This window comes from Oncorhynchus mykiss, chromosome 3, assembly GCF_057628025.1.
Source record: "Oncorhynchus mykiss isolate SJ-2025 chromosome 3, ASM5762802v1, whole genome shotgun sequence".
Lineage (NCBI taxonomy): Eukaryota > Metazoa > Chordata > Actinopteri > Salmoniformes > Salmonidae > Oncorhynchus > Oncorhynchus mykiss.
The window spans coordinates 79854483-79924504 of NC_143024.1; the positions used below are offsets into that span (position 1 = coordinate 79854483).

Below are 70022 nucleotides of genomic sequence, written 5' to 3' on the forward strand. Positions count from 1 at the left end.
TTTCCTCTGTGGGTGGCTACTCTTCCTCTGTGGGTGGCTACTCTTTCTCTGTGTGTGGCTACTGTTCCTCTGTGGGTGGCTCCTCTTTCTCTGTGGATGGCTGCTCTTCATCTGTGGGTGGCTACTCTTCCTCTGTGTGTGGCTACTCTTCCTCTGTGGGTGGCTACTCTTCCTCTGTGGGTGGCTACTCTTCCTCTGTGGGTGGCTACTCTTCCTCTGTGGGTGGCTACTCTTCCTCTGTGGGTGGCTACTCTTCCCTTGTGGGTGGCTACTGTTCCTCTGTGGGTGGCTACTCTTCCTCTGTGTGTGGCTACTCTTCCTCTGTGTGTGGCTACTCTTCCTCTGTGGGTGGCTACTCTTCCTCTGTGGGTGGATATTCTTCCTCTGTGGGTGGCTACTGTTCCTCTGTGGGTGGCTACTCTTCCTCTGTGGGTGGCTACTCTTCCCTTGTGTGTGGCTACTGTTCCTCTGTGGGTGGCTACTGTTCCTCTGTGGGTGGCTACTGTTCCTCTGTGGGTGGCTACTCTTCCTCTGTGTGTGGCTACTCTTCCTCTGTGGGTGGCTGCTTGTCCTCCTCTGGGTGGCTACTCTTCCTCTGTGGGTGGCTACTCTTCCTCTGTGGGTGGCTGCTTGTCCTCCTCTGGGTGGCTACTCTTCCTCTGTGGGTGGCTACTTGTCCTCCTCTGTGGGTGGCTACTCTTCCTCTGTGGGTGGCTACTCTTCCTCTGTGTGTGGCTACTCTTACTCTGCCGCTACTCTTTCTCTGTGGGTGGCTACTTGTCTTCCTCTGTGTGTGGCTACTCTTCCTCTGTGTGTGGCTACTCTTCCTCTGTGTGTGGCTACTCTTCCTCTGTGGGTGGCTGCTTGTCCTCCTCTGGGTGGCTATTCTTCCTCTGTGGGTGGCTACTCTTCCTCTGTGGGTGGCTGCTTGTCCTCCTCTGGGTGGCTACTCTTCCTCTGTGGGTGGCTACTCTTCCTCTGTGGGTGGCTACTCTTCCTCTGTGGGTGGCTACTCTTCCTCTGTGGGTGGCTACTCTTCCTCTGTGGGTGGCTACTTGTCCTCCTCTGTGGGTGGCTACTCTTCCTCTGTGGGTGGCTACTCTTCCTCTGTGTGTGGCTACTTGTCCTCCTCTGTGGGTGGCTACTTGTCCTCCTCTGTGGGTGGCTACTTGTCCTCCTCTGTGTGTGGCTACTTGTCCTCCTCTGTGGGTGGCTACTCTTCCTCTGTGGGTGGCTACTCTTCCTCTGTGTGTGGCTACTTGTCCTCCTCTGTGGGTGGCTACTTGTTCTCCTCTGTGGGTGGCTACTCTTTCTCTGTGGGTGGCTACTTGTCCTCCTCTGTGTGTGGCTACTTGTCCTCCTCTGTGGTTGGCTACTCTTCCTCTATGGGTGGCTACTTGTCCTCCTCTGTGGGTGGCTAGTCTTCCTCTGTGGGAAGTCTTGGAGTCTTCTGTGGACTTAGAGTTCTTCAGACTGAGGGCAAATAATTATCTTACGATCTTATGATTTTTGTTGAGTAAAATCTGTGCTGTGTCTGTCTGTAGTTGACCTGTATCTAACCTGGTTCTCTCTCTCTCTCTGCTGCTGTTGACCCACCTTTGTCTTGTAGTTCTCTCATGCTGTATCCTGTTGTAACAGTAAATAGTATTGACTGTCTGTCTCTCTCCCTGTCAGAACCGCGAGCTGCAGATCATGAGGAAACTGGACCACTGCAACATCGTTCGCCTGCGCTACTTCTTCTACTCCAGCGGAGACAAGGTCCGTTTGTCTCTCTGTCCGTCCATATCTCTGTCTCTGTCTCTGTCTCTCTGTCCGTCCATCTGTCTGTCTTTCTCTCTCTGTCCGTCCATATGTCTGTCTCTGTCTCTCTGTCTCTGTCTCTCTGTCCGTCCATATCTCTGTCTCTGTCTCTGTCTCTCTGTCCGTCCATCTGTCTGTCTTTCTCTCTCTGTCCGTCCATATGTCTGTCTCTGTCTCTCTGTCTCTGTCTCTCTGTCCGTCCATCTGTCTGTCTCTCTCTCTCTGTCTCTGTCTCTCTGTCTCTGTCTCTCTGTCTCTGTCTCTCTGTCCGTCCATCTGTCTGTCTTTCTCTCTCTGTCCGTCCATATCTCTGTCTCTGTCTCTCTGTCTCTGTCCGTCCATCTGTCTGTCTTTCTCTCTCTGTCCGTCCATATGTCTGTCTCTGTCTCTCTGTCTCTCTGTCCGTCCATCTGTCTGTCTCTCTCTCTCTGTTCGTCCATATGTCTGTCTCTGTCTCTCTGTCCGTCCATATGTCTGTCTCTGTCTCTGTCTCTCTGTCTCTCTGTCTCTGTCTCTCTGTCTCTCTCTCTCTGTTCGTCCATATGTCTGTCTCTGTCTCTCTGTCTCTCTCTCTCTGTTCGTCCATATGTCTGTCTCTGTCTCTCTGTCCGTCCATATCTCTGTCTCTGTCTCTCTGTCTCTGTCTCTCTGTCCGTCCATCTGTCTGTCTTTCTCTCTCTGTCCGTCCATATGTCTGTCTCTGTCTCTCTGTCTCTGTCTCTCTGTCCGTCCATCTGTCTGTCTCTCTCTCTCTGTTCGTCCATATGTCTGTCTCTGTCTCTCTGTCCGTCCATATGTCTGTCTCTGTCTCTCTGTCCGTCCATCTGTCTGTCTCTGTCTCTCTGTCTCTCTGTCCGTCCATATGTCTGTCTCTGTCTCTGTCTCTCTGTCCGTCCATCTGTCTGTCTCTGTCTCTCTGTCCGTCCATATGTCTGTCTCTGTCTCTCTGTCCGTCCATATGTCTTTCTCTGTCTCTCTGTCTCTCTGTCCGTCTATATGTCTGTCTCTGTCTCTCTGTCCGTCCATATGTCTGTCTCTCTGTCGCTGTCTCTCTGTCCGTCCATATGTCTGTCTCTGTCTCTCTGTCTCTGTCTCTCTGTCCGTCCATCTGTCTCTGTCCATCTGTCTCTGTCTCTCTGTCCGTCCATATGTCTGTCTCTGTCTCTCTGTCCGTCCATATGTCTGTCTCTGTCTCTCTGTCCGTCCATATGTCTGTCTCTGTCTCTCCGTCTCTGTCTCTCTGTCCGTCCATCTGTCTCTGTCTCTCTGTCTCTGTCTCTCTGTCCGTCCATATGTCTGTCTCTCTGTCCGTCCATATGTCTGTCTCTGTCTCTCTGTCCGTCCATATGTCTGTCTCTGTCTCTCTGCCTCTCTGTCCGTCCAAATGTCTGTCTCTGTCTCTCTGTCCGTCCATATGTCTGTCTCTGTCTCTCTGTCCGTCCATATGTCTGTCTCTGTCTCTCTGTCCGTCCATATGTCTGTCACTGTCTCTCTATCTGTCTCTGTCTCTCTGTCCGTACATATGCCTGTCTGTTTCTCTGTTTGTCTGTGTGTCTCTTTGTCTGTCCGTCTGTCTGTCACTCTCTCTGTCTGTCTGTCCATCTGTCTGTCACTCTGTCTGTCTGTCTGTCTGTCTTGTACAGTGCCTTCGGGAAGTATTCAGACCCATTAACTTTTTCCACATTTTGTTAGGTTACAGCCTTAATCTAAAATTGATTAAATAGTTTTTCCCCCTCATCAATCTACACACAGTAACCCAGAATGACAAAGCAAAAACAGGTTTTTAGACATTTTTGCTAATTTATGAAAAAAAAGTTACAACTGAAATATCACATTTACATAAGTATTCAGACCATTTACTCAGTACTTTGTTAAAGCACCTTTGGCAGTGATTACAGCCTTGCGTCTTCTTGGTTATAACGCTACAAGCTTGGCACACCTGTGTCATGACGTTGGCCTGGGGGTAGGTTTATGACAGTCATAAATACCTCTTCCCCCTTTTTCCTCTCTCTACCCTACTGATGTTACATTTGCAAACCCCTTGGTTAACATAGAGATTCTGGGAACATCAGAAGGTGGGGAGAAATGAACTATATTCTGGTAATCCGACCACTTGAACATACAGTATGCGGTGGTACTTAATGAATATGATGTCAGTTCGGTTGTCATTTGAGACATTCTCATCAATGATAAGATGACATAAACTCTACAGTGGAAAGTCTACACATCAGAGTTATCGGATTCACATGGAATTGTTGTTCAATTTAAATGTTTGAATTTGAAATGATTCGTGATGGGATGAAATGTGATTTTAGCTTCTAAAATGTGAGATTTGGGTTTTCATAAGGTATGGCTCTGCTCAATCAGTGGCCCGCCCCTGTGAGGGGATATGGGCTATAAAACTTTTCAAACATGCCCTCCTCTCCCTTCCTATATAAGCCCTTCATGACAATATATTCTCCTGTTCCGAGGATGTGAGGACGACGGTCCGATGTCAGAATGGTTCAGATAAAAACTACAGAACGAAGCCAACATCAGCGTGAGCTTTGGTTGCGAATGGTGTGAGCTTTGGTTGCGAATGGTATGAACTTTGAACTCTTATTCACTACCTCCTAGCCGTTGAGTTAGCAACAGCAGCTGCAAACGCAGGTTAGGAAGGAACAGACAGAGTATCCCGTCTACCACACAACGACGTTACTACAATGTATTCAATTTACCAGCAGAGACATTCTTCAAAGGACAACGGACTCGGTTGGGCAACACGGCCTTCCATCTACCACCAACCTACCGAAGCGCAGCTCAGAGTAAATATTTATTGCATTTTCCTTTTCCAAATGGGCGGTAATTTAGAATGCATAAGATACTGTATTTACGATAGCACAGCTTCGCCCTTTGTTCCTCAGTCTTCCCGCTCTTTCACTCAAACCCAGCCCCTTTTGTGTAACCAGCTGTCATATCTGTTCCGCCCGCTAGGGACGTTTTCCTTTATGACGTGATTTGTAATCAAGTTATGATTAATTATGTGTATGTGTAATTCTGTGTGATTAGTTATGGATTAAGTAAATAAATAATTAAACCCAATTTTCTATTGCTGATTCAACTTGTTTGCCAGGGTTCGTGAAGATAACCAAGAATTTACAACTTTCAGATGAGACTGAATTAAGGTGACGATTAATATTGACTGCTATTGATGTAAAATATTATTAGGTCTTTAAGAGTTTATTCGGAAGATAACAGCTCTATAAATATTATTTTGTGGTGCCCCGAATCTCTAGTTAATTACATTTACATGATTAGCTCAATCAGGTGATATTAATTACGGATAAATTATTTTATAGAATAGCATGTCATATCACTTAATCCAGCATAGCCAAAGACACGACACCTGTATTTGGGGAATTTCTCCCATTCTTCTCTGCAGCTCCTCTCAATCTCTGTCAGGTTGGATGGGGAACGTCGCTGCACAGTTTCTTTCAGTTCTCTTCAGAGATGTTCGATCGGGTAGAAATTCAGGCTCTGGCTGGGCCAATCAAGGAAATTCAGAGACTTGCCACTCCTGCATGGTCTTGGTTGCGTGCTTAGGGTCATTTTCCTGTTGGAAGGTGAACCTTCGCCCCATTCTGAGGTCCTGAGCGCTCTGGAGCAGGTTTTCATCAAGGATCTCTCTGTACTTTGCTCCGTTCATCTTTGCCTCGATCCTGACTAGTCTCCCAGTCCCTGCCACTGAAAAACATGCCACCACCATGCTTCACCATAGGAATGTTGCCAGGTTTCCTCTAGATGTGACGTTGGCATTCAGACCAAAGAGTTCAAACTTGGTTTCATCAGACCAGAGAATCTTGTTTCTCATGGTCAGAGAGTCTTTAGGAGCCTTTTGACAAACTCCAAGCGGGCTGTCATGTGCCTTTACTGAGGAGTAGCTACCGTCTTGCCACTCTACCATAAATTCATGATTGGTAGAATGCTGCAGAGATGGTTGTCCTACTGGAAGGTTCTCCCATCTCCACAAAGGAACTCTGGAGCTCTGTCAGAGTGACCACCGGGTTCTTTGTCACTTCCCTGACCAAGGCCCTTCTTCATCGATTGCTCAGTTTGGCCGGGCGGCCAGCTCTAGGAAGAGTCTTGGTGGTTCTAAACTTCTTACATTTAAGAATGATAGCCACTGTGTTCTTGGGGACCTTCAATGCTGCAGAAATGTTTTGGTACCCTTCCCCAGATCTGGCCCTTGACACAATCCTGTATCGTAGCTCTTCGGACAATTCCTTCGACCTCATGGCTTGGTTTATGCTCTGACACACACTGTCAACTGTGGGACCTTATATATACAGGTGTGTGATTTTCCAAATCATGTCCGATCAATTGAATTTACCACAGGTGGACTCCAATCAAAAATACTTATGGAAGTAAGGTATTTCTGTTTTTATTATGTATATGTAACCGATGTGAAACGGCTAGCTTAGTTAGCGGTGGTGCGCGCTAAATAGCGTTTCAATCGGTGACGTCACTTGCTATGAGACCTTGAAGTAGTTGTTCCCCTTGCTCTGCAAGAGCCGCGGCTTTTGTGGAGCGACGGGTAACGATGCTTCGTGGGTGACTCTTGTTGATTGATGTGTGCAGAGGGTCCCTGGTTCGCGTCCGGGTATGGGCGAGGGGACGGTCTAAAGTTATACTGTTACATTGATGCTGTTGACCTTGATCACTGGTTGCTACGGAAAAGGAGGAGGTCAAAAGGGGGGTGAGTGTAACGGATGTGAAACGGCTAGCTTAGTTAGCGGTGGTGCGCGCTAAATAGCGTTTCAATCGGTGACGTCACTTGCTCTGAGACCATGAAGTAGTAGTTCCCCTTGCTCTGCAAGAGCCGCGGCTTTTGTGGAGCGATGGGTAACGATGCTTCGGGGGTGACTGTTGTTGATGTGTGCAGAGGGTCCCTGGTTCGCGCCCGGGTATGGGCGAGGGGTTGGTCTAAAGTTATACTGTTACCTATACATTTGCAAAAAAAAAAAATAATAAAAAAAAAAAAAAAAAAAACTGTTTTCGCTTCGTCATTATGGGGTATTTTGTGTAGATGATTTTCTTTATTTAATCCATTTTAGAACAAGGCTGTAACGTAACAAAATGTGAAAAAAGTCAAGGGGTCTGAATACTTTCCAAATGCACTGTATGTCTGTCTTTCCGTATCGTTGTCTGTCTCTCTCTGTCTATATGTCTGTCTGTATCGCTGTCTGTCTTTCTCTGTCTATATGTCTGTCTGTATCGTTGTCTGTCTTTCTCTGTCTATATGTCTGTCTTGTGTGTCCGTCCATCCGTCTGTCTGTCTGTCTGTCTGTCTGTCTGTCTGTCTGTCTGTCTGTCTGTCTGTCTGTCTGTCTGTATCGCTGTCTGTCTGTCTGTATCGCTGTCTGTCTTTCCGTATCGTTGTCCGTCTCTCTCTGTCTATATGTCTGTCTTGTGTGTCCGTCCATCCGCCTGTCTGTATTGCTGTATGTCTGTCTGTCTGTCTGTTAGTCTGTATCGCTGTCTGTCTGTCTGTATCGCTGTCTGTCTGTCTGTATCGCTGTTTGTCTGTCTGTCTGTCTGTCTGTCTGTCTGTCTGTCTGTCATGTTCCCTCTGAGTATTCTGAATATTCATAACACATGAATGGTTCAGTTCGTAGAATCTGTCATTCACATGCTGGCAGGAGGATAACTGGCAAATATAGACCACACTCATGTGCCCAATATGTCAGAGTGCACGTATGCAGCATGCACAGTGCCAGGGCCAAGACACTGCAGTAATGGATACTCCCACTCAGGAAACCTAGTCTGGACTTGGTTTGGGATGCCCATGTGTGAGGGTGAGGGAGAGAGGCTGGGGCAGAGGGCACTGAGTAAAGGGGTTGCCTGACCAAAGGCCACTTGATAATTTTAGGAACCACCACGTGCAAGAGGGCCTCTCGTGAGCCTCACTCTTCTCCTCTTTCTCTCCTCTCTGACGTATTTTCCTCCTACCCCCTTCACTCTGTTCTAATTGTGGATAGCTGGCATAGTGTGATTGGTATGGGGATTATAGCTCTGCTGACACGTAGGAGGGGAAAAGACAGGCAGAGAGGGAGAGAGAGTGTGTATGCAAAATACCAGTCAGGTCTGAAGATGGGTCCTGGTCAGATGGCTCATGTCTAGTGTAGAGTGCAGTGCCAGTACTAGCAGACTAACAGTTGTGTTAGCTGTTAGTAGTAGCTGTGTTAGCTGTTAACATTTGTTAGCTTTTAGCAGCCTAGGAGCTATGTTAGCTGTTAACAGTAGTGGTAGCTTTTAACAGCAGTGATGGCTCTAACCAGGAGTGTTAACAGTAGCAATAGTGTTAGCAGTAGCAATAGTGTTAGCAGTAGCAATAGTGTTAGCAGTAGCAATTAGAGTTATGTGGAGTTATGTAAGGTCTGGAGTCTGGACTGATTAAACACTGTTCCAGTTCACTCTTTACGCACTTACACAACACACGTCAAACACAGTGCGAGTTTAAGAGCTCTAGCACACAGTGGCACTGTGAGATCACGGCATGCCTCTAGGTTTGGCTAAGCCGTGTCTCGTGTACAGTTGGCAGGACTGAGAGGTGTGTGTGTGTGTGATCAGTGCCCAGGTACAGAGAATGGGGGAGGAGAGGTTGTGCAGACGGGTACCAGTCTGCAGCTGGTTGGCAGTGCCAATATCTTTACATGTCTTTGACAGTATACCAGGCATATGCTTTTTAACAGTGCTCTAGTCTTCCGAGATGATTATGTACCCAGGGTTCTGACGTACGTTCTAGTGTGAATAAAAGCGTTCTCAATGAGTGCTAGTTATCTCTCTCTCTCTCTCTTTCTCTGACTCATCTTTCTCTCTCTCTCTCTCTCTCTCTCTCTCTCTCTGACTCTCTCTCTGACTCTCTCTCTCTCTCTGACTCTCTCTCTCTCTCTCTGACTCTCTCTCTCTGACTCTCTCTCTCTCTATCTGACTCTCTCTCTCTCTCTCTCTGACTCTCTCTGACTCTCTCTGACTCTCTCTGACTCTCATCTTTCTCTCTCATTTCTCTCTCTGACTCTCATCTTTCTCTCTGCTCTCTCTCTCTCTCTCTCTCTCTCTCTCTCTGACTCTCATCTTTCTCTCTCCTTTCTCTCTCTTTGACTCTCATCTTTCTCTCTCCCTCTCTCTCTTTGACTCTCATCTTTCTCTCCCCTTTCTCTCTATCTGACTCTCATCTTTCTCTCTCTCTTTGACTCATCTTTCTCTCTCATTTCTCTCTCTGACTCATCTTTCTCTCTCATTTCTCTCTCTCTCTGACTCTCATCTTTCTCTCTCATTTCTCTCTCTGACTCTCATCTTTCTTTCTATCCTCACTATATGAGCCACGTTACAAATCCCACCAAGTGGGTTAACCATATTGGAGCGATGCGTAGTGTGTTTGCCTTTCACGCCAGTGACCTGGGTTTGCTTCCCTACCCTGGTGTGTGTTACAATACTTATAATATGCATTACTGCCAATGTTGGGAAACTTTAGTACAGGCTCTATGTTCCTCCAGGAACCAAGAGGATTAAGTGAGTTAAGTAAGTCTCTGTATTAGCTGGTAAAGGTGCAAGGTTTAGCTGTGTTATTGAGAGGAAGTGCCTTTGTAGTGAAGCAGGAAGTGAGTCATCACTGCTGTTAGGCTAAATATAGCCTGCTGGGCGCTACACTAACAGCAGGACGGAGTCTCCCTTTCTCTGTAAATCCTACTGTTACCAATAAAGTATGTGGAAGAGGTGTGAACACCATCACCTTTAACCTGTATAAACCAGGCTGGATGACATGTCTTTTGCGCGTGTGTGTGTGTGTGTGTGTTTGTGTGTGTGTGTGTGTTAGAGGTCGACCGATTATGATTTTTTTCAATACCGATACCGATTATTGGAGGATCAAAAAAGCCGATGCCGTTAATCGGCCGATAAAAAATAAATACAAAAATTAAAAAAATGTATTTGTAATAATGACAATTACAACAATACTGAATTAACACTTATTTTAACTTAATATAATACATAAATAAAAATAAATTTGGCCTCAAGTAGATAATGAAACATGTTCAATTTGGTTTAAATAATGCAAAAACAAAGTGTTGGAGGAGAACGTAAAAGTGCAATATGTGCCATGTAAGAAAGCTAATGTTTAAGTTCCTTGCTCAGAACATGAGAACATATGAAAGCTGGTGGTTCCTTTTAACATGAGTCTTCAATATTCCCAGGTAAGAAGTTTTAGAATGTAGTTATTATAGGAATTATAGGACTATTTCCCTCTATACCATTTGTATTTCATATACCTTTGACTATTGGATGTTCTTATAGGCACTTTAGTATTGCCAGTTTAACAGTATAGCCTCCGTCCCTCTCCTCGCTCCTCCCTGGGCTCGAACCAGCAACACAATGACAACAGCCACCATCAAAGCAGTGTTACCCATGCAGAGCAAGGGAAACAACCACCCCAAGGCTCAGAGCGAGTGAAGTTTGAAAGGCTATTAGCGCGCGCTAACTAGCCAGCCATTTCACTTCGGTCACACCAGCCTCATCTCGGGAGTTGATAGGTGTGAAGTCATAAACAGCGCAATGCTTGACGCACAACGAGGAGCTGCTGGCAAAACGCACAAAAGTGCTGTTTGAATGAATGTTTACGCGCCTGCTTCTGCCTACCACCGCTCAGTTAGATACTTAGATACTTGTATGCTCAGTCAGATTATATGCAACACAGGACACGCTAGATAATATCTAGTAATATCATCAACCATGTGTAGTTAACTAGTGATTATCATTGATTGTTTTTTATAAGATAAGTTTAATGCTAGCTAGCAACTTACCGTGGCTTACTGCATTGGCACAACAGGCAGTCTCCTTCTGGAGTGCAACGAGAGAGAGGCAGGTTGTTATTGCGATGGACTAGGTGAAAATCTGACAAGGTGAAAATCTGTCTTTCTGCCCCTGAACGAGGAAGTTAACCCACCGTTCCTAGGTCATTAAGAATGTGTTCTTAACTGACTTGCCTAGTGTAAAGAAGAAAAAAATTGGCAAATCGGCGCCCACAAATAGCGTGTGTGTGTGTGTGTGTGTGTGTGTGTGTGTCTATAGACTCTGAGTGAGAAAGAGAAAAGGGTCCAGACGGGTCTATTCTAGTGGACAGAACTGTTTCAGACTGCCAGTCTAATCAAATCAATTTATTTGTCACATACACATGGTTAGCAGATGTTAATGCGAGTGTAGCGAAATGCTTGTGCTTCTAGTTCCGACAATGCAGTAATAACCAACGAGTAATCTAACCTAACAATTCCACAACTACTACCTCATACACACAAGTGTAAAGGGATACAGAATATGTACATAAAGATATATGAATGAGTGATGGTACAGAACGGCATAGGCAAGATGCAGTAGATGGTATAGAGTACAGTATATACATATGAGATGAGTAATGTAGGCTATATAAACATAAAGTGGCATAGTTTAAAGTGTCTAGTGATACATGTATTACATAAAGATGGCAAGATGCAGTAGATGGTATAGAGTACAGTATATACATATGAGATGAGTAATGTAGGCTATATAAACATAAAGTGGCATAGTTTAAAGTGTCTAGTGATACATGTATTACATAAAGATGGCAAGATGCAGTAGATGGTATAGAGTACAGTATATACATATGAGATGAGTAATGTAGGCTATATAAACATAAAGTGGCATAGTTTAAAGTGTCTAGTGATACATGTATTACATAAAGATGGCAAGATGCAGTAGATGCAGCAGTTTAAATGAGTACAATATAGAAATTCTAAGTCAGGTGAACAGAAGGACTTGAGCTCCTGTATGTTGTTATGATCATACCACGTCTCGTTAATCATAAGGCATACCCCCCCCCCTTCTTACCAGAATCCATGATAACACTAGCTCACCTGAACAGCCAGCTAGCTTCTCACGCTACACTCTGTCTGCTCAGGTTAGTTTGCTAACTGGCTCTGCTAGCAAATGGAACAGAGGGAGTAGAATGCAAAGGTTGAGTTGGGAAAGAAGGTACACTCATAGACCTGCCGTTTCACTACAACCTTCTTTGGGCATATCCAGAGGAATTGTGGGTAAAGTCTGAGCTCAAAGATGAAGAACGGATGGCATGTGACGTTACGGCAGGCCATCGACCTTCACTAATCAGATCATAGGAAAAGGAAGAGGAATAGAGTGGTAGGCTTGGTATAGGAGTGGGGTGCATTAGGGGGACAAATTACATCCTTTAGGGGTCACTGAGGCCAGACGAGCACTTCCTGTCTCCACCCAGCCCCCTTGTGCCCTTGGCAGGAAATTACATCACTGTCTGCGGTGGTGCGTCACGTCAAGAGGGTGGTGACGCAGGCGTGCTTTTCCTGCCCTCGGGGGAAACACTACACAATGGAGCACAGTACAGACACAGTGATATCATCACACAAACAGGCTGTTTCCTCGCTGTCACCACAGCAACCAATGCTTTCGAGAGAGAGAGAGGGAGAAGACAAGGCAAGACAGAGACATGGAGGGAGTAAAGAATTGGCAGACAGTCTATGAGATGGACATGGGCATGCCAGAGTGAAGTGTCACTGATCGTCAAACAAGTTACATTGTTTGTGTGTGTTGCCTAACCTCTCCCCCCTCTCTTTCTTTCTCTCTCTCTCTCTCGCTCTCTTTCTCTTTTTCTCTCTCTCTCTCTGTAACAGAAGGATGAGGTGTATCTAAACCTGGTTCTGGACTATGTTCCTGAGACAGTCTACAGAGTTGCCAGACACTACAGCCGAGCCAAACAGACTCTGCCCATAGTCTATGTTAAGGTGTGTGTGTGTGTGAGTGCCTGTGTGTGTGTGTGCACACTATGTTGCCATCATGTGTATCCTCTGCTTTCCATTTCTAATGTGTGTGTGTGTGTGTGTGTTGTAGTTATATATGTACCAGTTGTTCAGGAGTCTGGCCTACATCCACTCGTTTGGGATCTGCCATCGGGACATCAAACCCCAGAACCTGCTGCTGGACCCCGAGACGGCTGTGCTCAAACTCTGTGACTTCGGCAGGTCAGTTTGAACTATGTGAAAGAATCTGCAGTTCTCATTAGCTTTGATTGGCTAGGATGAGGATGAGGATGATTATGGCAGTGATGTTAATGATCATGAAGATGACTATGATATTGATAACTATGATGATGATGATTGATGAGGAGTGTATGTGACTGACAGTGTGTGGTGATGTTGTGTCTCCAGTGCTAAGCAGCTGGTACGTGGAGAGCCCAACGTGTCCTATATCTGCTCTCGCTACTACAGAGCCCCCGAGCTCATCTTTGGTGCCACCGACTACACCTCCAGCATAGGTGAGCTAACAGCTAACCGCTTACAGCTAAACCCCACTGAAATTCATATAAACCCTAGCATATATAGGCTAAATGCTGACACCTCTAGAGCAGGTATGCTAATCACGACATCTTCCTGTTTCTGCTCCGCCCCCTCTACAGATGTGTGGTCAGCTGGATGTGTGCTAGCAGAGCTGTTGCTAGGGCAACCAATCTTCCCTGGCGACAGTGGAGTGGATCAGCTGGTGGAGATCATCAAGGTACTGATACTAGCCTGTCAGATAGGATGTCTGTCAACCAATTCTCTCTATTTCATCGAATGAAAGTTGGCACACTCTCACCTGTCTCTCTCTCTCTCGCTCTAAATTGTCCATCTCTTCACTGCTCATGCACTCTCCTCTTTTTGTCATATTCTTCCCCTCATTTGTCTCTTCCTCCCCTTTCTTCCCCATCTCTCTCTCTCTCCCTCCCTCCCTTCCTTCTCTCGCCGTCTCTCCCTCCCTACCCCTCTCTCTCCGTCTCTCCCTCCCCCTCTTCTCTCTGTCCATCTCTTTCTCTCTTTCTCCCTACCTCCCCTCTCTTTCTCCATCTCTCCCTCCCCCTCTCTCCCTCCCATTCTTCTCTCTGTCCATCTCTTTCTCTCTTTCTCCCTACCTCCCCTCTCTTCCCCCTCTCTTTCTCCGTCTCTCCCTCCCCCTCTCTCCCTCTCTCCTTTCCCCTCTCTTCTCCTCTCCTGTCTCTGTGCTGTAGGTTCTGGGGACCCCTACACGGGAGCAGATCCGAGAGATGAACCCCAACTACACTGAGTTCAAATTCCCCCAGATTAAGGCACACCCATGGACTAAGGTGAGTCAACAGGTACAGGAACTCTTTTACTACTCTACAATCCACCCCCTCCCCTAGCATCATCTCGCTGTGCTCTCCTCGCCAGCATGCCAGGCATTCATCTCTGCCATCCCATATATCTGTACTCCCTAATATCCAAAATAAACCCCTTCACCTAGACACTTCATGATGGGCCCCACCTAGATTTGTAAGGATTGGATAGGTGTAAGCTATATGGTAACAGTTGCGTCTAGCCCCACTAGCTTCCTGGTAGGCTAGCTGGGGTTTCTACCATATTTCTTACAACCATCAGATTCTTTCTAATTTGCAAGGGCACATGAAGAAGTCCTCAGGTCAGGTCGGTGATAACCTCAAGAAAGGGAGTTAGCAAAGAGGACATTGTCACAGTATTTGAACAGGGCCCAAGTCAAATGGCAAATGAGCAGTGTTGTAGAGCAGGTCCTCCTGGTGTCTCCCTAGACTCCACCTTGTGCTTGTTCTCTAGTACTGCATCTTCTAGCCGCCCAGTCTCTGTGCTGCCTGTCTAGACCAGGGATGGACAACTTCAGTCCTCGGGTTCTGATTATTGTCATACTTTTGCCTGACTCCCAATAATCAACTAATCCTTATCTTCAGTTTAAAATGCAAATAGTTCAACCAGCTGTGTTTGCTAGGGATGGGGGGGGAAATGTGACACCACACTCCAGCCCCAAGGACTGGAGTTGCCCATTACTGGCCTAGAGTCTCCTACCCTGCTTCTGTAGGGCTGCGCTCTTTACACTTGAACTGGACAAATACAGAGGACAATCTATGGACAATGAGACTTCCTCGTGGTTTTAACAGACGCACAAAGTTCAAATATACAGTCGTGGCCAAAAGTTTTGAGAATGACACAAATATTAATTTTCACAAAGTCTGCTGCCTCAGTTTGTATGATGGCAATTTGCATATACTCCAGAATGGTATGAAGAGTGAGCAGATGAATTGCCGACTGGAAGCTGCAAAAGGAGGGTGGTGCTTGGAATCATTGTTGTTCCTCTGTCATCCATGGTTACCTGCAAGGAAACATGTGCCGCCATCATTGCTTTGCGCAAAAAGGGCTTCACATGCAAGGATATTGCTGCCAGTAAGATTGCACCTAAATCAACCATTTATCGATCATAAAGAACTTCAAGAAGAGCGGTTCAATTGTTGTGAAGAAGGCTTCAGGGCGCCCGAGAAAGTCCAGCAAGCGTCAGGACCGTCTCCTAAAGTTGATTCAGCTGCGGGATCGGGGCACCACCAGTACAGAGCTTGCTTGGGAATGGCAGCAGGCAGGTGTGAGTGCATCTGCATGCACAGTGAGGTGAAGACTTTTGGAGGATGGTCTGGTGTCAAGAAGGGCAGGAAAGAGCTACTTCTCTCCAGGAAAAACATCAGGGACAGACTGATATTCTGCAAAAGGTACAGGGATTGGACTGCTGAGGACTGGGGTAAAGTCATTTTCTCTGATGAAACCCCTTTCCGATTGTTTGGGGCATCCGGAAAAAAGCTTGTCCGGAGAAGACAAGGTGAGCGCTACCATCAGTCCTGTGTCATGCCAACAGTAAAGCATCCTGAGACCATTCATGTGTGGGGTTGCTTCTCAGCCAAGGGAGTGGGCTCACTCGCAATTTTGCACAAGAACACAGCCATGAATAAAGAATGGTACCAACACATCCTCCAAGAGCAACTTCTCCCAACCATCCAGGAACAGTTTGGTGACGAACAAGGCATTTTCCAGCATGATGGAGCACCTTGCCATGAGGCAAAAGTGATAACTAAGTGGCTCGGGGAACAAAACATCGATAATTTGGGTCCATGGCCAGGAAACTCCCCAGACCTTAATCCCATTGAGAACTTGTGGTCAATCCTCAAGAGGCAGGTGGACAAACAAAAACCCACAAACTCCAAGCATTAATTATGCAAGAATGGACTGACACCAGTCAGGATGTGGCCCAGAAGTTAAATGACAGCATGCCAGGGCGGATTGCAGAGGTCTTGAAAAAGAAGGGTCAACGCTGCAAATATTGACTCTTTGCATCAACTTCATGTAATTGTCAATAAAAGCTTTTGACACTTATTAAATGCTTGTAATTACACTTCAGTATTCCATAGTAACATCTGACAAAAATATCTGAAGACACTGAAGCAGCAAACTTTGTGAAAATTAATATTTGCGTCATTCTCAAACCTTTTGGCCACGACTGTACATTACCGTTCAAAAGTTTGGAGTCACTTAGAAATTTATTTGTTTTTGAAAGAAAAAAAGTAGTTGGCAGCTTCATTAAATCGTACCCGCAAAACACCAGTCTCAACGTCAACAGTGAAGAGGCGACTCCGGGATGCTGGCCTTGCAAAGAAAAACTATATCTCAGACTGGCCAATAAAATATTAAGATGGGCAAAAGAACAGAGAACTGCCTAGAAGGCCAGCATCCCGGAGTCGCCTCTTCACTGTTGGCGTTGAGACTGGTATTTTCTGGGTACGATTTAATGAAACTGCCAGTTGAGGACTTGTGTGGCGTCTGTTTCTCAAACTAGAAACTCTAATATACTTGTCATCTTGCTCAGTTGTGCACCGGGGCCTCCCACTCCTCTTTCTATTCAGGTTAGAGCCAGTTTGCGCTGTTTTGTGAAGGGAATAGTACACAGTGTTGTACGAGATCTTCAGTTTCTTGGCAATTTCTCGCATGGAATTGCCTTCATTTCTCAGAACAAGAATAGATTGATGAGTTTCCGAAGAAAGGTCTTTGTTTCTGGCCATTTTGAGCCTGTAATCGAACCCACAAATGCTGATGCTCCAGATACTCAACTAGTCTAAAGAAGGCCAGTTGTATTGCTTCTTTAATCAGGATAACAGTTTTCATCTGCGCTAACATAATTGCAAAATTGTTTTCTAATGATCAATTAGCCTTTTAAAATGTTAAACTTGGATAAGCTAACACAACGTGTCATTGGAACACAGGAGTGATGGTTGCTGACAATGGGCCTCTGTACACCTACAGATATTCCATAAAAAAATCAGCTGTTTCCAGCTACAATAGTCATTTACAACAATGTTATGTTATTTTAATGGACAAGAAAATGTATTTTCTTTCAAAAACAAGGACATTTCTAAGTGACACCAACATTTTGAATGGTCATGTATTTTTCTATGTATATCACCCTCACCTTTGTGTCGACCCTTGTCAGTTAAGTTAGGTAATATCTGTAACATTCATAATAATAATAATAATAATTACATTCTCTCTCCATTTCATATCTATAAGCAGAAACTGAAATCCTCCTCTCTCACACCTGCTATCATGACCGCATACATCATTGTATTCATGATACTAGTTTGAAATTGATTGGTTTACTGATTCTAGTCTCGCCTTTGTGATTGGCCCCCTGACCCGTCATTGCGTTGGATTGGCTGCTAGGTGTTCCGGCCGCGCACGCCCCCGGAGGCCATTGCCCTGTGCTCTCGGCTGCTGGAGTACACGCCCACCTCGCGCCTCACTCCCCTGGAGGCGTGTGCACACTCCTTCTTCGACGAGCTGAGGGACCCCAATGTCAAGCTGCCCAACGGGCGAGAAAAACCCTCTCTCTTCAACTTCACCACCCAGGGTACAGCACCTTGTCAATACACTGTCTGCCTGTCTGTTTTATCTGCGGTACGGAGAGTTTCTTCTCCTACATGTATAATGATGTGGTCTCTCTCTGTCAGTCTCTGTACTAATGCTACCTGCTGTAATATGTGTGTGTGACCTATGTGTGAGTTGTGTTTGGATGTGTTTATCTGTGGTGGATGTGATCTGCTGTAATCTGGTGTACCGTGTCTCTCTCATAGAGCTGTCCAGTAATCCCTCGCTGGCCAACATCCTAATCCCCGCCCACGCCCGCTCTCAGGTCACCACCTCCACCCCAACCAACGCCACCGTCACCACAGGTTAATCCACACCTCTCCATCCCTCTCCAACTCTGTCTATGTTCTCTCTCTCTCTTTTCTCTCTCTGTCTCTCTCTCTCAGGAAAATGTCTTATAAAAAACACCTGTTTACTCATTGTGTAAATGAGTGAATCATTTTCCTCCCCCTACTCTCCTGACCTCCTTTCTAGATGGTAACAGCACAGATCGTGGCCCCAGCACCACTACCGCCTCAGCCTCTGCCTCCAACTCCACCTCCTGAACCCTCCCTCTCTGACCCCCCCCCCCCCCCCCCCCCCCCCCACATCGCCCCATTCAGGGGTGCACCTGGGTGCCAGCTGTAAGAATGATGACATGGCAGGGTTTAAAACAGATGACAACAACAACGCAACTAACTGAGCCCTCCACGTCACCCATCTAAGTGTTTGATTTCTACAACCTACTCCACTGAGGACATCTTTATGGTCTGTTAGAGGGAGGGAGTGGTGGGGGCAGGGGAGGATGATGAAATATAAGAGTATTCATATATAAACGTACCATATATACACAATACTAGCCTGCTAATGTTTCCAAGAGGACAATCTATGTATCAAAGTAATTATCTGTCCCCTCACCCTCCTCCTCTTCCTTGTCCACAATGAAGCCCCCCCCCCCCCACATTAAGATCAGTCCCTCCCTCTCGCCCTCTCTCTACACCACACCCCTTCATATCCTCACTTCCCCTCTGACACCCCCTGGTTTGGATGGCCACCCAGGCTCCTCCTCCTGTAGTGCATGGCCTGAGTATAGTTAGGAGCACCCAGAGTGACCTTTCCCCCCTGCATTGACGTCCACACTTCTGCTAATTAGGCATGAGATACACACACACACACACACACATACATTCTTACCAACACACGCCGATGCATGAAGGTCCTGATATATGTGGACAGTCCAATCAGAAGGGAGGTTTTGATGTTGTCAGAGGTTTGCTCGGGGTTGTTTTTAAACGGTTAGCGAACAGTTTTATTCTGTTTTTATTTTACCTTGGCTTAGGGTGGGTGGGATCATTTAGATTGACATGTCAGATGTCTATGGTTCTGTGTGCTTGTATTACATTTACACTGAATGTACAAATCATTAGGAACACCCCTGTTCTACAGGGATGCTGGCCCATGATGACTCCAATGCTTCCCACAGTTGTGTCAAGTTGGCTGGATGTCCTTTGGGTGGTAGACCATAAATGATACACACGGGAAACTGTTGCATGTGAAAAACCCAGCAGCGTTGTAGTTCTTAAAACTCCGGTGCGCCTGGCACCTACTACCATACCCCATTCAAAGGCACTCAAATCTTTTGTCTTTCCCATTACGTCTGAATGTCACACATACGGTACACAATCCATGTCTCTACTGTCTCAAGGCTTAAACATCTTTCTTTAACCTGTCTCCTCACCTTTATCTCTATACTGAGAAGTAGATTTAACAAGAGACATCAATAAGGGATCATAGCTTTCACCTGGATTCACCTGGACAGTCTGTCATGGAAAGAGCTGGTGTTTCTAATGTTTGTACACTCAGTGTATACATGCATACACCGTTTATATATTACTTTGCATTATGTACAAATATATATATATATATAGATATAGATATATGTATATTTAACTTCAATGGTTCAGAATCCATAACGGTTAGTTGTTGACTCACAGAGCAGGGGCAATATTTGCTACTGCCTAAAGACATGAAGAGGCAAGGTGGTGTGATTACTTTGGCTAGAAAATACTTTTTTTCAGCAGTCACTTCCCTGTTTTCCTGTATGTAATTATTATGTTAATGCTGTAGAGAGGACTAGAAAAACGCTCTGTTCCTCAACTATTTTTTATTTATCTCTATCAGATGACTGTGTTGTAATGCAGTCAGTTTTGGAGGGGATGTCTCCCCCACACCTTCTTTCTGTCTCTTTAGATGAAGACTTTTTCTTCCAAACCAACCCCTAGCTTCTACCCCCTCAGCATTTGATTTGGAATTCAGCCATGGAGAGGTCTCTGTTGTTTCTGGCTAGATTGCGAGGAGTTCTCTGCCACTGCTGGCTCTCCGATTGTGACCACTGACTCAGTGTTAGTACAATGTTCATCAAATGTTGGTCCAACGTTAATTGAACATTAGTCTAGCATTCTTCTCTTTCCTCTATCTCTCTCCACCTGAACCACACAAGCACCTCTCTGCTCCAGTCTCTCAGAGTAGAGCGTCTTACTTACCCATACATATTCACACAGGTTCAATACGACAACACAACCACACTGTGTATATGTACACAGTTCATATGCTCCTCACCAAATCCTGACTCATGTTTTAGTTTTTTATGTTTGTTAGTTTCTTCTGTTTTTATGTTGTGATCATGGTATGTACAGTATATATATGTAGACTTCTGTACTGTTTATGAGCAAAAACAAAGGGGGAGAAAAGAAGAAAAAACCAGACTTCTTTGTTGGATATTGTAGATGATGATGATGCTTTATCCAGCCATATAGTTCAATCTGTACCTGTACATTACAGTAGATGACAGCTGTATTATTGGAACAATACCTGGTCATGTATAGTGTATCTATAGTTTGGAGTGCCTTTTCTTTCATACACCTTCGCCTTGGCCCCGTTACCCCCCCCCCCCTCCCATCACATAACCTTACATCCTCCTTAGGTGCTGTTGCATTACTTTCTGCCCCCTCCCCCCTCCTCTCAGATCTCAGTTTCAGCCAAGAGTTGTGCCAATGTTAGATTAACGTTAGAATTTATCTCTTTCTCTGTATGTATAAGTCATCTTCAACCTCCTTTTCCCCACGTTTAAAGATTTTTGTTAGAAATCTGTTTTTAAAACATTATCTATATATAGTTCAAGATTGTTGTCCGATTTGAAGAAAGCTGTTATGGTTTCACTAGGGTGCAGAAATATCTTCCACACACACACCACAGACAACAGAGTAAACATAGCATAGACATACATTAGAGTACATTATGTATTCAGTCAAAATGATGCTTCTGGTATCAAAGCCATTACGCCAATTGATGATATTGATGTTGTGCCTCAGAGGTAATGCAGTACATTGTATCTCATTGTCTACACACCCCTTCTCTTTTCCACCTCCATCCCTCTGTGGTCTGAGGGGTTTATCATGTCCCCCGCCGTGCCATCCCGTCCTGTTTGCTGTAACACTTGCGTTCATCAACATGTTGCCGTCTATCCCACCAGTGTGACCACGTCACCTTTCTCCCCTGACTCCAGTTCAACCAGAGTGAACCATGTCAATCCACACCACAACCGTTTCAGTTACCAAAACAAAGACAAGCAAGGATAGTGGACTATAATATACCGACTGTGGCATCGTGTCACTCGTGGCAGGAGAAGATGCTAACTGAGTTCAAAGAAAAAAGAAAAGACCACGGAAAACTAACTGTAAAACAATACCACTACTACTTGAATGCCTCGGTTTGTGACATTTTATTTCATTTTTAAATGGTTGTTTTTTTGTTCTGTGAAGGTATCCTAAATGTTCGCCCCTGTAAATACTTCCCCCTGCGTGCCCTGAGGAATAGTTCCCTGGTTTCCTGGTACTGTCATTTGCATTAAATAAAGAGTAGGATAGCCTGGAAATGAACAAGCCTTGACCTCTGTGTGTGTGTGTGTTCTTGCCCTGTTATGACGTCTGTCGTAGAGCTAAGTAAGTATGTACAGTAGAACAGCAGGCTGTGACTAACAACACACTACAGTAGATGACTAGCCACATGAGGCCACAGCCCGTCCACTTCATCCAGCCACACAATCTACACCAGTATGTACAGTAGAACAGCAGGCTGTGACTAACAACACACTACAGTAGATGACTAGCCACATGAGGCCACAGCCCGTCCACTTCATCCAGCCACACAATCTACACCAGTATGTACAGTAGAACAGCAGGCTGTGACTAACAACACACTACAGTAGATGACTAGCCACATGAGGCCACAGCCCGTCCACTTCATCCAGCCACACAATCTACACCAGTATGTACAGTAGAACAGCAGGCTGTGACTAACAACACACTACAGTAGATGACTAGCCACATGAGGCCACAGCCCGTCCACTTCATCCAGCCACACAATCTACACCAGTATGTACAGTAGAACAGCAGGCTGTGACTAACAACACACTACAGTAGATGACTAGCCACATGAGGCCACAGCCCGTCCACTTCATCCAGCCACACAATCTACACCAGTATGTACAGTAGAACAGCAGGCTGTGACTAACAACACACTACAGTAGATGACTAGCCACATGAGGCCACAGCCCGTCCACTTCATCCAGCCACACAATCTACACCAGTATGTACAGTAGAACAGCAGGCTGTGACTAACAACACACTACAGTAGATGACTAGCCACATGAGGCCACAGCCCGTCCACTTCATCCAGCCACACAATCTACACCAGTATGTACAGTAGAACAGCAGGCTGTGACTAACAACACACTACAGTAGATGACTAGCCACATGAGGCCACAGCCCGTCCACTTCATCCAGCCACACAATCTACACCAGTATGTACAGTAGAACAGCAGGCTGTGACTAACAACACACTACAGTAGATGACTAGCCACATGAGGCCACAGCCCGTCCACTTCATCCAGCCACACAATCTACACCAGTATGTACAGTAGAACAGCAGGCTGTGACTAACAACACACTACAGTAGATGACTAGCCACATGAGGCCACAGCCCGTCCACTTCATCCAGCCACACAATCTACACCAGTATGTACAGTAGAACAGCAGGCTGTGACTAACAACACACTACAGTAGATGACTAGCCACATGAGGCCACAGCCCGTCCACTTCATCCAGCCACACAATCTACACCAGTATGTACAGTAGAACAGCAGGCTGTGACTAACAACACACTACAGTAGATGACTAGCCACATGAGGCCACAGCCCGTCCACTTCATCCAGCCACACAATCTACACCAGTATGTACAGTAGAACAGCAGGCTGTGACTAACAACACACTACAGTAGATGACTAGCCACATGAGGCCACAGCCCGTCCACTTCATCCAGCCACACAATCTACACCAGTATGTACAGTAGAACAGCAGGCTGTGACTAACAACACACTACAGTAGATGACTAGCCACATGAGGCCACAGCCCGTCCACTTCATCCAGCCACACAATCTACACCAGTATGTACAGTAGAACAGCAGGCTGTGACTAACAACACACTACAGTAGATGACTAGCCACATGAGGCCACAGCCCGTCCACTTCATCCAGCCACACAATCTACACCAGTATGTACAGTAGAACAGCAGGCTGTGACTAACAACACACTACAGTAGATGACTAGCCACATGAGGCCACAGCCCGTCCACTTCATCCAGCCACACAATCTACACCAGTATGTACAGTAGAACAGCAGGCTGTGACTAACAACACACTACAGTAGATGACTAGCCACATGAGGCCACAGCCCGTCCACTTCATCCAGCCACACAATCTACACCAGTATGTACAGTAGAACAGCAGGCTGTGACTAACAACACACTACAGTAGATGACTAGCCACATGAGGCCACAGCCCGTCCACTTCATCCAGCCACACAATCTACACCAGTATGTACAGTAGAACAGCAGGCTGTGACTAACAACACACTACAGTAGATGACTAGCCACATGAGGCCACAGCCCGTCCACTTCATCCAGCCACACAATCTACACCAGTATGTACAGTAGAACAGCAGGCTGTGACTAACAACACACTACAGTAGATGACTAGCCACATGAGGCCACAGCCCGTCCACTTCATCCAGCCACACAATCTACACCAGTATGTACAGTAGAACAGCAGGCTGTGACTAACAACACACTACAGTAGATGACTAGCCACATGAGGCCACAGCCCGTCCACTTCATCCAGCCACACAATCTACACCAGTATGTACAGTAGAACAGCAGGCTGTGACTAACAACACACTACAGATGATGACTAGCCACATGAGGCCACAGCCCGTCCACTTCATCCAGCCACACAATCTACACCAGTATGTACAGTAGAACAGCAGGCTGTGACTAACAACACACTACAGTAGATGACTAGCCACATGAGGCCACAGCCCGTCCACTTCATCCAGCCACACAATCTACACCAGTATGTACAGTAGAACAGCAGGCTGTGACTAACAACACACTACAGTAGATGACTAGCCACATGAGGCCACAGCCCGTCCACTTCATCCAGCCACACAATCTACACCAGTATGTACAGTAGAACAGCAGGCTGTGACTAACAACACACTACAGTAGATGACTAGCCACATGAGGCCACAGCCCGTCCACTTCATCCAGCCACACAATCTACACCAGTATGTACAGTAGAACAGCAGGCTGTGACTAACAACACACTACAGTAGATGACTAGCCACATGAGGCCACAGCCCGTCCACTTCATCCAGCCACACAATCTACACCAGTATGTACAGTAGAACAGCAGGCTGTGACTAACAACACACTACAGTAGATGACTAGCCACATGAGGCCACAGCCCGTCCACTTCATCCAGCCACACAATCTACACCAGTATGTACAGTAGAACAGCAGGCTGTGACTAACAACACACTACAGTAGATGACTAGCCACATGAGGCCACAGCCCGTCCACTTCATCCAGCCACACAATCTACACCAGTATGTACAGTAGAACAGCAGGCTGTGACTAACAACACACTACAGTAGATGACTAGCCACATGAGGCCACAGCCCGTCCACTTCATCCAGCCACACAATCTACACCAGTATGTACAGTAGAACAGCAGGCTGTGACTAACAACACACTACAGTAGATGACTAGCCACATGAGGCCACAGCCCGTCCACTTCATCCAGCCACACAATCTACACCAGTATGTACAGTAGAACAGCAGGCTGTGACTAACAACACACTACAGTAGATGACTAGCCACATGAGGCCACAGCCCGTCCACTTCATCCAGCCACACAATCTACACCAGTATGTACAGTAGAACAGCAGGCTGTGACTAACAACACACTACAGTAGATGACTAGCCACATGAGGCCACAGCCCGTCCACTTCATCCAGCCACACAATCTACACCAGTATGTACAGTAGAACAGCAGGCTGTGACTAACAACACACTACAGTAGATGACTAGCCACATGAGGCCACAGCCCGTCCACTTCATCCAGCCACACAATCTACACCAGTATGTACAGTAGAACAGCAGGCTGTGACTAACAACACACTACAGTAGATGACTAGCCACATGAGGCCACAGCCCGTCCACTTCATCCAGCCACACAATCTACACCAGTATGTACAGTAGAACAGCAGGCTGTGACTAACAACACACTACAGTAGATGACTAGCCACATGAGGCCACAGCCCATCCACTTCATCCAGCCACACAATCTACACCAGTATGTACAGTAGAACAGCAGGCTGTGACTAACAACACACTACAGTAGATGACTAGCCACATGAGGCCACAGCCCGTCCACTTCATCCAGCCACACAATCTACACCAGTATGTACAGTAGAACAGCAGGCTGTGACTAACAACACACTACAGTAGATGACTAGCCACATGAGGCCACAGCCCGTCCACTTCATCCAGCCACACAATCTACACCAGTATGTACAGTAGAACAGCAGGCTGTGACTAACAACACACTACAGTAGATGACTAGCCACATGAGGCCACAGCCCGTCCACTTCATCCAGCCACACAATCTACACCAGTATGTACAGTAGAACAGCAGGCTGTGACTAACAACACACTACAGTAGATGACTAGCCACATGAGGCCACAGCCCGTCCACTTCATCCAGCCACACAATCTACACCAGTATGTACAGTAGAACAGCAGGCTGTGACTAACAACACACTACAGTAGATGACTAGCCACATGAGGCCACAGCCCGTCCACTTCATCCAGCCACACAATCTACACCAGTATGTACAGTAGAACAGCAGGCTGTGACTAACAACACACTACAGTAGATGACTAGCCACATGAGGCCACAGCCCGTCCACTTCATCCAGCCACACAATCTACACCAGTATGTACAGTAGAACAGCAGGCTGTGACTAACAACACACTACAGTAGATGACTAGCCACATGAGGCCACAGCCCGTCCACTTCATCCAGCCACACAATCTACACCAGTATGTACAGTAGAACAGCAGGCTGTGACTAACAACACACTACAGTAGATGACTAGCCACATGAGGCCACAGCCCGTCCACTTCATCCAGCCACACAATCTACACCAGTATGTACAGTAGAACAGCAGGCTGTGACTAACAACACACTACAGTAGATGACTAGCCACATGAGGCCACAGCCCGTCCACTTCATCCAGCCACACAATCTACACCAGTATGTACAGTAGAACAGCAGGCTGTGACTAACAACACACTACAGTAGATGACTAGCCACATGAGGCCACAGCCCGTCCACTTCATCCAGCCACACAATCTACACCAGTATGTACAGTAGAACAGCAGGCTGTGACTAACAACACACTACAGTAGATGACTAGCCACATGAGGCCACAGCCCGTCCACTTCATCCAGCCACACAATCTACACCAGTATGTACAGTAGAACAGCAGGCTGTGACTAACAACACACTACAGTAGATGACTAGCCACATGAGGCCACAGCCCGTCCACTTCATCCAGCCACACAATCTACACCAGTATGTACAGTAGAACAGCAGGCTGTGACTAACAACACACTACAGTAGATGACTAGCCACATGAGGCCACAGCCCGTCCACTTCATCCAGCCACACAATCTACACCAGTATGTACAGTAGAACAGCAGGCTGTGACTAACAACACACTACAGTAGATGACTAGCCACATGAGGCCACAGCCCGTCCACGTCATCCAGCCACACAATCTACACCAGTATGTACAGTAGAACAGCAGGCTGTGACTAACAACACACTACAGTAGATGACTAGCCACATGAGGCCACAGCCCGTCCACTTCATCCAGCCACACAATCTACACCAGTATGTACAGTAGAACAGCAGGCTGTGACTAACAACACACTACAGTAGATGACTAGCCACATGAGGCCACAGCCCGTCCACTTCATCCAGCCACACAATCTACACCAGTATGTACAGTAGAACAGCAGGCTGTGACTAACAATACACTACAGTAGATGACTAGCCACATGAGGCCACAGCCCGTCCACTTCATCCAGCCACACAATCTACACCAGTATGTACAGTAGAACAGCAGGCTGTGACTAACAACACACTACAGTAGATGACTAGCCACATGAGGCCACAGCCCGTCCACTTCATCCAGCCACACAATCTACACCAGTATGTACAGTAGAACAGCAGGCTGTGACTAACAACACACTACAGTAGATGACTAGCCACATGAGGCCACAGCCCGTCCACTTCATCCAGCCACACAATCTACACCAGTATGTACAGTAGAACAGCAGGCTGTGACTAACAACACACTACAGTAGATGACTAGCCACATGAGGCCACAGCCCGTCCACTTCATCCAGCCACACAATCTACACCAGTATGTACAGTAGAACAGCAGGCTGTGACTAACAACACACTACAGTAGATGACTAGCCACATGAGGCCACAGCCCGTCCACTTCATCCAGCCACACAATCTACACCAGTATGTACAGTAGAACAGCAGGCTGTGACTAACAACACACTACAGTAGATGACTAGCCACATGAGGCCACAGCCCGTCCACTTCATCCAGCCACACAATCTACACCAGTATGTACAGTAGAACAGCAGGCTGTGACTAACAACACACTACAGTAGATGACTAGCCACATGAGGCCACAGCCCGTCCACTTCATCCAGCCACACAATCTACACCAGTGGTGAGCAATTAAGGGATTTCAAAATTCAGACGATTGCTTTCGGATCGATTTGTTCGTCAAAAGCCATTTGCGGGTCAGGAAAAAGGCAGTTATTTAAAAACGTATAGGTCCATTATAATTTCAACAGGTGTTCAAGAGTAGCCTGGAGTGTTTTTTTAACCCGAAATACTAATATTCCAAATGACTCAAACCTCCCGTGGGACAGACTGAATGGTCTCCGGCCCATTGTTGCCTGGCCCTGTTCTACATGGTTCTGTTATAGTCAAACTTAGATTCCTCTTTATCTGAGGGTTTGATAGAAGAGAGCACTTCAGCCTAACATCATTTAAATGTATAACTTTTATTTTAACATACAAAAGAGCTTAAAATAACTGTCCAGTGTTTCCAGATTTCTATGAAATATGACCTATAATTAATTACAATGAGTGAAATAGTTTTCTTTCCCAAAAATGGTAATTACTTACGTTAAAAAGCATATTTTCTGTGTTGGAATGGAGTGGGCGTATACCGGTCATTCAGAAAGTGCATGTGAGTAGACTGCTGATAATATAACATTTCAGCAGACATTTTAATCCAAAGCGACTTACAGTCAGTCATGCGTGCATACATTTTCCATATGGGTGGCCCCAGCGGGAATCAAACCCACAACCCTTGTAAACACCCATACTATTGACTGAGACACATAGGACCACCTCAAACAAACACTGTTTGAGATACAAGTTTGAGGTGGGGTGTTTGAAGTGTTTTTCTCCAATTTATGCTTTGTATAGGATGAGTCAACAACATTATTTGGGTATGACGCATGAGTTAACAGAATATGAACTTTTAAAAAGTGAGATTTTCAGTTGAGACATGCAAATGCATTCACCATTCTACTCAACTGTTTTCTGGATGAGTTACATACACATGCACAATCTTGTGTGTTTTTTTTTTTTTTTTTACAGATTATCATCCATTATCCAACCTGGTCGCAAAGCATTTCCTATTATTCTGTACGTAAATCTGAGACACTCCATTTAGTATGATATGTATTCATTTGTGGTTGTCCATCACCAATTTCGTATAATATGTTACAAATTAGAAAAACTTTAGCTGCGAATTTGCATGCTGTACAATATGTTACGAATTCTAGGTAGATGGCTAACGTTAGCTAGCTGGCTAATATTAGCTAGGCTAGGTGTTAGGGTTAAGTTTATGAGTTAGGTTAAAGGGTTAGGGGAAGGGTTAAGATTAGGGATAGGGGAAGGGTTAGCTAACATGCTAAGTAGTTGCATAGTAGCTAAAAAGTAGTAAGTAGTTGAAAGGTTGATAATTAGCTAAAATAGTCCGTGATGAGATTCGAACTCGCAACCTTTGGGTTACTAGACTTTTGCGATATACACCAATCACCCTACTTTTGTTTTTGCCTGAAGTATCCATCTGTCTTATGTAACCATACCAAATGTAACCTATCATACTCATTTGAGTGTCCCGTATTTCATTTTAATATGTTACATCTAGTCTACGAGACCAGGCTGCATTATCTGATGACGTCCATTGAAAAACTATTGTCTCAATCCATACATTTCAGACACCAAATCTTTGTGTGGCCGTACACTAATAGAAGGAGGAAAGCCTAAGGAATTGTAGACCTGAGCTCATGGAAGGTAGGACTAGTAGGTCAAAACAAAGTTCAAAGGTCATAACGTTCTAGCCATGGAGGTCCTGTGTGTCTACTAGTGTTACAGCACACAGAAATATACATATTTAAGGCAGAAAACACCAACGACAACCATGACCCAACGCTCACACAGCCAAACGCACGTCTGTACATGTTTAGAAAAAAATAACCAAACATTCACGTAACAAGGCAAAAACAGAAATACACTAAAACACAGAATACAGGTACCTGCACCATTTGTAACGTTAACAATACATATAAGATGATGTATATCACATGTAGATTCTGATTGTACTGTTCTTTTCACCTGTGACATGTCTGTGATGAGGATAAATTGATATGTACAAGATTTATTTTGTCTCACACGTAAGGAGGCACTTGACCAGCTTTAGGAAATACAGCAGCCAAAGAGTGTTTTTCCCAGAAAACAAAATCACTCCTTAAACCTCTGTAGAACCATAGGGGACATCCCCTCGTTCAGTCCTGTATAAGATGATTTTGCATTAGTGCTTTAAACACAATTGTCTGAGTCTCTGACAATCTTTTTGCGTTGGCAATATGCATCATTGAATGATGAAAGAAAAAAACATACAAGCAAGCACACATTAAAAAACTACGTATAGCTCTTTTGATATATTTTGAATAAAATAAAATAAAAGCTACATTCTTGAGAGGGAAAATGATTCAATCACCCCATAGGCAGTTTTACATGTCTCTGTTGAAGCCTGTCACAATTATTTAGGCATCCGTTCTGTATATCGGGCTGAGGAAAGTGGATTAACCTGTCTGAAAGTGATTTAGGTCCTTTTCTCAATTACATACTCCTTCTCGCCTCCTTCTCAAAACCCATAGGAAGACAAGGTCGGAAGGGAGGGACCTCTGGCTCTTTCATCCAATGGGTTTTGAGAAGGAGTCGAGGAGAGAGGACACAAGGAGCATGTAATTGAGATTCTCCCTAGATGTCCTTGTTGAAACCTGACAGAAAGTGATTTAGGCATCCCTGCTGCTGCCTGTCTGGGTGTGTCTGTCTCAGGGGTCCTTGCTGACCACCTCTAGGATGAGTGGGTCAAATGAGTTGCCTGGCTGGATGTCCTGTATCTGCAGAACCTGTTTGGTATACTCCTCATTCATAGTCCTCATCTCCGTCAGACACGCCAGAATCTTAGGGTACAGCAGGCTGGGGGGACAGGGAGGACAGGGACAGGGGGACAAGAGAGACAGGGATATAGGGCCCAAGAGGTCACTATGAAGACAGTATTCCTAGGCACATTATCCAACGACAATGAAATTCAATATTTAGACAGACTCACTGTTTCTCAGGCTTGGCCCTCTTGGAGTCGATGTGGACCTTCAGCGCAATAGCCAGCTTCTCCTGCAGACTATCAATCACACCATGATTGATCACACCCGGACGATCTGCCAATCAGGACTCAACATTTTCAACCACATAAGCATTTGGGGAGCCAACTACCACTGTCTCACGAAGTCATTTAACACTAATTTCAACAGTCTTTCTTCAGAAGTGCAGATGTATTTAAAGGTCTAATGTAGCTGTTTTTATCTCAATATCAAATAATTTATTGGTAACAATTAAGGACCATACTGTAATTGTTTTGAAATGAATGGTCAAAAAGAAACACAAATAGCTTCTGGGTAAAGAGACATTTATCAAGCAGTACTTTTGCTAGGACTGTCTGGGAGTGGTCTGAGTGGGGAGGGGAAAACTGAAAACTAACTGTTATTGGCAGAAAGGTTTGGAATTCTTTCTTATTGGTCTATTAACTAATTTATTGCCTGGTGATGTCACCAGGCAGGCCAAAACTCCATCCCACCAAAACCAGCTGAACATTTCAGGCTATCTTCAAACAGCTCTTACACTATAAGGGCATTATCATCATTTTCACAATTTCACATTATTATTCCAATCTCATAGTGTGGAAATATAAAACACAGGAATATCACGTTTTGACAGCACTGGGCCTTTAAATGTATTGAAAGCAGGAAAAATGAAGCAAAGTCAGAGCGTGGTATGGAGTCTGTGTGTGTGTGGCATAATGTTACCTGGAGAGAAGAGGGAGATGGCCTGCATGAGAACATACTCCACCTCCTGTAGCTGTAGGTTCCTCAGGGTGTAGTGGAACCGCATCAGAGGGTCCAACAGGTGGCGCTGAAACCCAGCTACAACAGAGAGGGGGATGAGGGGAGGGAGTAAGAGAGAGAGAGGGAGGGAGGGAGGGAAAAAAAGAGAGGAAGATTTGGGAATGGGTGGGAGTGAGGAGGGTGAGAGAGGGGAGAGGGAAGAGAGATGCAGTATAGAGAATTGAGAGGGTGTTGTGTCTAAGGAGATAGAGAAAAGTGTGGGGGATGGGGTAAAAGGAAGAGACGAGAGAGAGACAGGGTGATGACTAGAGAGAGACAGGGTGATGACGAGAGAGAGACAGGGTGATGACGAGAGAGAGACAGGGTGATGACGAGAGAGAGACAGGGTGGAGACAGGGTGATGACGAGAGAGAGACAGGGTGATGACGAGAGAGAGACAGGGTGATGACTAGAGAGAGACAGGGTGATGACGAGAGAGAGACAGGGTGATGACTAGAGAGAGACAGGGTGATGACGAGAGAGAGACAGGGTGATGACTAGAGAGAGACAGGGTGATGACGAGAGAGAGACAGGGTGATGACGAGAGAGAGACAGGGTGATGACTAGAGAGAGACAGGGTGATGACGAGAGAGAGACAGGGTGAGGACGAGAGAAACAGGGTGATGACTAGAGAGAGACAGGGTGATGACGAGAGAGAGACAGGGTGATGATGATCGTCTACAGTCATGTGATGTGATAAAGGAACTAAATAAATCTAATAACCCTCACCTACAGGGAAAACAACAGGGAACACTGTTTTATACCAACATCCTTTAACAGCTAGGTCAAGGACGAGTCTACACCGAACCATAGAAACATCCAGTAATAACAGCACAACACACTGGAATGAAAGTTGACCATTGTGTAACCTCACCAGGCTGTTCATCTACCTTGATTATATCTAACTTGACACTACTTATTTGATTACATGAGAAACCTTCATCACATTATCCTGACAGTATCCTTACTCTGACAGTTACAAGGGGTCACTGATTGGCCAATTATTTCCTTTCAAGTGGACACCACTTTCCAGATTGGAAAACATAAGATATCATACAGCTGCTCCTCCAGCTGGTTGTCAATGGCAACGGTAATAGGAAGGCTGATGCCCTAATCACAGCATTCTATCTATAATGTAACAATGGTTCTTTTGACCAATCAGATCAGATATTTTGCAAATAATTGGGCAATATATCAGAATTTAGCTGCCTGTGTACACAGCCACAGAGACATAAACAAACAGATGGGCAACACCTGTTGAAATGGGAGGGGCTCATTAAGGTCCCCCAGGGCTTAGTGAAAAGAAAACATAAAGCTCTTATATTCTTATTACCAGCTTTTATTAGCGACGGCTGCTAGTCAGGTGAGTAACGATCTGGCTCCATGTAGCTTCGTCAGTTGTAGAGCTCAGAGACTAGTCTCTATTGAACAATGACTAACAGTGCTGGTAAACTGTGGCTTGGGTGGGCCAGTCAGCCTAATGATATACAACTGTAGACAGACAAAAATTTGATTCAAGTACAAGACATTGGGATTGAATCCACTTCAACGGAAAGCAGACACAGCAGAAGCTGTGAATGCCTGAGTCCAATTTGAGCTTCATCTAGTTACAACACTGGTTGGTAATAAGAACGGGTTTGGGCACATTCTGATTCGAACAGCAGCATTCATAGAAAGTATGTCAACTCTGTCATGCAACTGTCTGTCTCTCTGACCCCATTAGAATTACATCTGGTATTAACATACAGTTCATCCTGGGATCCATATGAACATATTCATATTCTGGATATAGTGCACAATGTGGCTTAGCCAACAGTAGTTCACTTTATAGGCAAAAGTGTGATTTGATTTTCCTTCTACAGTTACTATATCCTCACGATGTAGATTACAATGTGTGAAGAGCATTACTACTTTGTGTGTGTGTGTGATATATCAGCCCGATTAACCGGTGCCCCCGCACATTGGCATCCTGGACTGTTTGAATTGTGTCCCTCCCCCCGCCAACCTCTTTTACGCTGCTGCTACTCTCTGTTTATAATATGCATAGTCACTTTAACTATACATTCATGTACATATTACCTCAATTACCCCGACTAACTGGTGCCCCCGTACATTGACTCTGTACAGGTACAAACTGTATGCCGGGAGAACGCTACCTGCCTGAATGCATGGTGCAAACTGTAAAGTTTGGTGGAGGAGGAATAATGATATATGATATATATATACAGTGCCTTGCGAAAGTATTCGGCCCCCTTGAACTTTGCGCCCTTTTGCCACATTTCAGGCCTCAAACATAAAGATATAAAACTGTAATTTTTTTGTGAAGAATCAACAACAAGTGGGACACAATCATGAAGTGGAACGACATTTATTGGATATTTCAAACTTTTTTAACAAATCAAAAACTGAAAAATTGGGCTGCAAAATTATTCAGCCCCCTTAAGTTAATACTTTGTAGCGCCACCTTTTGCTGCGATTACAGCTGTAAGTCGCTTGGGGTATGTCTCTATCAGTTTTGCACATCGAGAGACTGAATTTTTTTCCCATTCCTCCTTGCAAAACAGCTCGAGCTCAGGGAGGTTGGATGGAGAGCATTTGTGAACAGCAGTTTTCAGTTCTTTCCACAGATTCTAAATTGGATTCAGGTCTGGACTTTGACTTGGCCATTCTAACACCTGGATATGTTTATTTTTGAACCATTCCATTGTAGATTTTGCTTTATGTTTTGGATCATTGTCTTGTTAGAAGACAAATCTCCGTCTCAGTCTCAGGTCTTTTGCAGACTCCATCAGGTTTTCTTCCAGAATGGTCCTGTATTTGGCTCCATCCATCTTCCCATCAATTTTAACCATCTTCCCTGTCCCTGCTGAAGAAAAGCAGGCCCAAACCATGATGCTGCCACCACCATGTTTGACAGTGGGGATGGTGTGTTCAGCTGTGTTGCTTTTACGCCAAACATAACGTTTTGCATTGTTGCCAAATAGTTCAATTTTGGTTTCATCTGACCAGAGCACCTTCTTCCACATGTTTGGTGTGTCTCCCAGGTGGCTTGTGGCAAACTTTAAACGGCACTTTTTATGGATATCTTTAAGAAATGGCTTTCTTCTTGCCACTCTTCCATAAAGGCTAGATTTGTGCAATATACGACTGATTGTTGTCCTATGGACAGAGTCTCCCACCTCAGGTGTAGATCTCTGCAGTTCATCCAGAGTGATCATGGGCCTCTTGGCTGCATCTCTGATCAGTCTTCTCCTTGTATGAGCTGAAAGTTTAGAGGGACGGCCAGGTCTTGGTAGATTTGCAGTGGTCTGATACTCCTTCCATTTCAATATTATCGCTTGCACAGTGCTCCTTGGGATGTTTAAAGCTTGGGAAATCTTTTTGTATCCAAATCCGGCTTTAAACTTCTTCACAACAGTATCTCGGACCTGCCTGGTGTGTTCCTTGTTCTTCATGATGCTCTCTGCACTTTTAACGGACCTCTGAGACTATCACAGTGCAGGTGCATTTATACGGAGACTTGATTACACACAGGTGGATTGTATTTATCATCATTAGTCATTTAGGTCAACATTGGATCATTCAGAGATCCTCACTGAACTTCTGGAGAGAGTTTGCTGCACTGAAAGTAAAGGGGCTGAATAATTTTGCACGCCCAATTTTTCAGTTTTTGATTTGTTAAAAAAGTTTGAAATATCCAATAAATGTCGTTCCACTTCATGATTGTGTCCCACTTGTTGTTGATTCTTCACAAAAAAATGCAGTTTTATATCTTTATGTTTGAAGCCTGAAATGTGGCAAAAGGTCGCAGAGTTCAAGGGGGCCGAATACTTTCGCAAGGCACTGTGTATATATATATAAAATAGTTTTTCTGTAGCTGCATATAAAACAGGACCATGATAACTATTACTTCCATAAACAAAATGGATTTGTTGAGGACTGAAAAAAGCCAAAGGTTGTGTCCAGGGCCAGATTTCTTTTTAAATGGCCCTGGAGATCTCACCTTTTTACCACAGCAGCAGTTAGCTCTCATCTCGCCTCGGCACTGCTTCAAACAGGTGAAGCAACTGCACATCTAGCTAATCTCCTTCCCTAACCCCTCTTGTCTTGATTCTACAGGGAGCTCACCTGTTCTTCTCAAAATATTATTAGCAAGCTAGCTAACATTAGCCAATTTGAGAAGCGAGCTCAGCTGGCTAACATTCAAAGCCAACCAACTACACACCACATATACATAGAGCAAATCATTATTTTCTAAACTGTTAGTCTCAACCAAATAACAAGTACATAGCTAGACTAATTCCTCTGTTATACAACGTAAGAACCACTAGATACAGGCTAGCCAGACCGGAACCCTGTGAAACGTGAAAGCACGTTCAAGAAGGATAACACCTCACCTGATTGGTCAGAATAATCCCTGTCCCTTGTGTTTTTCTCTGCTGCTTGCTCACAGAATTGTTTTTTACAACTACAAAACTATTGGCAGAGGTTAGTCGCTAAATTAGTGGCAAAACTCTGAGCACACAGATTTGACATCGGCAAATATAGTTTTGATTCGCAGAAAAAGATTAAACAATCGCAAATTTAGTAAATGAGTTGCATTCATTCTCAAATGATGTTGCATGCTTGCAAATCTTATTGAATTTATTCACATATCAACTTACATGTTTTCAAGTGTTGTATTTATTAACACATCAAGTTATGCGCTTGCAAGTGATGTTGCATTTATTCTCAAAATAAATGACAAAACTCATTATTCAGGTGCAACTCATATTTGACATTTACAAATCACACTTTACATGGTTGTAAACTTAAGTCACTATTTTACCTCCATCGTAGAATATGTTGTATGGCTGGCATTGTACTAGAGGGTGTTGAATTATTAGAATAAAAGTATAATAATCTATTTGAAAAAATAAATAATATGCATCTTGTGATCAGTTTTGTGCCTATATCTGGTGAGACCCAATCATTCTACCCCACAACATTCTGCCTTACTGCACGTGGCATGTGATATGAACTTGTGGTTGTAACATGGCAATGTAATCCAATCACAATGCATACGTAGGATATACATTTGATGCATTTTACTGCCAGGTGCAGACACGAGGTGCACAGACAACGATCCAACCACAGGTGCTTGGTCTTTAAAGAAACAACTATTTCACCTTTATTTAATTAGGCAAGTCAGTTAATAACACATTCTTATTTTCAATGACGACCTAGGAATGGTGGGTTAACTGCCTTGTTCAGGGGCAGAACGACAGATCTTTACCTTGTCAGCTCTGGGATTCAATCTTGCAACCTTACGGTTAACTAGTCCAACGCTCTAGCCACCTGCCTTACTTTGCACTCCACGAGGAGCCTGCCTGTTACGCTAATGCAGTAAGAAGCCAAGGTAAGTTGCTAGCTAGCATTAAACTTATCTTATAAATAACAATCAATCACTAATAATCACTAGTTAACTACACATGGTTGATTATATTACTAGTTTATCTAGCGTGTCCTGCGCTGCATATAATCGATGCGGTGCGCATTCGTGAAAAAGGACTGTCGTTGCTCCAACGTGTACCTAACCATAAACATCAATGCTTTTCTTAAAATCAATACACAAGTATATATTTTTAAACCTGCATATTTAGTTAATATTGCCTGCTAACATGAATTTCTTTTAACCAGGAAAATTGTGTCACTTCTCTTGCAGCAGAGTCAGGGTATATGCAGCAGTTTGGGCCGCCTGGCTTGTTGCGAACTGTGTGAAGACTATTTCTTCCTAACAAAGACAGCCAACTTCGCCAAACGGGGGATGATTTAACAAAAGCGCATTTGCGAAAAAAGCACAATCGTTGCACGACTATACCTAACCATAAACATCAATGCCTTTCTTAAAATCAATACACAGAAGTATATATTTTTAAACCTGCATTTTTAGTTAAAATAAATCCAGGTTAACAGGCAATATTAACCAGGTAAAATTGTGTCACTTCTCTTGCGTTCATTGCACGCAGAGTCAGGGTATATGCAACAGTTTGGGCCGCCTGGCTCGTTGCGAACTAATTTGCCAGAATTTTACGTAATTATGACATAACATTGAAGGTTGTGCAATGTAACAAGACTATTTAGACTTATGGATGCCACCCGTTAGATAAAATACGGAACAGTTCCATATTTCACTGAAAGAATAAACGTTTTGTTTTCGAGATGATAGTTTCTGGATTCGACCATATTAATGACCTAAGGCTCGTATTTCTGTGTGTTATTATGTTATAACTAAGTCTATGATTTGATAGAGCAGTCTGACTGAGCGGTGGTAGGCACCAGCAGACTCGTAAGCATTCATTCAAACAGCACTTTTGTGCGTTTTGCAAGCAGCTCTTCGCTTTGCTTCAAGCATTGCGCTGTTTATGACTTCAAGTCTATCAACTCCCGAGATGAGGCTGGTGTGACCGATGTGAAATGGCTAGCTAGTTAGCGGGATGCGCGCTAATAGCGTTTCAAACGTCACTCGCTCTAAGACTTGGAGTAGTTGTTCCCCTTGCTCTGCATGGATAACGCTGCTTCGATGGTGGCTACCTGGCTGCTCCCAGGGAGGGGCGAGGAGAGGGACGGAGGCTATACTGTTACACTGGCAATACTAAAGTGCCTATAAGAACATTCAATAGTCAAAGGTATATGAAATACAAATCGTATAGAGAGAAATAGTCCTATAATTCCTATAATAACTACAACCTAAAACTTCTTACCTGAATATTGAAGACTCGTGTTAAAAGGAACCACCAGCTTTCATATGTTCTCATGTTCTGAGCAAGGAACCTAAACGTTAGCTTTCTTACATGGCACATATTGCACGTTCTCCTCCAACACTTTGTTTTTGCATTATTTAAACCAAATTGAACATGTTTCATTATTTATTTGAGGCTAAATTGATTTTATTGATGCATTATACTGTATTAAGTTAAAATAAGTGTTCATTCAGTATTGTTGTAATTGTCATTATTACAAATAATCAGCTTTTTTGGTCCTCCAATAATCGGTATTGGCGTTGAAAAATCATAATCGGTCGACCTCTACCAGAGATAACTAAACCTGCTGACACACCTCCCTCTCCCTCTCCTCCAACTCCCACCAGAGATAACTAAACCTGCTGACACACCTCCCTCTCCTCCACCTCCTCTATTCTCCTCGTACCTGCATATCCACCATATCCACCTCTCCTCCTCCTTCTAGTTAGAGAGGTTCCCCTCTCAGCCATGAACTGTGTGACTAGTTTATAATGGGCCTTCAATGCAGGACATTCTACCACTTGGGGCTCCGTATTCAGCATGGCTATGTATGTAGGTTTGGCTATGTAGTATGAAGGTTCACTCACCCCGGACAGCGTCGTCCATGCAGTATGTCAGGGGACCACACTCCCAGATGCCCGTCTTGACATTGAACATCATGTTGAAGCGGATCTGCATCATCTCAAACATGGCCCCCTTCAACAGAGAGATCTGGTCGTCTATGGCCAGGGCCCTGTCAGACACACCCACACACACACACCCTCACAGGTAAGAGAGCGATAGAGAGAAGGGGGGACATACACAAATATGCAAACACACACACCTGAAGGAGGGGAGTCCTTTGGCAAAGTTGATGATGTTTTGGATCATGTAGGTGGTGAGGTCAGCTATGTGGGGCAGAGTGGTGAAAACCGTATTCTTCCCCCCATCACTCCTGTCCTCCTTCTTCTCCTTCTCCTCCTCCTTCTTCTCCTCCATGTTGGTGGTAAGGTCAGCTACATCGGGCAGAGTGGTGAAAACCGTATTCTTCCCTCCACTCCTGTCTTCCTTCTCCTCATCCTCCAAAGAACAGGAGGAAGAGGAGAAGCTGGTGGAGGTGGATGTGGAGTAAGATGATGACAAGTTATCCATTCTTCTAGTCTGTTTTACACTTTGCTCACTGGCAGTCTGGTTCCACACAGACATGGGGTTGAGGTCTCTGTCGATGGGCTGAAACAGACACAAACTAAATCAGATATCATCCACCCAATATGCAACACAGGACACAAAACACAAATGCACGGACACACACACACACACACAAACACACACACACACACACACACACACCCTGAACTGGAAGTGGGAAAAGGTGATGTCGAAGGTCTTTTCATGGGCGTTGAACAGTTCCTGTATGACAGCTTCCTGTTGTGGCGAGAGGACCGGGGGCTCTTCAACCATCCTGTTCCTCCTGATCTGACTCCTCCTCTTCTCCACAGCCTCCTTTGACATGATCACTATGGCAACAGAGACAAACGCTTTGCCACCACGGCAGACCTGGGTTCAAATACTATTTCAATTACTTTTACCTACATTTTTAAGTTCGAAGAAGTGTAATATATTGTTATACTGAGTATATAAAAAACATTAAGAACACCTGCTCTTTCCATGACATAGACTGACCAGGTGAATCCAGGTGAAAGCTATGATCTTGTCACGCCCTGATTGCTTTGTATGTTTCTATTTTTAGTTTTGTTAGGGTGTGATGTGGGTGGGTATTCTATGTTGTAGGTCTAGGTTTTCTTTTTCTATGTGTTTGGCCTGGTATGGTTCTCAATCAGAGGCAGCTCTCTATCGTTGTCTCTGATTGAGAGCCATACTTAGGTAGCCTGTTTTCCCATTTTGGTTGTGGGTGATTGTTTTCTGTCTCTGTCTCTGTACCAGACAGGACTGTTTCATTTGTTCCGTTTGTTATTTTTGTTCTAGTGTTCAGTGTATTAAAAGATCATGAACACGTACCACGCTGCACCTTGGTCCTCTCCGTCTTCCACCTACGACGATCGTTACAGAACTACCCACCACCAAAGGACCAAGCAGCGTGGTAAGGAGGAGAAGCGCTATAAGGTGGGATGGACATGGGAGGACATTCTGGACGGCAAGGGTTGCTACACATGGGAGGAGATCCTGGCTGGAAGGGATCGCCTCCCATGGGAACAGGTGGAGGCAGCCAGGAGAGCGGAGGCAGCAGGAGAGGTGAACCAGCGGTACAGGGAAACACGGCTGGCAAGGAAGCCCGAGAGGCAGCCCCAAAAATGTATTGGGGGAGGCACACAGGAAGTGTGGCTAAGTCAGGTAGGAGACCTGAGCCAACTCCCCGTGCTTACCGTGGAGAGAGGTTGACCGGGCAGGCACCATGTTATGCGGTGAGGCGCACGGTATCCCCAGTGCGCATGCATAGCCCGGTGCGCTACATCGTACGCTACACCGGTGCGCTACATAGCTCCTCGTATCAGCCGGGCTAGAGTGGGCATCGAGCCAGGAGGAATGAAGCCGGCTCAGCGCATCTGGTCTCCAGTGCGTCTCCTCTGCCCGGGTTATATGGCACCAGCCCTACGCACGGTGTCCCCGGTTCGCCAGCACAGCCCAGTGCGGTCTGTTCCTCCCCGCCGCACTTGCCGGGCTACAGGGGGTATCCAGCCAAGACAGGTTGTGCAGGCTCGGTGCTCAAGACCTCCAGTGCGCCTCCACAGGCCGGTCCATCCGGTGCCTCCTCCACGCATCAGGCCTCCTGTGGCAGCCCCACACACCAGTCAATCTCTCCGTCTCCTCCCTCCAGATGCTCCTGCCTGTCGGGCGCTTCCAGAGTCTCCCGCCTGTCGGGCGCCGCCATAGTCTCCCGCCTGTCGGGCGCCGCCATAGTCTCCCGCCTGTCGGGCGCCGCCATAGTCTCCCGCCTGTCGGGCGCCGCCATAGTCTCCCGCCTGTCGGGAGCCGCCATAGTCTCCCGCCTGTCCGGCGCCGCCAGAGTCGCCCGCCTGTCCGGCGCCGCCAGAGTCGCCCGCCTGTCCGGTGCCGCCAGAGTCTCCCGTCTATTCGGGGAACGCTGCAAGGGTCCCCAGTCCTAGGTCAGTGGCGAGGGTCGCCGCTCCAAAGGCGCCACTTAAGTGGGCCAAGACTATGGTGGAGTGGGGTCCACGTCCAGCGCCAGAGCCGCCACCGCGGACAGATGCCCACCCAGACCCTACCCTATGGGTTTAGGTTTTGCGGCCGGAGTCTGCACCTTTGGGGGGAGGGGGGGTACTGTCACGCCCTGACTGTAGATTGCTTTGTATGTTTCTATTTTTAGTTTGGTCAAGGTGTGATGTGTATTCTATGTTGTAGGTCTAGGTTTTCTTTTTCTATGTGTTTGGCCTGGTATGGTTCTCAATCAGAGGCAGCTGTCTATCATTGTCTCTGATTGAGAGCCATACTTAGGTAGCCTGTTTTCCCATTTTGGCTGTGGGTGATTGTTTTCTGTCTCTATCTCTGTACCGGACAGGACTGTATCGTTTGTTATTTTTGTTCTTGTGTTCAGTGTATTAAAAGATCATGAACAAGTACCACGCTGCACCTTCGTCCTCTCCTTCTTCCAACTACGACGATCGTTACAGATCTCTTATTGATGTCACTTGTTAAATCCGCTTCAAATCAGTGTAGATGAAGGGGAGGAGACAGGTTATAAAAGGATTGACAATTGCGACATGGATTGTGTATGTATGCCATACAGAGAGTGATTGGGCAAGACACAAAATGTAAAAGCCTTTGAACAGGGTATGGTAGTAGATGCCAGGCACACCGGTTTCTGTCAAGAACTTCAAGGCTGCTGGGTTTTTCAAGCTCAACAGTTTCCCGTGTGTATAAAGATTGGTCCACCACCTCAAATGGACATAGAGCCAACTTGCCACAACTGTGGGAATCATTGGAGTCAACATGGGCCAGGATCCCTATGGAACGCTTTCGACACCTTGTAGAGTCCACGCCCGACAAATTGACGCTGTTCTGAGGACAAAATATTAGGAAGGTGTTCCTAAAGTTGTGTACACACAGTATATATGGAAATACACTTGGAATGTATTTGAACACAAATATTGAAATACTCCATCCATTTGAACCCTGGTCTGATTGGTCTTAGGGTTATTTGAAATAATGTATTTGGAAGTACGTCTTAGAAAATATTTTCAAATAGCAGCCTATTTATAGGAAATTATTAGAAAATACGTTCAAATACTTGTAGTAGAAGTAGTTGATTCAGCATCGCATTATTTGAAAATACTCAAATACAAAGACTACGAGTATTTAAATAACACGTATTTGAACCCAGGTCTGCATGTCACTACAGAAAGATTAAAAAGCCAACGGTAACCCAGTGTATGGGCGTAAGTGTGTTTGTGTTAGTGTGTGAACTCACACTCTTTCAGCATGCCTATGGACTGGCATTTGTGGAGTCGACAGGCCTGGCACTGGCGGCGGTTGTTCTTGGTGATGACACAGACACCCTGCCGCGGGCAGCAGAACTTAGTGGGGTGCTTCATGGCACGCCTGGCACAACATCAGAGGCACATGATACACATACTATAAATATACTGTAAATATACTAAATATACTATACTGTATGTGGAAGAGGTGAGTTTCAGCCACAGATTTAAACATAATTGCTATCAGGTTTCAGGTATGACCCAGATGCAGACAGTGTTGAAGAAACAACCGTTTATTTCTAGTACAGGGTCAGGCAAACGACAGGTCAAAGGCAGGCAGAGGTCAGTAATCCAGAGAAGGTGCAAAAGGTCCAGAACGGCAGGCAGTCTCAAGGTCAGGACAGGCAGAACAGTCAAAACCGGGAAGGACTAGAAAACAGGCGCAGGGGAACAAACTCTGGTAGGTTTTACAAAATGAACTGGCAACTGACAAACAGAGAACACAGGTGTAAATACACAGGGGATAATGGGGAAGATGAGCGACACCTGGAGGAGGGTGGAGACAAGCACAAAGACAGCTGAAACAGATCAGGGTGTGACAATTACATGGATTCAGTTAATATCTTAACTATGCTTTTTAAGAAAATACATGTGCGTGCGTGTTTATAAGAGAGAGATCGTGTGTGTGTGTGTGTTTTAATGAGCTAATTTGACGTCTGCTTATCGTCAACGCCAATGGATACCACTGATAGACATGCCTATGTACCGCTAATGAGTACTTGGAGCATACAGAATACAGAGCTCAGATAGCCAGCCCATAGAGAGTCTCAAACAAGCAACACTGCCCAGCAACAAAGAGCAATCAAGTCAACCAGCAACAAAGAGAGTATATATGGAGTGAGTCAGAGTAGTATACAGATCCAAATGTGGAAAATGCAAGGAAATGCAAAGGCACGGAGAAGGTTTAAAGGTGCACTATGCAGAAATCGCTCCGCCATTTCTCGGTTGTTAGAATTCTAGTAGTATGCCTAATTTCAGTTTATGTGACAAAACAAGCAGGTATAGTGTAGAGAATCACTGTACCATCTAAACTGCTGTGAAATATATTTTCCATAACCCAAAATATTGTATTTTGAGCTATTTGAAGTTGTTGTACAAAACCAAAAGTAAAGGTGCAAAAACAAAACATTTTAACAACATCTTAGACTTGCTTTCGATGAGAATGACAGATCTATAACTCACATTTCTATGTGAATTTTGTCAGGTCGCCCAAAAAGTTACATACAGTGCCTTGCGAAAGTATTCGGCCCCCTTGAACTTTGCGACCTTTTGCCACATTTCAGGCTTCAAACATAAAAATATAAAAATATTTTTTTTGTGAAGAATCAACAACAAGTGGGACACAATCATGAAGTGGAACGACATTTATTGGATATTTCAAACTTTTTTAACAAATCAAAAACTGAAAAATTGGGCGTGCAAAATTATTCAGCCCCTTTGCTTTCAGTGCAGCAAACTCTCTCCAGAAGTTCAGTGAGGATCTCTGAATGATCCAATGTTGACCTAAATGACTAATGATGATAAATACAATCCACCTGTGTGTAATCAGGTCTCCGTATAAATGCACCTGCACTGTGATAGTCTCAGAGGTCCGTTAAAAGCGCAGAGAGCATCATGAAGAACAAGGAACACACCAGACAGGTCCGAGATACTGTTGTGAAGAAGTTTAAAGCCGGATTTGGATACAAAAAAAGATTTCCCAAGCTTTAAACATCCCAAGGAGCACTGTGCAAGCGATAACATTGAAATGGAAGGAGTATCAGAGCACTGCAAATCTACCAAGACCTGGCCGTCCCTCTAAACTTTCAGCTCATACAAGGAGAAGACTGATCAGAGATGCAGCCAAGAGGCCCATGATCACTCTGGATGAACTGCAGAGATCTACAGCTGAGGTGAGAGACTCTGTCCATAGGACAACAATCAGTCGTATATTGCACAAATCTGGCCTTTATGGAAGAGTGGCAAGAAGAAAGCCATTTCTTAAAGATATCCATAAAAAGTGTCGGTTAAAGTTTGCCACAAGCCACCTGAGAGACACACCAAACATGTGGAAGAAGGTGCTCTGGTCAGATGAAACCAAAATTGAACTTTTTGGCAACAATGCAAAACGTTATGTTTGGCGTAAAAGCAACACAGCTGAACACACCATCCCCACTGTCAAACATGGTGGTGGCAGCATCATGGTTTGGGCCTGCTTTTCTTCAGCAGGGACAGGGAAGATGGTTAAAATTGATGGGAAGATGGATGGAGCCAAATACAGGACCATTCTGGAAGAAAACCTGATGGAGTCTGCAAAAGACCTGAGACTGGGACGGAGATTTGTCTTCTAACAAGACAATGATCCAAAACATAAAGCAAAATCTACAATGGAATGGTTCAAAAATAAACATATCCAGGTGTTAGAATGGCCAAGTCAAAGTCCAGACCTGTGGAAAGAACTGAAAACTGCTGTTCACAAATGCTCTCCATCCAACCTCACTGAGCTCGAGCTGTTTTGCAAGGAGGAATGGGAAAAAAATTCAGTCTCTCGATGTGCAAAACTGATAGAGACATACCCCAAGCGACTTACAGCTGTAATCGCAGCAAAAGGTGGCGCTACAAAGTATTAACTTAAGGGGGCTGAATAATTTTGCAGCCCAATTTTTCAGTTTTTGATTTGTTAAAAAAGTTTGAAATATCCAATAAATGTCGTTCCACTTCATGATTGTGTCCCACTTGTTGTTGATTCTTCACAAAAAAATACAGTTTTATATCTTTATGTTTGAAGCCTGAAATGTGGCAAAAGGTTGCAAAGTTCAAGGGGGCCGAATACTTTCGCAAGGCACTGTTTTGCAGAGCTCTAAAAGTTTGTAATTTCCACTTTAAAATGTCAGACTAGATTTGCCCAAATGAAAACTATATCAACCATTAATTATATTCCACATAATTCAGGAGATGTATCTACTGCTCTCACCTGTGAAAACCTATTGGCCACAATGTATTAACCACTTGATTTGTAAAACACAAACGTTCTCAAACACTCAGTTCCTTGATTATGCTAACACAGTAATGAATTATTGAGTGTGTGTGTTTCACTTACCTGAAGAATCCCTTGCAGCCCTCACATGTCATGGCGTTGAAGTGATAGCCTGTAGCCCGATCTCCACACACCTGACACACCTTGGGCTCCCCATCATCTTCCTCCTCCTCTTCCTCCTCTGCAGAGGTCTGGGAAGCGGGCCAGTCGCTGAGGTTCTCCTTACTCATTCTGACCTGAGGGAGGTGTTATAACAGAGCCCTCAGCAATGGTACTAATGACAATGGAATAGATTTGATACACTACTGCTAATAAATCCTATCCAATCTATTCCAATTAGACCAATATTCAATTTCAGGTAAACATCACAGTTTCATCAGGTCAAAACAGATCAACATTTCTATTATAAGAGCTTTGGTGTGATCTTATTTACAAATGTAAGGATCAGTCGGTTTATCTAAATATAGCAGTCATTAGATCTATGATGGAAAATAAAACTGTCTCCAGCTTCTTAGAAGGTCAGGCATTAAACAGGTGGTTCATGGGTTTCTGTCTTGAAAGAGTCTGTCCTACATGTCTGTTACATAATGTTCTGAATTATATATAATAATAGAATGAACAGACATGCACTTCTCTGTCAGTTCTATAGAATGCATTTCTATTAATTGTAGCATGCAGAACAGGGACACCTCAGCTTCACATTAGATGGGGAAAATTAACAATGACACAAAACCAATCATTTAATAAACTGAAAGTCACATCAAAATCAGACTGACTGACAATAAGTCTAAATGTCTAAAGAAAACTGAACATTTGAAATCAACTAACAATCAAACTGGAGATAACTAATCTATCCACTGACCCTGTCAAAAATATACACAGCTGACAGCTACTGAAACCAACACAATCCCAGTCCCACACAATACCTTTGTTATTGGGTCTTTAGTTTGGGCATGCCTTTTTGTATTTTTACTTTATGTACATATTTATGTTTCGTCACCATCTGAACACATAATAATCTGTTTGGACTGACCGACCAAGTGGTCAAGACGGAGCTGGCCCTGGACCTAAGTTAAGGTGGCTGTCTCCTGGGCACACATTCAACACCTAGTGATCACACACACTAACTTCCCACATTTATGCACACATCAAATCAGGTTACATACAGTTGAAGTCCGAAGTTTACATACACTTAGGTTGGAGTCATTAAAACTAGTTTTTTAACCACTTGACAAATTTCTTGTTAACAAACTATAGTTTTGGCAAGTCGGTTAGGACATCTACTTTGTGCATGACACAAGTAATTTTTCCAACAATTGTTTACAGACAGATTATTTCACTTATAATTCACTGTATCACAATTCTAGTGGGTCAGAAGTTTACATAAATTTAGTTGACTGTGCCTTTAAAAATCTGTGAAAATTCCAGAAATGATGTCATGGCTTCAGAAGCTTCTAATTGACATAATTTGAGTCAATAGGAGGTGTACCTGTGGATGTATTTCAAGGCCTAACTTCAAACTCAGTGCCTCTTTGCTTGACATCATGGGAAAATCAAAAGAAATCAGCCAAGACCTCAGAAAAAAAATGTGGACCTCCACAAGTCTGGTTCATCCTTGGGAACAATTTCCAAACGCCTGATGGTAGCACGTAAGTATAAAAAAGTGCAAATCAATCCCAGAACTACAGCAAAGGACCTTGTGAAGATGCTGGAGAAAACCGGTACAAAATATTCTATATCCACAGTAAAAACGAGTCCTACATCTACACAACCTGAAAGGCCGCTCAGCAAGAAAGAAGCAACTGCTCCAAAACCGCCATAAAAAAAAGCCAGACTACGGTTTGCAACTGCACATGGGGACAAAGATCGTACTTTTTGGAGAAATGTCCTCTGTTCTGATGAAGCAAAAATATAACTGTTTGGCCATAATGACCATCGTTATGTTTGGAGGAAAAAGGAGGAGGCTTGCAAGCTGAAGAACACCATCACAACTGTGAAGCACGGGGGTGGCAGCATCATGTTGTGGGGGTGCTTTGCTGCAGGAGGGACTGGTGCACTTCACAAAATAGATGGCATCATGAGGAGGAAAATTATGTGGATATATTGAAGCAACATCTCAAGACATCAGTCAGGAAGTTAAAGCTTGGTCGCAAATGGGTCTTCCAAATGGACAATGACCCCATGCATACTTCCAAAGTTGTGGCAAAATGGTTTAAGGACAACAAAGTCAAAGTATTTATTTATTATTTTACCAGGCAAGTCAGTTAAGAACAAATTCTTATTTTCAATGACGGCCTGGGAACAGTGGGTTAACTGCCTGTTCAGGGGCAGAACGACAGATTTGTACCTTGTCAGCTCGGGGGTTTGAACTCACAACCTTCCGGTTACTAGTTCAACGCTCTAACCACTAGGCTACCCTGCCGCCCCAAAAAAAGCCCTGACCTCAATCCTATAGAAAGTGTTTGTCCAGTACTGAAAAAGTGTGTGCGAGCAAGGAGGCCTACAAACCTGACTCAGTTACACCAGCTCTGTCAGGAGGAATGGGCCAAAATTCACCCAACTTATTGTGGGAAGCTTGTGGAAGGCTACCCGAAACGTTTAACCCAAGTTAAACAATGTAAAGGCAATGCTACCAAATACTAATTGTGTATGTAGACTTCTGACCCACTGGGAATGTAATGAAAGAAATAAAAGCTGAAATAAATGATTCTCTCTACTAGTATTCTGACATTTAACATTCTTAAAATAAAGTGGTGATCCTAACTGACCTAAGACAGGGAATTTGTACTAGGATTAAATGTCAGGAATTGTGAAAAACTGAGTTTAAATGTATTTGGCTAAGGTGTATGTAAACTGTACCATGTAGCTAGGCCTACAATCCCTAGCCATAAGGAGAGAAGAAAAATCAATAGGCTAGTTATTGGTTTTTTAACAACACACACAGGTACACACAGTCAAATTCAGACAAACACACAACAGGAGTGGGAAGGTCAAAGATATATGTAGAGAAAGTGTTTTTATTTTAATTTCACCAGATTATGTTTTGCTTCTGATTCAGTTCTCTTCCTTCTCAATCTCTCTCATAGTTGTTGTCCGAAGGACAGAGAGCTCCAATGCCAGGCAAAATTAAGAGCTGGAGAGATGGAGAAGAACTCTCACTCTTTGCATGAGAGTACCTATATGTTGCACCACGGATGACTCTCTGACACAGAATTATTTTATTGCTTTGTAACAAAACTGTAATAGCAATATATTAGGGAATGTAATGACATTTAATTGATATTGTGTAATAACCTGAGGTTGATGACATTATGTTGGTGAGTGAGTGAGTGAGTGAGTGAGTGAGTGAGTGAGTGAGTGAGTGAGTGAGTGAGTGAGTGAGTGCGAGAAACAGAGCTTGAAGTGGGGTACACCTGGTTTCAGAGCATTTTGTATTATTCTGTATGTAAATCCAATGTGTTACATTTTGTATGGTATCGTTGGGTTCTTAGAATAGGAAATATACTTATTCATGTCACTGAGGGAGAGAGGGTAATGTATAACGTTTCATTATGTCAGGATATGTCACTGAGGGAGAGAGGGTAATGTATAACGTTTCATTATGTCAGGATATGTCACTGAGGGAGAGAGGGTAATGTATAATGTTTCATTATGTCAGGATATGTCACTGAGGGAGAGAGGGTAATGTATAACGTTTCATTATGTCAGGATATGTCACTGAGGGAGAGAGGGTAATGTATAACGTTTCATTATGTCAGGATATGTCACTGAGGGAGAGAGGGTAATGTATAACGTTTAATTATGTCAGGATATGTCACTGAGGGAGAGAGGGTAATGTATAATGTTTCATTATGTCCGGATATGTTATTGTTAGCCATCAGGGATCCTCTGGGAGGAGAAGAGACACAGTCTGCTACCAGTCACCATGACAGCTGTGAGTTGGGGAGGAGTGAGCACTTTGGGGCAAAGGTCAGGTCAGATGAAGTGAGGAAGAACAGATATCACTAAGGTTCTGTCTAGCAACAGAGATGCATTGGCTGTACAGATGTGTAGGAGACTCAGCATAGGAGAAATGGTTAAATACTAGTACTCGTGTGAATATGTTTTCGTTGATTCAGCTGTTTGATCCTTTGGGAAGAATAAACTCGAGTTCTTACTATTATAATTAGAACCTGACAGTAAGTATTAATTTGTGAATGTCCATTACCCATTTCGTATCATATGTTACAAATTAAAATGTGTATTATATGTTACGAATCTGCCAAATATGTTATGAATTTGCCAAATGTATGATATGTTAGGTTAAAGGGTTTAGGTAAGGGTTAACTAAAAGAGTTAAGGTTAGGGGAAGGGTTAGCTTAAAAAGGGTTAAGGTTAGGTTTAGCTAACATATTAAGTAGTTTCAAAGTAGATAAAAAGTAGTAGAAAAGTAGCTAATTAGCTGAAATGCAAAAGTTGTCCGTGTGAGATTTGAACTCGTAACCTTTAGGTTGCTAGACGTTCGGATTATACGCCTAGCAATCCACCTCGAACAACCACCCACCTTGAACAACCATACATTTTACATTAAGTACCATCTGTCTTACGTAACCATGCCAAACGTAACATATCATACTAATTTGGGTATTGAGGATTTAAATTTACTATGTTACGTCTAGTCTATGAGACCAGGCTGGTGGGGGTGGTCTGCTCAAGACCTGCTGCCAATCACAACCCTTTTAGTGCCTTTGTTTAATGTACTTTAATTACATAGTACCATTACCAACACATTATGGGGACATGTCACTCAAAGAGTGTAATTTAACTTTCACTGGTTCTCTACTTGGCCTTCAGTGCTCTCCCTATCTAGGACTTCATTCATGTTGAAAAATGTCAGTGTGCCACCTTGTGATATGATTCAAATTACATGTAGACAGGAAATAAATTAGTGTTCTGAATAACAGCACACACAGAGGGAGAGAGAGAGAACAGCAACTGGAATCTGGACTCGTAATCCAGGTCCTACCATTGTGAGAATAACAATGGTATAACTATGACACAATTGCCACACACACAGATACAAAAACACAGACAAAACACATGTGCGTACACACACACTTCTATGCAAACGCTCGGGTCCAAAGTTCTGTGTAAACTTTTGAAACAGTTCTCTGAACAGAGACAAGCAGGTGGTTTAGCAGCCTACGGTACTTTGGCATGAACACTGATTGCAGTGACACAAAATGGTCCACTTCACAAACGTAGCAATAGCCAAAACATTGCATTTCAGTGAATGAATGTTGCAAAAAATATGACAATTATTACTGCAGCCGTGAGCGATCCAAGCTGTGAATTTCACTACAAAGTATCCTGTGTATACACGGAGTAGAGCACGAGCCTATCCTACGGTTTTTCTTTTTAGAGGCAACATAAAGCATGAACGACTGATTTACTTACAAAGACATTACAGCACTAATATCATAATCCCCGGGTCTTGGAAGGCGACTTCCCGTGGGCCATGACTACTTTGAAGAAAACATTGTAGCCGCGACTTTCAAGTGAAAGTGTTTATCAAGAATCACTCACTGAGAAGCGCACTCCTCCACACCAAAGATCCCCTCGTCTCCACGCTCCCACTCACTTCCTGGTTACGCTCTAGGTTGAAGATGACAATAATACTATTTTTTAAACCTAAGTTTAATTGACATTAACGCCTCAAAAGTTGAATACAACAAAAGCACTGTATTAGTAATTCAGGTTTATTAGTTACGCTGTCTACAGTATCAAGGCTAAATGCCGATCTCTCTCAACATGAGACGGACTGATTTCTCAGCCAATGGCCTATCCACATGCAGGCTTTCCCACACATTATACTCGTGATAGGAGGATGACGTGTTGTACATATGTAGGATCACCCTGTTGCAGGAGAAATTTCCTGCAAAACAGGACATTTTAAAACCTGTAGTGTATTTGAAGTTTAATAGTCTTCTGAAGATTGTAATTTCCACTTTGAAATTTCAGTCTTGATTTTCATTCACCCCTACAAACAAGTCCATTAATTATAATCCACATAATATTTCACATTTCCTTTTTTTGCAGGATTAAATCCCTGCTGTAGCAAACTGGCTCGAATTAAGATCCTACATCTGTAGTAGCCTGTAATAGTAATTGTAGTAACACGACCTATATAAGAAAGATCGTAAACCTACTCAACCATAGACCCATGAAATCTCAGAATGTATAGAATTCGAATCAATTCACTTCAATTTCAAGCACAGCACGAGGAAAACAAGCCAACCCCAATGATCTGCTGAGCTGCCTGGAGGTTATTTAAAAACATGTTTTATTAATTATTATTATTCATAATAATCATCAACATCAAACGTCTAACAAAACTAAACATAGGTATAAACATAAACATAAAATACTAAATACATATATATATATATATATATATATATATATATATATTAATAATAATAATAAATAAATACAATTTGGTTGCAATTGTATTCACTCTGAAAAAATCTCCTTAATGATTTAGGAAGATGTTATTCTTAGTGTTATTCATTCATAATGTCTTAACAAGATGATTAAATGCAATCAAAAATACTTTTAATATTGGTATGGAATTATGGAATTGTTGTTTGTGTATAAAGTTTTTGGCAACAAGAAATAAAAACATTTACAATAATTTCAATGGTCTTGTTATCATTGCAATAGTAACATACTATTATACTATATCCTTCATGTCAAAAACATGGGTAGTGTTCAAAATGGTAAATAAGTATTCTGCAAGGTTTTCCCAAATTTCTAACACAAATGTACTTTCATAGATCAAGTGAGTCAGATTTTCACATTTTTCACAAAAAACGCAGATATCATCAATAGCCACAAATTTGGACAACAGAATTATATGTATATATATGTATAAGATATATCTTATGTAGAATTTTAAAGTGCACTTCCTTCAATTTGTTAGGTATACAATATTTATAAGGCACTAATTAACACAGTTTTTTTCCAAACAATGTTAGGAATAAGCAAGTTCCAGAAAAATTTTCCTCTAATTAAAGTTGGTACCGTGAATGGAAAATTTGTGTTATGTATTTATTACAACAAGATTTCTCAAGTAAGCCCACGCCTCCCAAACTGAGTTCTGGATAAGCTCTGTGAACATCACCAAGCTGTAGTTAGACCACTGGGAATGGCTTTGATCACAGAAATAAACTCTCTTAAAGTTATTGAAAACTCATTCAATGTAAAAAAAAATGTTCAAATTCAAGAATATTACTCCTGTTGTCAAAAACATCAAGAACAAAGTGAATATTCCTCTCATGCCAGCTGGGGTAGAACAATGACTGATTCCTTACAATTATGTCTGAATTATTCCACAAAAGAGCTTTATGTGGGGGACAATTGTACAGGAAACATATTTTTCTGGACAATTAAAGCTTGTTGGTGAAACCAGGCCAATTTAGCTGGTGATCTTTCAGGAATATAATTACATTGCAGTAAAAACTGAAGACCTCCCAACTTACAAAGTTTGGAATGAAATACAAATTGATTCTGTATTGACCAAACATCTTTTCAACCAATTGATCTTGAAAGTGTTATTTATGTCAACAAAATCCAACAGCTTCAGAACTCCTTCAGCCTTTTATTTGAGAGGATGGACTTCTTTAGTTTGTGAGACTTATTTTTCAAGATGAAGTCAAAGGCCTTGTTGATCTCTTTACAGGCAGAGGGATTTACAAATAAAGATAACGAGGTGTACACAAAGCGAGACAGTTCCTCTGCCTTGGACAGAAGCACTCTCCCAAGTATATAAAGATCCCTTTGTTTTTTACTGTCTAGTGAACCATGAGCAGCAGCCCAATGCAGCAGTTGCTATGACTACTCACACGCAGAGCGGGGGACAGACAGACGAGCAACTAACATAATACATTATTTCTGATTTCTGCGCATAAAAATGAGCACGGGAGGGGAGTGATTCTTATCGGGACAGGACAGGAATGTTATAGAACTGTTGCAGGATCAGGACAATACGGGGAAAAACTGACAGGACAAGACAAGACATGACTTGATTTTCACTCCCGTGTCAACTTCTAGCAGGGATGGAGGGAGAGGGCGAGAGAGAAGAAAATGGGAGGGGAGAGAGAAGGAAAGAGAGAGAGGGAAGGTAATATTATGTTATTACAGTGTTACTGTGCTATGATGTATTATTATTGCGTGATGGGGATAGACAACCCACCCCTGTCTCTGACTTTAATCTTTTGGAAACAGGTTCCGCTCAGGTAAGCCCAACCATAAATGATCCGCGTTATCATCATACTGCAAGCCCGCAACAGGTAACCCTCATTGACTCTTGTTTAAATCTACATCTTCGTTCAAAGCGTAGGCCCAATGGTACAGTTTTAGACTATTTTGTATCTGAACCAATTCAACCTATCCCTTTGGTATTTTCAAATAAGGGGTTATCAACGGAGCATAGTATGCTTGTATTACAGACTGAAATCCTGCAACTGCGTCATTGATTCATGTCAATGACAGAAGTTTGATCTCGAAAATCAATTTTTTTTTTTTTTTAACTCTGACCTCTCAAACCAACATGGACATTCTGGTAATATCTGAAACTTGGCTAAATAAGACTGTCGGATACAATTCATCAAATTCGACATACTTCTTGAACTGTGTATCTGAGAATGGTGGGACTCCAGCTGCCTTCTGGAATGTAGTCAAATCTCTGTCCAGTTCATTATCCCAGCAGGTTATGACAACCTCTGGTCTCATAACAGATAAGATGGACATTTGTGGTGCTTTTAATAACCACTTTGCCTCAGCGGGCCACCTATTTGATAAAATAGCTTCTTAAAACTTTGATTGCAGCAGAGGAAGTCCTTTATTCACCTCAAACCAGGTTGCAGGGAACAATACATTCCCAGATACACATTCCTCATTTTCATTCCAAGCATTTGATGTCTATGATGTACTAAGTGCCTTATTGAAGATCGATGTAAAACAATCCACTGGGTCTAACTCAATTGATCAATTTTTTTTGTTGCAGCTTTCTGCCCCACTAGTTGCAGAATCATTGATTGTCAAGTAAAACATATTTTTTACTTGACAATTGTTTCTGGGGTTATCCCTAAGATCTGTAAAACGGCAGCATTCCTCCCCCTAAACAAATGCGAAGATCCTTCTGACTTTGACAACTACCGTCTAATATCCAAGCAATCTTACCTCGCCAAAGTTTTAGAGTCCCTGGCTAACTCTCAGTTTAGAACTTTTTTTTACTTCTCATTCTATTCTTAATGAGCACCAGTCAGTCTGGTTTAAGACCTGGACACAGCACTGTTTCAGCAGCTACACTTGTCTTAGAAGATGTGTTATATTGTTTAGAGAATACAAATCATTGTGCTGCCTTATTTATTGACCTGTCGAAGGCATTTGATATGGTTGACCATTTCTTACTTCTTCAAAGGTTGTCTGAAATAGGCCTAGATCAGGCATCTTGCAATTGGTTCAATAACTACTGAACGGGCAGAACACAATGTGACGATATCAAATCAAGTTTCCTCGATATTACAAAATGTGTGTCACAGGGGTAGATTTTGGGCACTGTTCTCTTCACTATTTATATAAATAATATTTGTCTATCTGTTAAAACCTGTAACATTCATCTCTGTGTGGATGATACAGTTATTTACTCCTGTGACCACTCAGTACAGCAGGCCATTTATGACTTTCAGCATGGTTTTGACTGAATTAAACAATTGCTTACTGATCTTAAACTAGTGCTAAATGCTAATAAAACCAAGTTTATGTTGTTCTCTGGGTCTCGTAATATTGACCCTGATGACTTGCATATTTGCACATTGAGCCCAAAATGAGCAAGTTTCCCATTATACAGTTGAAGTAAGAAGTTAACATACACTTAAGTTGGAGTCATTAAACTCATTTTTCAACACCTCCACAAATTTCTTGTTAAAAACCCCTCTAGGGTATGTGGGACGCTAGCGTCCCACCAGGCCAACATCCAGTGAGATTGCAGAGCGCCAAATTCAAATACAGAAATACTCATTATAAAAATTCAGAAAAGATACAACTATTTTACATAGGTTTAAAGATTAACTTCTTGTGAATCCAACCACGGTGTCAGATTTAAAAAATGCTTTACGGTGAAAGCATATCTTACAATTATTTGAGAACATAGCCCAGCAGACAAATCATTACAAACAGTAACCAGCCAAGTAGAAGAGTTACACAAGTCAGAAATAGAGATAAAATTAATCACTTACCTTTGATGATCTTCATATGGTTGCACTCAGAAGACATTCATTTATTCAATAAATTATCCTTTTGTTCGATAAAGTCTCTCTTTACATCCGAAAACCTCCGTTTTGTTCGCGCGTTTTCTTCAGTAATCCACAGGCACAACAGGCAGACAAAAAAAATCAAAATTGTAAAAACAAAATAATACATTTAAAACAAAGGACATCAAGGACAACTAAAATCATAACAGCAATGCCAACTGTATATGTTTTTGTGCATGTCTGGCACTATTATAGGTATGTGTGTGTTCTTGTATTTGTTTATTTGAATGAGAGTGTGTGTATACGCATGTGTACAAACACCTGCACTGCATCAGCCTCAGGCAAACCGGCATTAGTTGTAAAAACATAATTTTTTACCCATTTTACAAGAGAATTACAGAAATTGAAAAAATCCAGGCATTTATAAATAAAATCCAGTCTTAATTTATCAAATGCCTTTTCAAAATCCGCTATAAATACCATTCCTGGCTTCTTATATGTTTCATGATGTTCTACTTTTTCTAGTAGTTATATTATATTATATATATTATATATATTATATATATATTATATTATTTTCTAGTAGTCATATATTATCTCCAATGTATCGTCCATGTAAAAAAAAACTCTCTGATCAGGATGAACATTACCTGGTAAAACCCTTTTAATTCTGAGTGCTACGGATTTTGCTAGTATTTTTGCCTGACAACACTGACGTGTAAGGGGCCTCCAGTTTTTTAGATAGACTGGGTCTTTATATTTGCCATCTAGGTCTTTTTTTAACAATAGAGAAATCAAACCTTCCTGCTGACTACCTGGCAGACAACCATTTCTATAGGAGTAGTTAAAACAATCTAACAATGGAGCTTTTAGTATATCAAAAAAGGCTTGATATACCTCTACCGGTAAGCCATCAAGCCTTGGGGTTTTTCCAGACGGAAAGGATTTAATAGCCTCAAAAAGTTGTAATTGGGCCTTCGCACTGATCTTTCTGCATATTCCATCCAGTTTGCTTTATTTTTAGATAGATTACATTAGATCGTTCTTGAATAAGTTCCTTAAGTTCTTTTTGTTTTTCCTCTAACTTATTTTCTATCTCTGTAGTATCGTTTTTATTGCTATCTACCTGTACTATTAGTTCATGGATTTCCCTTGTTAGTCTTGTCTCTATTGCCATTAACTGCTTTTTAAAAATTATTGATGAATATTGAATTGAATGACCCCTGAAGGTACATTTAAAGGTATCCCAAACAATAAGGGGATTTGCTGAACCTATATTATACTGGAAAAATTCAGTTATAATTTTTTTTTGTCTTAGTTAAAAGTAGTTGTCCTCCAATAAACTTTGATTAAATTTCCAATATCCCTGTCCATGTGGAAAATCTATAATAATTATGTGAATTCCAATTAGATGAGGATCCGATCGCATTCTGTCTCCTATTAAAACTTTTTTAACCTTTGATGCAAGAGAGAAAGAGACAAGAAAGTAGTCAAGACGACTAGCCCACTATTAAATCTCCTCTATGTACTGTATATCTCACTAGGTCGTTTTTTTTAGTCTCCAAATATCCACTATTTCTAATGTGTCCATAGTATTTGTGATTTCCTTAAGGGCACGGTGATGATAGTCTGTAGAGTGATTACCTTCACGGTCCATTGAGGTCCTTAACACTGTGTTGTAGTCTTTTACCATAATGATTAGATCATTTGTTGCCTGAAAGTTCAATTAATTGGTATAATTGTTTTTGAAGAAGTGTGGATCATCCTGATTTGGACCATATAGATTAATGAGCCAAATCTTTTTTTCGTCCACTTTCATATTCAAAAGGATCCACCTTCCTTGCTGATCATTCCTGACTATTTGCACATTCAGATCAACATATTTGTTAAATAATATCATCACACCCTTTGAGTTCCTTTGTCCATGACAGAAAACTATTTCACCACCCCATTCCTTTTTCCATGCAACTTCTTCTAAGGACGTAGAGTGAGTTTCCTGTAAACCGTATATTTTAGCCATGTAAAGACTGATTTTTTTTATAATCTGCTAAACCGTTACAATTAGAACTGGCTATACTTATTTCACCCCTTACCATAACTTGATACTATTCTCAGTCTAAATTGACCATAATTAGTGCTTGTAACCTGAAGTACCTGTAGAATTTTGTATAGCCACAGTGTTATGGAGCTGTCTCGGAATAGCTGTCCATCTATAAAGAGTTTGTCCACATGATAAAGGCACGCTTACCATTCCCTCTTTGTTGTCTTTGTACCAGATACAGTCTCTTACGACGTTTGTTTACCTCCGTTGGAAATTGGTAATTGAGACCTAATTTGTTCCCTTTAAGCTCCTTTCCCCTGCTTTTGATCAGCTCCTTTTGTTGGTAGTGTTCACATTTTGCTATGATTGGTTGGGGACCCTTGGTCTTGTCGCTCCTAGCTCCAAGTCTGTGTACTGGGTGGAAAGCCACCTTGTTTACAGTCTCTGTAGGAAGTTTCAAGGCGGATTGCATGACTTCTCTGATCTCTCCCTCTGGATTATTGAATGCGTCCTCAGGATTCCCGGGAAAAAAACATATTTTCACACATGCTACGACCTTGTATGTCTAGTAGAGACTCCTTCATCACCCTGTTTTCCCTGAGTAGACAATCCATGTTGGAATTGTGGATTTTTACCGTGGTGTGAGTGTCTTGTTTTCTCTTTGGAGCATGAGAATTTCAGTCTGGCTGAACTCCAAACTCCCCCTCAGCCCTGCTACCTCCTCACACAACTTGTCCAGTGTTGCATGGATTCCAGCCAGAGCACTAGCCTCTACCTCAATGGTAAGTACATCATCCGTGTCTGTAGATGAATCTCTTTTTCTTTTTTTGTCTGGTTAAAGTTATTTTGTGAGGTGGTCGGATCTTTCCATGATGGAGTATGTTGTTCCTCCATAGCGTAAAGCTTTTGGTACTCGTCGATTTCCCTCAGGATCTTCTTAGTATCCAGGTTGGCTCTTTACCTCAACCAGTTGTTTTATGAAAATATGACAATGAGTCTTTCCCATGACGATGACAGGTGTCTGTAGTACAGCCAGCTAGCACTCGCAGAATCCATGCAAAAAAAGGAACACAAACTTGCAATCCCAGCCGTAAAGGTTAACCGCGTCGTGGAGTCCTTAGCAACAAAACTTTCATTTGGATTAAAATCGATTTAATGAATTAAAAAAAATATAGCCGAGTGATATAATATAACAGAGTGTAGACAGAAAAAAATTCTGTTGCATGCTATGATGACAATCTCGCTCTCAGTCAATCATCAGTCATTTGTGTAAGTCTGTGACAGTGTTTCCTAAGTCTGTGACAGTGTTTCCTAGCCTCAGTGGGGTGGGCAGCAGGGAGGAGGTGCTCTTATCCTCCATGGACTTCACAGTGTCCCAAAACGTTTTGGAATTAGTGCTACAGGATGCAAATTTCAGTTTGAAAAAGTTAGCCTTTGCTTTCCTAACTGACTGTGTATATTGGTTCCTGACTTCCCTGAAATGTTGCATATTGCGGGGGCTATATCATGCTATTGCAGATGTTTTTGTGCTGGTCAAGGGCAGTCAAGTCTGGGGTGAACCAAGGGCTATATCTGTTCTTAGTTCTAAATTTTTTGAACGGGGCACGCTTATTTAAGATGGTTAGGAAAGCACTTTTAAAGAGCATCCAGGCATCCTCTACTGACGGGCTGAGGTCAATATCCTTCCAGGATACCCGGGCCAGGTTGATTAGAAAGGCCTGCTCGCTGAAGTGTTTTAGGGAGAGTATGACAGTGATGAGGGGTGGTCGTTTGTACGCGGACCCATTACGGACGCAGGCAATGAGGCAGTGCTCACTGAGATCCTAGTTGAAAACAGCAGAGGTGTATTTAGAGGGCAAGTTAGTCAGGATGATATCTATGAGGGTGCCCATGGTTACGGATTTAGGGTTGTACCTGGTAGGCTCCTTGATAATTTGTGTGAGATTGAGGGCATCTAGCTTAGATTGTAGGCCGGCCGGCGTGTTAAGCATATCCCAGTTTAGGTCACCTAATAGTACGAACTCTGAAGATAGATGGGGGGCAATCAATTCACATATGGTGTCCAGGGCACAGCTGGGGCTGAGAGGTGTCTATACCAAGTGGCAACAGTGGAGACTTATTTCTGGAAAGGTGGATTTTTGAAAGTAGAAGCTCAAATTGTTTGGGCACAGACCTGGATAGTATGACAGAACTCTGCAGGCTATCTCTGCACTAGGATTGCAACTCTGTCCCCTCTGGCCGTTCTATCTTGTCGGAAAATGTTGTCGTTGGGGATGGAAATTTCAGAATTTTTGGTGGCCTTCCTAAGCCAGGATTCAGTCACGGCTAGGATAACAGGGTTGGCCGAGTGTGCTAAAGCAGTAAATAAAACAAACTTAGGGAGGAAGCATCTGATGTTAACATTCATAAAACCAAGGCTTTTATGGTTATAGAAGTCAACAAATGAGAGCGCCTGGGGAATAGGCGTGGTGCTGGGAGCTACAGGGCCTGGATTAGGATAACAGTACGGCTAAAGGCTATAACGGTACGGCTAAGGTCAATGGTGACCAACCCTTTATAAATAAAAATGCAACCTAAAACAAAGTGTGCTAAGGTGCAGTTAATCATAGCAAGGGGTGAAGCAAGTTCAAGTGTTCAGCAGTCTTATGGCTTGATAGATACTATCTCTGAGCCTGTTGGTATCAGACCTCATGGTATGGGAATTGCTCCTGGTATGTGGCATGCAACTGGTCAGGACGCTCTCGATGGTGCAGCTGTAGTATCTGGTGAGGACCTGGGGCGGCATGCCACATTTCTTCAGCCACCTTAGGAAGTAGAGACGCTGTTGTGCCTTCTTGACAAGAGTGGTAGTGTTGTTGGTACATGACAAGTCCCCTGTGATGTGGACGCAGAGCATCTTAAAACTCGACTCACTGCTACATTCCCATTGATGTGGATCGGGGCATGTTTCCTCCTCTGCTTCCTGAAGTCAACACTCAACTCCTTTGTCTTGCTGACATTGAGGAAGAGGCTGTTGTCATAATATCACAATGCCAGTTCACTTACATCCTCCCTATAGGCTGACTCACCATTTTTGGTTATCAGGCCTTCAACCATGGTGTCTTCAGCAAACTTGATGATGGAGTTGGTGTTGAGCAAAGCCACGCAGTGGGTGAACAGGGAGTACAGCAGAGGACTGAGGACACACCCCTGGGGGGCCTTGGTGTTAAGAGTCCGTGTGGGGGAGGTTATGTTGCCAATCCTCACCGGTCTGCCGTTCAGGAAGTCCAGGATCCAGTTGCACAGGAAGGTGTCCTCCATGGATCTGTTGGAGCGGTAGGCAAATTGGAGTGGATCCAGTGTGCCTGACATGCTGGCCTTGATGTGGGCCTTGACCAGCCTCTCCAAGCACTTCATGATGACTGAGGTGAGTGTGACCGGGCTATAGTCATTTGGACATGACACGTTTTTCTTGGGCACTGCGACGATGGTGGTCTCCTTGAAGCAGGTTGGGACTACAGCCTGGGACAGAGACAGGTTGAATATGTCAGAGAAGACGCCCACCAGCATGCATACGTGTGTGTGTGTTGTTCTCTCTGTCTCTGCAGAGACAGGCCTTTGATGATTGAGTTGGCCACGAAGTCATGGGTGAACAGGGAGTACAGAAGGGGGCTGATTATGCACCCTTGTGGGGCTCCTGTGTTGAGGATCAGCATAGTGGAGGTGTTGTTTGCTACCTTCAGCACCTGTGGGTGGCCCTTCAAGAAGTCCAGGACCCAGTTGCACAGGGTGGGGTTTAGACCCAGGGCCCCGAGCTTAATGATGAATTTGGAGGGTACTATGGTGTTGATGGCTGACCTGTAGTCAATGACCAGCATTCTTACATAGGTATTTCTATTGTCCAGATGGGATAGGTCAGTGTGCAGTGCGATGGCGATTGCATCGTTTGTGGATCCATTGGGGCGGTATGCAAATTGAAGTGGGTCTAGGGTGTCTGGTAAGGTGGAGGTGATATGATTCTTGACTAGCCTCTCAAAGCACTTAATGATGACAGAAGTGAGTGTCACAGGGCAATAGTCATTTAGTTCAGTTACCTTTGCTTTCTGCAAGTGGGAACGGCAGACTGTGTTAGGAAGAGATTGAATATGTTTGTAAACATTACAGCCAGCTGATCTGCGCATGCTCTGAGGACGTGGCTAGGAATACTGTCTGGACCGGAAGCCTTTGCCAGGGTTACACACTTAAACATTGTCAGGGAAGGTTAGAGCTATTTGAACAGTTATCTGAGCATATCACATTGATTCATGACATGGAGAACATCACTAAGCAGATTCTCATATGCATTACTGCCCTGTACATGTACTGAAGTCATGTCTCACAGATAACGTAGTCGTTGCATATCTTCCTCAGCTTGCTCTCCTTGTCACTCTGGTACTGCAAGAACTTGAGGTCCAGCCTGTCCACCATGGCCTACTGAACCTCCACTCTCTGCCTCAGTAAGCCCATCAGTAGGGCCAGGTGAGCCACCAGATGGCAGTATATCTCCACAACCTAATGAAAAAACCTAACTGACTTACTATTTATCATTACCTTACAAGTTCTACTCAATAATACGTGTTTCACTACTTATTTACTACATACATGAGTGGTAAGTCAGTACTGATGAAGTTGACTGATTTCCTCATATGAACTGTAACTCAGTAAAATCTTAAAAATTGTTGCGCGTTGCATTTATGTTTGGGAACCACTGTACTACCCTCTCTCCCTGCTTGCTTCAATGCTTCCTCTCTGGGTATCTCCTTTGCCTCCTTCATTGCAGCCTGACTCACCATTGTCTGTCTCACTACTCTCTGTAAAGAAAAGGTATTTTGTTGAGAACTTATAGTAGCCCATCTTTTGATTATAGGTAGCTTAATTTGTCAACTGCTCCTGCTGAGGTCAGGCTCCATTCAACATTAGCTTCTAACTTTATCCTAGCCAGCTCGTTATAGCTAGTTACCGGCTAACAGCCAGAGCCCTTCAGCTACGTAGTTAGCTAGACATCTGATTGAAATATAAGCGACTGTTTACTAGTTGTACACTCATTCTCCCAGAGTCAGGGGGATATCTTTTGACAAGGCAGGAGTCGAGAGATGGTCAATAAATCCCCTCTATAAGCGGCGTCTAGCTGCTACTTGCCGCCAGGTCTGGGATGAGGTGGTTAGTTTCACCTCTCGGCTTATGTTGTGGACGGAGTTCCCCGTTGGACAGAGTGGGGAATAAATGTGCTGCAAACAAGGCAAATCTGGAGGAGCAGTCGGACATAGCAAGCATACTTGAATCATTCATTATTCTACTCCTTCATAGAGTTAGGCGAGCTTAGAACTCAGATCAAGAAGCTTTCTGAGCATTGATCAACGCTGGGAATGCAATAAGTGGTTAAACAATAATTAACTAAATAAAAAGGTGAGTAAATGTTATTTCACAAATAGAAAGGTGCATAAACAGAGTTTACGTGCATTTACCTTCAACTATTTACGTGGTTGGGTCTGGCAAAACCATTCATAAACATCAATATCCTGCCAGGCTGGGTTGAATATACATTTGCTCTGCATTTTAGCTATCGTTGTGATGTTTGGCGGCGCCTTTGATGCACTCTACCAAAATGAACAAATGTCTGGAGTCAACGCAATTGCGCAATAGATGAAGCATTTGGAGTTCTATTTTGGAAATTTCACATACTATAAAAGTGTTTTTTCCTTGCATACTATTTAGTAAGCTAGAATGGGTATTTGGACACGGCCACTGTTTTACGACACTACACACTCAAAAAGAGGCAAATCCACATGCACTGGTACAAAAATCATAATAACAGTTTATAACTGGTTCTATTTCTTATACAGAAAGATACATTTTTGGCCTGCTGACATTCTGTTGTAGTGGTAGCTGGTGCTACAGTGAGGATAATGACGGTTGTGTGATTTGACTCTTATGACACAAATGACCTCTGATGCTTGAGCAGGGCGTTGATCCTGGATGCTTCTGAATGTCACTCTGAATGGGAATCTGTTGGATGACTGGTATGATGTAGTTGAGCCGCTTCATTGCAGGTATATTGTGAACCACTTTGACAAAACACATCCGCCACAAAGCAACCTCAGAAACAACAACATAGTGCAACTCAAAGGACAACAACAAATGATGGACAGATCTGTTGCAGAGAAAACGACAGTGGCAACATATGAGATTGCTTGGCTACTCGCGAGAAACATGAAGGCCTTCACAGATGAGTAGATTGTCAAATAATGTTTTTTGGCCTCAGCCGAAATATTGTATGCTGATTTCACAAACAAGGAAGCTATTTTATAGCAAATTAAAGGATTGCAACTGTCAGGCTCGACCATAACAAGACACATAGAAGACATCGACGAGGACATCGGTAAGAAAGGGATTATGACTGAGACATACAGAATGTGATGCAGCAATTCGTGCGTGTGGTGAAAATTATTATTGCGATGTCACTGAATCATCGGCAATTCCACAAGTTGCTGGAGGAATACCAGACAGAATACTGCGACTTGATATTTCACAATGAGGTGAGATGGCTGTCTCGTGAGTTTAGGAAAGATTTCTCTCACCCCTCCCTCAAATCCATGAATTTGTTGCAGGCAAGAGGAGAGAGGAGCCAGAGCTGGATGATCCACAGTGGATATTTAAACTGGCTTTTTTAACTGACATCACCTGCCACCTGAACACGGTGAATCTCCAGCTCCAAGGGAAAGATAAAACTGCTACGTGTGGCCACAGCATTTCAAAATAAAATCACCACACTGTTCATACCTGAGAGACAGTTTGCTCATTTCCCAAAACTCAGAGCAGTCACCACATCCAACACAGACATACTGCAACATTTTAGCTATGATGCATTTGTGCGTGTGTTGGAAGAGTTGAAGTTGGACTTTGAGTCAAGATTCAAGGATATCATTGACTTCATTCATTGACTTCATAACTTCATTGAGAACCCCTTTCATGTGCCAGTGTCATCTCTGACCCCAGTCATCACAGCCCTCTGTCCTGACCGTGCTGGAATAGAGAGTGAGATAGTGTCATCTCTGACCCCAGTCATCACAGCCCTCTGTCCTGACCGTGCTGGAATAGAGAGTGAGATAGTGTCATCTCTGACCCCAGTCATCACAGCCCTCTGTCCTGACCGTGCTGGAATAGAGAGTGAGATAGTGTCATCTCTGACCCCAGTCATCACAGCCCTCTGTCCTGACCGTGCTGGAATAGAGAGTGAGATAGTGTCATCTCTGACCCCAGTCATCACAGCCCTCTGTCCTGACCGTGCTGGAATAGAGAGTGAGATAGTGTCATCTCTGACCCCAGTCATCACAGCCCTCTGTCCTGACCGTGCTGGAATAGAGAGTGAGATAGTGTCATCTCTGACCCCAGTCATCACAGCCCTCTGTCCTGACCGTGCTGGAATAGAGAGTGAGATAGTGTCATCTCTGACCCCAGTCATCACAGCCCTCTGTCCTGACCGTGCTGGAATAGAGAGTGAGATAGTGTCATCTCTGACCCCAGTCATCACAGCCCTCTGTCCTGACCGTGCTGGAATCGAGAGTGAGATAGTGTCATCTCTGACCCCAGTCATCACAGCCCTCTGTCCTGACCGTGCTGGAATCGAGAGTGAGATAGTGTCATCTCTGACCCCAGTCATCACAGCCCTCTGTCCTGACCGTGCTGGAATCGAGAGTGAGATAGTGGAGCTGCAGGCCAATGACACATTGCAAGGTGAACTAAGATCAGGTTTTACCCATTTCTAGAGCCTTGTGTCAGACACAGAGTATCCACTTCTGAAGCAGTGTGTGACATCCATTTTTTGTCAGCACTTATTCATTTGAAGCAACATTTTCCACAATGAACGTTGTGAAACAAAAACAGAGAAACAGACTGACCAATGCACACCTGGATTGACTCACAAGGATAGCAACAACATACTATACATTTAGAATGAATTCAGTCAAGGAGCAGAAGGGACATTTTTGCTCATCCAACTACTGAAGTAACCCTTAATATTAATATGGGTCTTATGCATGTGATGTAGCCTATTTGATGTGTGTATGTATACATATTTGTGATGTGCTGTACAACAAATCAATTGCATGTGCTCTATTGCTCTGAATTTGCTCTGAATTGATCATTGATAATATTAGAAGAATAAGTACAACAAATTGAAGATCTTTGCAACCCTTTGAATAATTGTCTCAACACAAAGTTTCCCTCTTACAGAAAATAGTGAGTAACCAATCACCAGGTGGCAGTATTCCCCATAGTCCCAGTCACTATTAGATAGAATGTTGTGGCCATGCCCGCCTTTGGGGACAACAACCTATGGTTACCTCTGTTACCCCATTGGCTCACAGCAAAAACATCAACTTTTTCAAATGAAATTTTGTTGTTGTCTGCTTGCTTTAGTTAATTACGAAACTAAATTTAAGAAAACTACAACGTCTAAAGATTACTTTTCAACAATGCCTGCTCCCGAGCATTCTCACTTTTTAGAAAAATGTAATATTGTAGGGCTTCTCCATGCACGTTTTCATGATGGTGCTAGCAGCCACGTGAGTGAGTGTTAGCTAGCTACCGACTGGTTTAGCCAAGACCAACAACACAAACAGATGGACTATACAGGTACAGTGCATTCGGAAAGTATTTAGACCCCTTGACTTTTTCCTAATGTTGTTACGTTACATCCTTATTCTAAAATGGATTAAATGCATTTTTCCCTCATCATTCTACACACAATATCCCATAATGGCAAAGTGAAAACAGAAATACCTTATTTACATAAGTATTCAGACCCTTTGCTATGAGTTGCATCATGTTTCCATCGATCATCCTTGAGATGTTTGTACAACTTGATTGGAGTTCACCTGTGGTAAATTCAATTGATTGGACATGATTTAGAAAGCCACACACCTGTCTATATAAGGTCCCACAGTTGACAGTGCATGTCAGAGCATAAACCAAGCCATAAGGTCGAAGGAATTGTTCGTAGAGCTCCAAGACAGGATTGTGTGGAGGCACAAATCTGGGGAAGGGTACCAAAAAATGTCGGCAGCATTGAAGTGGCCTCCATCCTTCTTAAATGAAGAAGTTTGGAACAACCAAGTCTCTTCCTAGAGCTGGCCGCCTGGCCAAACTGAGCAATCGGGGGAGAAGGGCCTTGTTCAGGGAGGTGACAAAGAACCCGATGGTCACTGTGACAGAGCTCCAAGGTTCCTCTGTGGAGATACGAGAGCCTTCCAGAAGGAGAACCATCTCTGAAGCACTCCACCAATCAGGCCTTTATGGTAGAGTGGTCAGACAGAAGTCACTCCTTAGTAAAAGGCACATGACAGCCCGCTTGGAGTTGGCCAAAAGGCACCTAAAGACTCTCAGACCAGGAGAAACAATATTCTCTAGTTTGATGAAACCAAGATTGCCCTGAATGCCAAACATCAAGTCTGGAGGAAACCTGGCACCATCCCTACGGTTATACATGGTGGTGGCAGCATCATTGCTGTGGGGATGTTTTTCAGCTGCAGGGAGATTGGGAGACCAGTCAGGATCGAGGGAAAGATGAACGGAGCAAAGTACAGAGAGACCCTTGATGAAAACCTTCTCCAGAGTGCTCAGGACCTCAGACTGGGACAAAGGTTCACCTTCCAACAGGACAACGACTCTAAGTATACAGCCAAGATAACACAGGAGTGGCTTCGGGACAAATGTCCGAATGTCCTTGAGTGACGCAGCAAGAGCCCGGACTTGAACCCAATCGAACATCTCTGGTGATACAAGAAAATAGCTGTGCAGCGACACTCCCCATCCAAACTGACAGAGCTTGAGAGGATCTGCAGAGAAGAATAGGAAAAACTCCCTATACATATGTGCCAAGCTTGTAGCATCATACCCAAGAAGACTCAAGGCTGTAGTCACTGCCAAATGTGCTTCAACAAAGTACTGAGTAAAGGGAATGAATACTTATGTAAATGTGATATTTCCATTTTTTATTTGTAATACATTTGCAACATTTCTAAAAACCTGTTTTTGCTCATGGGGTATTGTGTGGATTGATGAGGCAACATTTGAAAACAAAATCCATTTTAGAATAAGGCTGTAATTGAACAAAATGTGGAAAAAGGAATGGGGTCTGAATACTTTCTGAATGGACTGTACAAGCAGTGAGTGGAGTTAGAAATGGACTATACTAAACAAGTTAAATGTCATGCCTGTGATGAAATGTTTTCCACACACATACTGTAGCTACAGTGCCTTGCGAAAGTATTCGGCCCCCTTGAACTTTGCGACCTTTTGCCACATTTCAGGCTTCAAACATAAAGATATAAAACTGTATTTTTTTGTGAAGAATCAACAACAAGTGGGACACAATCATGAAGTGGAACGACATTTATTGGATATTTCAAACTTTTTTAACAAATCAAAAACTGAAAAATTGGGTGTGCAAAATTATTCAGCCCCCTTAAGTTAATACTTTGTAGCGCCACCTTTTGCTGCGATTACAGCTGTAAGTCGCTTGGGGTATGTCTCTATCAGTTTTGCACATCGAGAGACTGACATTTTTCCCCATTCCTCCTTGCAAAACAGCTCGAGCTCAGTGAGGTTGGATGGAGAGCATTTGTGAACAGCAGTTTTCAGTTCTTTCCACAGATTCTCGATTGGATTTAGGTCTGGACTTTGACTTGGCCATTCTAACACCTGGATATGTTTATTTTTGAACCATTCCATTGTAGATTTTGCTTTATGTTTTGGATCATTGTCTTGTTGGAAGACAAATTTCCGTCCCAGTCTCAGATCTTTTGCAGACTCCATCAGGTTTTCTTCCAGAATGGTCCTGTATTTGGCTCCATCCATCTCCCCATCAATTTTAACCATCTTCCCTGTCCCTGCTGAAGAAAAGCAGGCCCAAACCATGATGCTGCCACCACCATGTTTGACAGTGGGGATGGTGTGTTCAGGGTGATGAGCTGTGTTGCTTTTACGCCAAACATAACGTTTTGCATTGTTGCCAAAAAGTTCAATTTTGGTTTCATCTGACCAGAGCACCTTCTTCCACATGTTTGGTGTGTCTCCCAGGTGGCTTGTGGCAAACTTTAAACGACACTTTTTATGGATATCTTTAAGAAATGGCTTTCTTCTTGCCACTCTTCCATAAAGGCCAGATTTGTGCAATATACGACTGATTGTTGTCCTATGGACAGAGTCTCCCACCTCAGGTGTAGATCTCTGCAGTTCTTCCAGAGTGATCATGGGCCTCTTGGCTGCATCTCTGATCAGTCTTCTCCTTGTATGAGCTGAAAGTTTAGATGGACGGCCAGGTCTTGGTAGATTTGCAGTGCTCTGATACTCCTTCCATTTCAATATTATCGCTTGCACAGTGCTCCTTGGGATGTTTAAAGCTTGGGAAATCTTTTTGTATCCAAATCCGGCTTTAAACTTCTTCACAACAGTATCTCGAACCTGCCTGGTGTGTTCCTTGTTCTTCATGATGCTCTCTGCGCTTTTAACGGACCTCTGAGACTATCACAGTGCAGGTGCATTTATACGGAGACTTGATTACACACAATTTTGCACGCCCAATTTTTCAGTTTTTGATGTGTTAAAAAAGTTTGAAATATCCAATAAATGTCGTTCCACTTAATGATTGTGTCCCACTTGTTGTTGATTCTTCACAAAAAAATACAGTTTTATATCTTTATGTTTGAAGCCTGAAATGTGGCAAAAGGTCGCAAAGTTCAAAGGGGCCGAATACTTTCGCAAGGCACTGTACATGTTGCCT

The 70022-nt window shown here is 43.5% G+C and overlaps 2 protein-coding genes across 10 annotated transcripts in view; one reads left to right on the forward strand and one right to left on the reverse strand.

Moving 5' to 3' along the window:
• LOC110504531 (glycogen synthase kinase-3 beta) overlaps positions 1–21516 on the forward strand; it is a 69968-nt gene extending 48452 nt beyond the window's left edge. For 2 of the 5 annotated variants that reach the window (XM_036975017.2, XM_090230239.1), the window contains 9 exons: positions 1675–1758; positions 12513–12623; positions 12730–12860; positions 13047–13153; positions 13295–13392; positions 13883–13990; positions 17400–17586; positions 17810–17908; positions 18078–21516. In XM_036975017.2, the coding sequence (XP_036830912.1) occupies positions 1675–1758; positions 12513–12623; positions 12730–12860; positions 13047–13153; positions 13295–13392; positions 13883–13990; positions 17400–17586; positions 17810–17908; positions 18078–18148 (996 nt within the window). In that variant the 3' untranslated portion in view covers positions 18149–21516. Of the gene's footprint in view, positions 1–1674; positions 1759–12512; positions 12624–12729; positions 12861–13046; positions 13154–13294; positions 13393–13882; positions 13991–17345; positions 17587–17809; positions 17909–18077 lie in introns of those variants that run through there. The other 3 variants (XM_036975018.2, XM_090230240.1, XM_090230241.1) reach the window with 2 other exon arrangements.
• Positions 21517–28120: 6604 nt separating this feature from the next.
• nr1i2 (nuclear receptor subfamily 1, group I, member 2) lies at positions 28121–51718 on the reverse strand. 5 transcript variants are annotated; one of them, XM_036963368.2, is made up of 9 exons: positions 51452–51704; positions 45950–46122; positions 42804–42934; positions 39707–39873; positions 39201–39586; positions 38965–39110; positions 31518–31634; positions 30767–30872; positions 28121–30633 (listed from the first exon to the last, which is right to left on the reverse strand). In XM_036963368.2, exons 2-9 carry the CDS (start codon positions 46114–46116, stop codon positions 30486–30488), a joined length of 1368 nt encoding a protein of 455 aa, XP_036819263.1. In that variant the 5' UTR covers positions 46117–46122; positions 51452–51704; the 3' UTR covers positions 28121–30485.
• Positions 51719–70022: the final 18304 nt, after the last annotated feature.

Coding starts and splice junctions, on each gene's coding strand:
- nr1i2 (XM_036963368.2), bottom strand. CDS start 46,116: ATGAGTAAGGAGAACCTCAGCGACTGGCCCGCTTCCCAGACCTCTGCA. Junction 31,635..38,964: donor CATGGACGACGCTGTCCGGG/GTGAGTGAACCT, acceptor TCTCTGTTGTAG/CTGGGTTTCAGCGCCACCTG. Junction 30,634..30,766: donor AGGGCCAAGCCTGAGAAACA/GTGAGTCTGTCT, acceptor CTGTCCCCCCAG/CCTGCTGTACCCTAAGATTC.